The following is a 72,089-nucleotide window of genomic DNA, read 5'->3' as shown; positions in this document are numbered from 1 at the left end:
CCTTTTTTTAAATAAAAAAATTAATACTTAGCATAAACATGCGTAATTTCTGCATAATAAACTTCAACTTGTTTTTAGCGGATGAAGGGTAAACGGTTTTTTTTTAAGTTGAGCTTTAACGGTATTTTTAAGTTTGCCTTTTTATTTAATTCCAATTAGTTACCAATACCTAGTCGNCAATAAGTTTATTGATAAACGAACCGTGTAATCAACAAACACAATCGATCAAAACTAAGGTTATTAGAGTCATTTGTTTAAAACCGCGATGACTGTTAATTTACCGAAGTGCTTATGAAACAATCAACAACATCCCCGCGGGCAGGCGAAGGGTTAAATTAATGGTTAAAAACTTACCTCCGTTGTCAGGATTATTCGCCTCGAAGGTTTTGCTCGTCATGTGGAACAGAGCATCCAGGGGGGTGTGGGGCGCATTAGAGCCCTGTTGCGGCGCTCGCCGGGGCTCCGAGCAGCAGTCCGAAGCTGACGATGAGCGTTCGGAGGCCGAGTCGCAACACTCCGTGGGCGCCATATCTCTCGGCCTCAACAGCCCCAAAGCCGCCAGCCGCCATCTCTCACCGTCCAACAACGCTGCACCAGCTAATCTCTGCAACCGCTGCAGTCTCTCAAAACCCGACGCGTCCCACGGCCGAACGATACGAGGCGGAGTGCGCGGGCTGTGCGATAAAATGTCCAGAATAGAAAAACTCTTCACGCCTTCGCCCCGACGCTCCTCCGCCGGCTCCGAGGCCATCTTCAACCGCTTCAGCGGCCTGAAGTAGTCGTGGGGCGACGGCGACCGCGACGGCGCCGGCGACGGCCGCCCAACACTGATATCGTCCTCGGAACAGCTGTGTCCAGACATCGACTCCTCCTCCATCATTCAGTTCACAGATCCATCACACAACAGTCACAGAATAAATCGGAACGTTCCACCGGTATGTTTATCACTCGGTAACACAGGATACGGCTGACGAGTCGACGCGCCTCGGTCAACTGACGTGGCGTATGACAGCCCTGGCGCGGGCGGTGGGTCGGGGCGTGGCTTAAGGAGCCGCGGCCAATGGCGGTGCGCCGCTTTAATGCGCGCGCGCTCTGGTTGGCCGGCAGAGGCGGCAGGGGCGACGCGGGCTGTCACACTCGAAGCTCCAATAAAACTTTTTAATCCGGCCCTGGATTGGGGGGCGAGATTCGTGGTGTGATTAATTTAGCTCGCCGCGGGGGGAGCGGGCGGCGCCGGGAGGGGGGCGGTTAATTACCGGGATGAAGACGCGAGTCTAACTACTTGCTCCATTATTTAGCGGCGATAAGGCCGACGTTTGTCACCAGAGAAATTGCCACTTTCCTTCATTTTATAGTTCATCGGTTAATCGTCGAAACTAAGGGTATCGGAGTCGATTATATTATAATTAGACGATAATGTACAGCTGGCGGTTTAATTGGCAGATGTTTTTCCACGACGGCTCTCTTGTTAGCTATTAATTTTCTTTGGCGTGTAATTATGAACGCTAATACCGCAATTATACACCTACACAATGTCCATTATTTTGCTAAGGCGACTACGAGACACGCGTTTGATTTGCCGAAACTGATTGTAATAAATATTAGTGTACATTTTGATTTGTTTAATGCCTAATTTAAATAATTAATTAATTTGATTGGAGCTTGTTATTAATTGATAGATTCATCACATTTGTGCTAATTACGCCATTAAGATTTTAATTATAACTGTTGTGTTACACGCACGTTATCTACCTACTTACCTATCTGTAGCTAAATTGTTTGTTATACTTTTTGTAGTTAAATTAATTCACAAATTAAACAGAGCTCAATATTAGAAACATTACATCTAATAAGGTTATTAATTAAAAAAGTTTATAATTTTTACGTTCACTGCAACTTAAAATTCGAAGTGCGTTTAAAAACCCAAACAATAAAAACGTGCAAAGAATGCCGACCGAAATGGTAGGTACATAATAAGTAAACAGGTGTTCAATTATAAATGTAAATATAATTGAGAATATCCAAGAATAATAGACAGTTAATTCTTAAATTAAAACTCTTAATTATAATTATTATTATTATTATTATAAGAGTTTATAGTGAGTATCAATGATGTGAAACTTAAAGCTGTGCTATTATGATTAAATATAACTTTAACGTGTCCTTTAGAAATATCACAAATACCTAACGCAAAAGAAAGAAAATTAACATATCTAAGAAGATTTGTTACAGAATACTCGTACACTTTAAATTATATTAAAATCCGAAAGCTGTTAACTATAACGAATAATTCTGCGGTTACCAACGAGCTTATTAAATCAACTGACACACATCAAAAAGTACCAACTAAATATTTTACCTACACTCATTAATTCTCTAGAAAACCGCAATTGTATTGTAACAATTAAAAACAATGACAGGTGAACTAAGAATTTTAAATGATGTCCTTAAAATTATCCTTTTGAAAACATGGAACAAATACTTACTTACTTAAGCACATAAAGTGTTAACAGACAGTTATTACATAAATGCAAGACTCAAAAATTGTTTTATTGTGAGTGAAGGAAAACTAACACTCATTAACTCTATTTTCATTAGAATGAAAATGTAAATGAAAAAAGTGTATTAAATAGTGCCTGTATAAAGTCTAGAGCTTAATATTTCCAACCTTTTTAAGCTTTTAATTGTTCTTTTACATCAACGATAAATAATGAAAATAAAATTGTAAAAACTTTAAAAGCTCTCAGTGTTATGTCATTCGATAACTTTTGAAATCAAAAGCCTTAGGTATTTGAATTCTATAGGATTTAATTTCGTGATCTAATCTTGTTGATTTAGAACGTGTAGAGCAGGAACTTAAAAGCCTCAATCCACAGTTCTAACATTTTAATAGGTANTTTTAATATTTTTAACGACCTCAATTAATCCGTATCCAAATAAATGTAAAGTAAACACAATGTTTTTTTATTTCAATAGAAACATAACAGTCCACCCATTCACAAACCACACACACAAGCATTAACGGTCGTTGGACCGCCATTTTGCCGCGTGACGTCACTTGACGTCACCACGTCACGGTCGACAGCGCGGGGAAGGAAGCTAATCTAATTTGACAGTATTGTTTTTATGGGGGCACTGGCTGGTACCTACTTATTGTAGAGGGCGGAGTTCAATTGTTTAAATTATAGGATAAAAAGTCAATTTGTTTTTTTTTTTTTCAAAAAGTTTTCATAAGGACATTCAGGGTTAATTAAAAGTCAACGTTATTTATTTTCATTAATTTTATTAACTTATTATTTCATTAAAATAACAAATGTAAAACTAAGTAAAAATTGTGTCATTATCACATGTTATCACTTTCCATAGTTTCTGTTTCTAGCAATGATACCAAGAACGCATTATTATGTCATATAAAATAGTATTTAAACGCCATTAGGTACATAAAGATTCCTTATGTATGATCTATCTTGGAAAAACTCACGTCATCTGTAATTAATTGTGTGCTTACAAAAACTGATTTGATAATCTCGTTAGTCGTCGCTACGTAAAGCTACTAAATTAGCATCGAAGGAAAAGTAACTAAAACAGAAACGTTTAGCCACCGAATTGCTCTTGCTTATTTACCCAAGCGCCGCACCCAACCAGAACTCACTTTTTTCACACAACAAACGACCATCTTGTAATCTAACGCGCTGTGTCATTACAATGTCATTTCCCATGCCGGAACCGGCGCCATATTGCTTGCTTTCCCGCCATTATTGGCCAATCATGTCGATTTCCGGTGCGTTCCGTTCACGTTATTAGTATTATTGACAGTAATTTTGATAATTTTATCGATTATGAAATAATCGTGTAATGTGTGGGTATAATGACAATATTTAGATTAGGTGAAATGGTGAATGATTGCGGCATACACGAAGCGTTTTATTCAATTTTGATAAGTACCGACGATAATACATGAAGGCAAACAATGTTGTACATCTTATTTGATTGTAATGGGAACTATTTTGCATCAAAAATAATAATCTGAGGTGCCAGAGAGGACACCCAGACAGAGAGAGCTAAGTATTCTATAAAGTACATAATTTTCCTGTAAATGCTACAGGTAACCTTGTTGGTGATCAAATAAATAAAATAAATAAATGTGCGTGATGATAGAAAACTCTTTATGCTGAAAAAGATTACCTACTGAAAAAGTCATGCCTAGATACGATCTCACGATATTTTGTTCGAAGAGAGAGTTCTTTTTGGTTAGTTATAGAGTCAAAACGTTAAGTCAAGCTACCTACATAGCATAGGTATGTCATTTTTAATGTAGAGTCTATACTCGTAATACAGCGCATTTACCATGGAACTTTACTATGAAGTTTATTTAATTTCTAACTATCAGTTGTCTAAGTATCCGCAGGAAAAGCTTCTACTTTAGTGCTCACTTGACTTTTGAAGAGAAACTAAAGGAAGTAATATAAAACAATTAGTTCTAACTGGCATTTAGCTAAATTGTTTGTAACGGAAGACAACAGAACTTATTACATAGTTAAAGGGAAACTTGCAATTTTCAATATTTATACTCAGTACTTATTGGTAAGCATCCTTCACGCGAATGAGTAAAACATCCTGATTTTCTCAAATACAGTTTTAGAAAAGTATTTCTGGGTTCTGTAAAGTGAAATACAAGTAACATAACAATCATTGTATCGTTAAAATATGGATACGATTGAAGCTCTACTCGCATAATTATTGCAAAACCGCTATTTAGTATTTTTTTTCTGTCAGCAGTCGGTTTATAATCCGGAATGAAGTCTAGATAGTGGAAACCTTTTACATAAAAAGTCACCGTCTACAATAGCTAATTTGGGTACCTAGCTTATAGAAGTTATGTGTTCAATTACTTGGGTATTTTAGGTAACAGTCATGAGCTTTTTTGGGGCTTTCCATAAAGTGTTGTTTTCTTAATCGAAGCTCCACCTTCTGAACGTACTTAGTTTTGTTTACCATAGGTAATCAAAACAGTAACAACAGCTCCTAGGTTAATCTTCAAGAAAACTGTCATTGACTTTTAACATAATGTAAATAGGTAAATAACCTGCATAGCATCCAGCGCTTCGATTCTGGCTAATTCCACACAATATACCACACTGCTTTAAACTACGTGCAACGCCAGTTTTGAAGAAGAAGAAAGGTCATAGCCGACTTATCAACTCGGAAAGCGATCAACACCGTATCGCCTTTCGCGAGCTGTGAACTGATTAACTGATATGATAATGTTTGCTGGAGGAGCTTGAACACATAGATTTCATCAATTTAAACAATTTTGTAAGCAGACTCTTTTTACTTACTTAGCCCCGCCATCTTTATGCCCCTGGGAAGAAATTATAAGTAACTGAAGTAGTTACTTTCGCATACTTATTATTACGGCAATAACAATAAACTTATTTAATTTCCCAAATAAAAAGTTCACGCTCAGCCTACCGTGGAGCAATAAAATTCAGGCTAATTCCAATGTTTGCTTTTCATTTATTATTTGGGGCTTTTAGAAGCAAATCTCTATTATAAGTGACGCTAGTTGATGCTCGTGGCTTTGCACGCGTAGAATCATTGAGGTACTATGTATTATGACAAACTACGAGTCTTATCTTTATAAGTACCAACCTATTTTTCTTATAAAAATATATTTTTTACACTATACAATCGTCGGTCCACCTTGTGGTAATAAAGGTAGCAGGAAAGTGCTGTATGCAGGCCGCCCGGCCATTGTGGAAATCATTGGGGGAGGCCTATGTTCAGCAGTAGACCATTGACGTCCTATGGCTGAAATGATGATGATGATGATGACACTATACATTAAAGCTATTTTCCGCTGTATTACATTATTTTAGTCACTCAGGACAAACAGTTTTATTTTTATAGAATAGCGGTTATGATTAATATCAAGATAAAGAGTGCCGGTGGTTTACTAAAGATAAACTTTACGACTTTGAGAACAAATGCAACGCAAATATGAATTTAATTAAAATAATAGTGTCTGTTTCTTTTTATAATTAGTACCTATACAGCTTTATTTACTTTGTTTTGTTTTAAGATGGAATTGCTATTCGGAATGATAATAACGGAGTATTTTTATTATAGGTACCTACATATTTAAAATGTTTTTATTATTCTTAGACCTAAAGACTATGTTACAGTGGTGAAAGGTTATTGATACCACCCAAACACTTGAAAATCCATCATGTGAAAACCTTCAATTTGACTGCCTCAAATAAAAAGCAACACATAAAACCCTCAGAGCAAGAAAGAAGAACACAATGGATTCACGTCCTCTTCAATTGAAATTCTCGTTAAAAATATCACATTAAACCCAAGAGCAGTTATTTCCAACTGTGAAATGTAGACAGTCTAGTTTAAAAATGTCAAAACTGTACCTCGCATTACGCACACTGCAATTAATCCTCACGCGAAGGCATTCTACGCGCTCAGCCTGTAGCTACGAATATAATCTGTAATGCTGTTATGGCCACCCGCGCGCTGCTTATTACGATTTATGTGTTGAAACCAAATTGAGATGTGTTATAATGACCGCTGCCGAAATTACGTCTATGAGTTTGGGCGCGCTCGCGTTATGGTCGGTGCGTTTGAAGTAACTTGCTCTACATTTTAGCTCGAGGCGAAATTTATCTACAAAACATGCTTCGTATATTATTATTGGTTTTTAGAGTAAATTCTCGGTTTTTATTTTAGAGTAAATCGGTCTGAATAACATGTAGCGACTGATGCTAATTAAGTAACGCAGAGTCTCTTTGGCACCACATATTTTTATTCTATTTGAGCTTTTCCTTGATATTTTTCGGCTGGATAATAATAAGTTTAATTTATTTTGCTAAATATTTTACAAATTACTAAAATTATTGAAACACCAATTTACCAAACTTTTTTGTCCTCATGCCCATGTGTACCTACTACCTTCCCTAAACTGAATAACTATACAGGGTGGAAGCGATAAGTGATCTCACTCGATTATTTCTAAACCACACAAGATATCGAAAAACCGGTTACTGATCCTGAAAGTGCTTCACGAGCTCTTTTAAACAATATCAATAATACTAATAGGTTACAGAATAAACTGGATCTATCCGAAAATTCAATGTTTTCAGCTTCCATACTAAATGTATGCCAGCCACCTATTATTAGAAGTGTGTATTTTTTAAAATTAATTAATAAACTTTTAAAATAAACTCGTAAATTGCATTCTTATTTAGCATTGTTTATGGAAAACGCTGGTTCTAGGCTTTACTTGCTTTAATATTATCAGGAACCGAGTGCCATGACTGTGGCTGTACTAAATGTATGGAAGTTCGAAACAAATAATTTTTAGATAGATCCAATTTATTCTGTAACCTAATAATGATACCATTCAATAGAGCTCGTGAAGCACTTTTAGAATTTTAGAAAGAAAAAGCCGAAGCTGCGGAAGCAAGCGTGGGTGCCTGAGCCTCGTTACGCAAGGGCGGAAGGGCTGCACATCCCGCAACGCCGGAGACGAGGAGATACCAATGCATGCTGCATGCTTGCTTTCATGCTGCATGCTCTGCATGCTTATCTACTCTATTAAATTATATATGATTTTTTTAAAGATACGAGTATGTCTGTCATAAAGTAAATTATTCTGAACAACAACATTATGAGTTGAAGTATGTTCTTAGTAACAACATTATTAATGAAAACAATATGATCAATGAATGTTATGAAGAAAAAAGATCTGAAAATAAAAATTATGTATTTAAATGGTTCTTGGTAGTAACAGTATTGATAAAAAAAATATGATTACTAACTGTTATGAGCTCCGATGGTAGTAATAAAAATGTATGAATAAAAAAAGTATGAAAAATAAAATTATGAAGAGAGATTATTATGAACACAAATCGGTAGTAAGACAAAGAATATGATTTAGAATTTTATGTGAGCCAATATCGATGGCTCCTACGTATACTGGCGTAAGTGAAAAAAGTAAATTTTACAGGAGAGCCATTTTAGTGGCCAGAACCATATTTTTGGGTCATATCTTCTGACCTACTAAAACGAATTTAATGAAATTTCACATTTAGCCTTAACATGTAATGCTTTTGCTACTGCTGTTATCAATTTTTATATTTTTCTTATATATTTTGAGATTTTACGCATTGCCCTTTTACGTCGGCATATTTCTATAATTTCATGTATATTGTTCAACGTAAAGAGACTTAAATGACAACGTAAATATAATATTTTAAGCGATTACTCTCTTTATTTATGCATGTAATTATTTTAATTGTTATCATGTGCTATATCAATAATAAATCAGTTAGAAAAAGTCGTGTAATGTACCGTTTTACGTTTTAACGCAAATACGCCCATATACTGTGCTCGAGATTTAGTTAGGTCTTTTAACATAATGTGTCATATTTTTAAAAAATATAAATAACTTGAAAAAATCCAATTGCCTAAGGCGGGAATTGAACCCACGATGCCTTAGGCAGTTCGATTTTTTCAAGTTATTTATAATTTTCAAATTAGTTTGAGATGCGACTCTTAACGCTAAAAATTAAATAACTATAATATAATGTGTCATAATTTATAAATAAAACAATTTGCTAAATATTTTCATGGCTTTATTTAAGATTTGGATTATAAAAATATATGTTTATGTAAGCAACTACTCGTATAGATTGACGAATCGTATGATTGGGCTTTATACGTGGCGTAGTTTTGCACATACGCCTATTTGCCTAAAATTTTATTTTGTATCTAATGGAAAAAAAATTTTTTTTTCTTACTGATGTTATAGATTAGAGCAAAGTAAAATCATTGCTTAAATAATTGGAAAAAGGCGTAAGCGGCAGTTTCGCCCTTATACGTAGGAGCCATCGATATAGAACCCTTGTATAGTTTTTAATATTTTGAGGCTTTTATAAATGTATGGAAGCTGAAAACATAGAATTTTCGGATAGATCCAGTTTATTCTGTAACATATCATTGGTACCATTTGATAGAGCTAGTAGAGCACTTTCAGGATCAGTAACCAGTTATTCGATATCTTGTATAGTTTAGAAATAATCGGGTGAGATCACTTATCGTTTCCACCCTGTATGTTTAAATTCTAATATTATTTATAGACAAAATAGTAAATCACCAAAATTGTATGTATCCTTCCTCATAAGCATCAAATGCAGACACCTTACCGGGAATCCATCTCCGCCCCCGGGTGTTAGGCCCTAATGATACGTGGTGGCGGTCGCAGGTTCGCTTCCGCTTTCACCGCACTTCCAAATTGGGGTGGCAGCTGTTTGGGGATGATGACATTGATTATCCAAAGCTTTGTTATTTGTTGTCTTATTGACTAACGGTTTACTATTAGGATTAGGGATGTAGCACACTTATTAACCCGGAAAGGGATTGTAACCGATCAACTTGAGGCTGACCTGACTGACTGACTGACCGTATTCTTTGCATGAAACTCCATACTGCAACGCACACTATCCGCACCGTAACGTGAACGCCTCGTAACGTAAAATCTCCCCGAATAATTCCAGTTTGTGGTGGACCGACGATCTGGTGATCGCGAGAAGTAAGTAGGTCTTGGATACGGGCAGCGCAAGACCGGTCGCTATAGAAATTCGTGGGGGAGGCCGTTTTGAACGGCCAGTTGGAAGAATCCTGCAGCCAGCAGCGTCTTGTTACTTAGGTTAGGTACTATTAATATGCATTCAGGAAAGCCTAGATTAGCCCTAGAAGATACCAACAGAAGATAACACACTAGCTGCTAAATCGCGTTCTAAGCCTTTTTTACGTTAAAAAAACACTTGGGTACCTACTTAAATTTTTTGCCATGAGTTCGTTTTTAGGGTTCTTAAAATTCGTTCCGCAATGACGTTAACGCCGTAGGCTAAAAGATCACAAACTATACTGGCTGGTTGGACGCTTGTACGTGCAAAGAGGTGTACGCTAATGACAAATAAAAAGAAAGATAAAAAAGAAAAATAAAAAAGGCGCCAAATTGACGTCGCCGTAGCGGGAAAAAAATCCTGGATGATTAAACAAACTTTATTGTATGATCCTGGTTCAAGGCTCAAAAAACTCAACATATTAAGGCAAGAAGAAATGTTACATCAATTTGTAAATAATATTGTAATTTCACATTTTTATGGCATGACTGATTGTATTATTTTAATTATTTTAAATGAGTACTAATTAATTAAATTAATATTGGTATAGATAAGAGATAACCCGAAGTTTTTAAAGCTACCCGTGCGTAAGATAGCTTCTTACTAATAATAAACTTATTGTGAATATGAGTATGAAAAACTAAATAAAACAATTAAATATTGATCACTTAGCTTTTGCCAGCGGCTTCTACAATAAGGATTAAAGGTATCATTATAATGTATAATGCAACAATTATGCATAAAAGTATTAATCAAATAAACTAGGACTTATTGGTATACCGGCCGTCCGCAACTTCGTACGCGTGGATCCCGTTTTACCCCCTTAAGGGTATAGTTTTGTAAAATCCTTTCTTAGCCTACGTCATGACATCTACCTGCATGCCAAACAGCCCGTTCCGTCCAGTGGTTTGGGCTGTGCGTTGATAGATCTCTATGTCAGTCAGTCAGTCAGTCAGTCACCTTTGAGTCAGATATAGATATTTAGATATCTATAGTGCTCTGAAAAGGGCCTATAATAAAGAATATGAATTTGAAAATGCGAGGTACTGGCATTACTAAGTTCAATTCTTTTAAATAAAACCATAATTGTTTGGCAAGCAAAAGAGCGGATATAAAACTTATGCGGCCACCGTGGTGGCCTATAATTTGGGTGCCATTATGACACGTCTCTATTTGTGAAACGCACCTCGTGGGGTCTGTAATGACCGATTAGCCACACGAAAAACAAAAAATTGCGTTCATATTGAACTCAAGATTTGGAACCATAATAACTTTATAGAATTTTAGTTAGTTTCAATAGACGTCCACAGCTCGACAAATGCCTGCCCTAAGGATTTTCAGAATGACCGGTCCTGCGTTCAAGTTCGTTTCGGTTCCAAACACTTCCCGTGACTTTACCATCTTGGTTTTACACAATCAAATTAGGTGTAGGCAATGGATAATTTGGATTCGATGAACACCTAATATAGATCCCATCGAAAGTTCAAGTTCTGACCTAGAGTTTATAGTAACTGTAATATTACTTTGAACTCAGTCAGTTCTGTTCGCAGAGCTGATAGCCATTGGGGCATAAAAGTTCTCGAGTGACAACCACGGGTCGGAAGACGTGGTGTGGACAGGTCTCCCGCTAGGTGGACCGACGATCTGGTGATGGAGGCGAGAAGTACCTGGATGTGGGCAACGCAGGACCGGTTTTGTGAAAATACATGGGGGAGGCCTTTGTCCAGCAGTGGACGTCATTTGGCTGAAACGAACGAATGTTATGTTGAAAGTTACTAATATTGAAATCATATAGCGTAAATATTTGATACTGTAGCTATATTGAAATAGTTGAGTTTCATAGTAGCTGGATACAAAGCAAATTATGCGCATTTCAATTCTATTAGGGTTACTCGTAGCTCCTGGAATTGATTTCCACTACTGTAATGATGGGCTTAGATTTGTATAAGAAATGTAAACGGTGAGCACTTTATGTCGTTGGCATAGAGGCGGTTTTGCAATGAACTGGAATTTATAATGCTGAAACAACTAGCCTAAGGGTAGCAGGAGACGAGTCGTAGTAACTATAACACTAAACATAAACTTGGACAATTTTACAATTTCAGTCTTTTCTGTATAGGTACAGAAGATGAAATCACAGTAACTCACTATAAGTAGAGACGACTTTTCTCAAACCCAAATGAGGCAAAATTTCCTGCTAGGTTTAGATGGTGGCAGACTGTTTATTTAGTCCGCTTAATCGGGTACCACCATCTTACGCCTATCGCCATAACAACTATGTTAAGAGCATTGTTGTATTCCAACAGTTATTCCGGGTGAAGCTCGCTTTCACCTTCGGATCTGATCATTTTTCATCGGTAATATAGCCAAGAGCTTCTTTTGAAGCAAAAAAAAGTAATTTTCTATTTGTAAGTTTCAAATTCGACTCGAACCCGGGTCGTAACATAACAATATAAATTCTCTATAGTCATAGTCTTAGAATAGGTTTGTTCGCTATTGCGTATCGTATGCGACTCGCCTTACCCTAGTAAATGCCTCCACATTCAATTCGCTGGGTAGTCGCCATATTGGCCCATGTTCCCGGATTCATTACAGGGGTGACCATTACCGGTGATTACTGTAATGCGTTTCCACCTCTGACTTGCTTGATTTGACTTGCATTTGTCATAATTTGTTAGGGGTTCGAAGGAATAATGTAGACTAACATGAGCCAAATCAATGCTAGAAGGGATATTTGTAGGTACTTACAGTTGGAATACTAAAGAAAAAATACATTTATTTTTTATTTTTTGCAAAAGATAAATACGAGTGGTTACATATGCCATTTTTATAGGCATAATAATGTCTAATAATTTACTGTAAAAATGATGTGGTAACTAGATATTTGTTTGTTGGGGTATAATAAACAAGTGCTTACTTACGAAATGTTATGAACCTTATGATGCGAATACTATCTGTTGATATTCCGTAGCACTTCAGAAGTCTGCTTAGTTAGATGGGGAACAATACAAATTAATTGAGCTGAAGAACCTGTTTATATTTTATATTAGTTGAAGGCGTAAAAGCAGCTCCAATTTATATACAATAGATCTACTAAGCTTTAGCCAACATTTCTATTTGCAATCAAAAGTTCCAATATAAACTTATTTCCTTTATATAATAGGTACATTATTGATTTCAAATATACTCGGGTCTATGTCAAAACTGTCACTCAAAATACCAACACAATAACCATTATGAACTCATCTCACTGTCCCAAAACTCCCAAAGCTCTATTAAATGCCGCAACTTTGCTTACAACGTGATTGAGAGGTTCATGCGACATCTATCGGGGTGAATAGGCACTAAACAACTAGAGTACATCGGTCACACTTAATTAAACGGGTCTATATCGGCTCTGTGGGGTGACAACGCTGGAGTTAAGTTGCGGATAAGTCGAATAAGTGAAATAATGATAATAAATGTAATTAATTCAATATTTTTTGTCATTAAGTCAATATTTTTTGTCAAAAGGCTTTTCTTAAGAGTCCTGATAGCTGTATCTGTCTCTACTATCCACGTGGATGCTTTGAAGAGATCTTGTCGACAGCTTTGCCAAGAGCGAGTCATTAGGAAAGAAGAAAAATCAAATTAATTATGTAAAACTGCTTATTTTTTCTTGCAGACCCTCAATAAATTTGAAAGATTTCTGGTGCAGTTTCTGATGCAGTAGAAAGACAAGAAACACATCAAGAAAAAATATAAGTAGAGACAGGCATAAAACACATCATACCAATAGAAAAATAATTATGTATAAAGGCAGTGTTATTCAAATTCATTTATTTTGTAAGTGGGCTTTTAAAAAGCTATTTTACACGTCCCAGTATTACTTTTATGATTCCCAAATGCGTCTAAAACCATTGTCACCCTCCTCAAGCGACATCTGCATCCACAATGGCAGTGATTAGCCGTCCGCGCTACATTGTCGCCTGTCGACAGTCGTCTCCCGACATGGCGTGACATGATATCGTGTTTGGTGAGTGATGATGACTCTGTTATTGATAATGTAAAATGACGTCAACTTTCTCATTGAAGATAGAGATGAATAAAGAATAATGTATAATTTTGGTAAATGATGGGATGAGGTTGTCATGATTAAGTTCAGCAATCAGCATGTTTTGATATGAACTGCTGGGCCTGGTGGATGACGTTTACCAAAGTTCGGGATTGCAATCCCGACATTGGTGTGAGAAAAAGAGAATGAAAGTTTAGAATTGTAATTCTAGAAGTGCATATTAATATTTTACTAATTAATAAACATTAGGTAAGTATATGTAAACTGAAAGAAGAAAGATCAACGAACAAAATATTTATTATACATCCAATTCTTCAGATAATTTAATTTTCCTCATTCTCAATTCCGTCCTAAAATGCAAGAGGGCAATGTTACAATGAAGTCTAATTGAAAAAGTGTGTCCTCCCAAATATTTTTATTATACCACAGCAAACAATTTTGAACAGTATCTTGTATTCAATGCTAATTTTCACGAGAAAACTTCAAAATATCATTTTTAAGGTCTCCCAAATATCATTATCAACAGTCAACAGAATTGAATACATTATTGATGGGACCACCTTTTAGCGCCTCTGTATTTGGGTTCCTTTTGAACCCTTTTTTTAATACATTAATCATTAACTACCTACTCCAAAAAGTACTATCTTATAGCAATTGAATAAGGTTCAAAATAGAGTGTTCGATTATTGTCCTTGTACAAAGACATCATCTGTCATCAATGGATGTCACATTAGGAAAGAACATAATAAAGGAGTCGTCTATTCTAAAGCAACAACTGAATTTTTGTATTGTCGGTACATTTTCGAAGTCCATTGCTGAGTTTGCTTGAAAATGCTGGGCTTATTTTAAAGAAAACCGCAATGTAGTCAGTAATATATTACTCAACTGACAAGAAGTCGAATTCAAATCATTTGTATTGGTTGTATTTTTTCTAAGTTTACTTACCATTAAATAGAGTCCTAAATACTTAAGTACGTAGTTGACTTAAGTACGAGTACAGAATCTATAACAGAATCTATACCTTAATTAAATTGAATTACTTAGTACGGGAATGCAGATAAATAATTTTAAAGTCCTTGGTCCACCTTGTGGGCGGATATCCTACAATGCGCTTTCCAGTAGGTACGTGGCCTCCCCTCCAGAAATTTTCTGCCCCATCGGCCATCAATTCTGCGTACTATGCGTCCATTGCCACTTCAGATGGCTAATCCGTCCTATGAATAATAAAAAAGATTCCAAATTCTATCTTCAATTGCATCGTACTGTATCACCGCAATATAAGGGCACTCACTAACGTGCAGTGGGCGGAAATGTTCTTAAGCCTAAGCGGGGCCCGCGATTAGTGGTGGCTGTGTCGCTGCGCTCATTACGGCCTAATTGTGCCGCAATGCGCCCTCAAACGCGCCGCCTACTTTGATCTTGCCGACGCGGTGTGGAGCGGTGACGAGCGGAGCGGTTTTGAGAGCGGAGCGACATAAGCGACTGCATTGACGTATCTAGAGATCTTTTTCAGTGGGTAAAAGTACCTATGGAAGCTGGAAACATTGAATTTATTATGCTACAGCATATTCTATAACCTATTAAAGATACCGTTTGAAAGAGCTCAAGAAGATTGGTAGATCTTTGTCAACAAATAAATAAAGAAGCACTCTCGGGATAAGTAACCATTTTTTCGGTACCAATCTTGTATAGTTTAGAAATAATCAGTGAGATTACTTATCGTTTCCACCCTGTATACACGCCTGAGCGACTGTAGAGTCGATTTGAGAGCCCTCTGTGTTTACAGGTGAAGCTGGAAAAGCCGCCTATAGCTACCATCAAAGTCTTTCCGTAAATCACTGGATGCTTCGACTGTCGATATATTTTGTCGAACTTTACAGACAGCTCGAAGAAACTACAATCAAGTTGTAGAAACGAAGATTGGTGCACTACTTGTTGCATTACTCAACAAGTCATGGTCTGATTCACCATAGTTAGTGCCATCATCATACCAATAGATGGCGCTGTACGTACCCATACAAAAAGCTGCATCGCGGTGTCCAAGTTTTTTTTCCCGCCAAGACTACCCCGGCTCGAGTTCGACAAAGCATACTTACCTGGCATAGGGGACACCGTGATCACAAAGGCGGTTCCCCCAGGGCGAGGCTCCTCCATTGCACTGCGGAGAGGTTGACCCCTGCGATTATCCCTAATGTGGATAACTCGGATGCGTAATTTTTGAGAGTGGGGACTGCGTACGCGCCGTCCCCCCAGAGTGTTGAATAGTGCTTTTAAATAACACAGTTAAATATTTATAGGACCGATCATTGTTCAATTACCTTGTGAGACGCTTTTCTAGCAGTGGACGTCCTTTGGCTGAAACGATCGAACGTAACAAATCTAACCACGAGTTCAGGGATTCGTTGTTACAAATAACAACATCTTCAGTCTCTTCCAATTCTAAAACATATTCCTTAATAATCTTTAACCAGGCTCTGGAAGCCATAGAGCCCACATCAATTTATAACTTTATGCTTTATGCTGTCAGATACGATTGAAAATCTTTGAAATTTTTTGAACCTCTTTAAGGGATAAAATCGCTTCCGCTGCCGCTCCTACCCTCGCCTCTACTCACCTAAATACACAGACCATCTTTCATGCAAGCGAGATTTTTTCTCTCTCGACCTGCATCCAATTCTGGGCCTTATTACCCTTATGTTAGCATCTCCATTGGCATCCTACGTTTTGGTTGATTGCAAACGCAGTTTTGTGTTGTGGTAATTGTTTTTATTCATTTATGGCTCCCTATTGAGCCAGGAAGGTGGTCGTAATAGCAGCTTTATTAGCATCCGAGAAGTTATCATCGTGTTATAGAGGATTTGTACTAATTTTATTATGTTAAAATCGGTTTTTAACTTTATTGGGTTAATCGGCGGGCTCTGTCTTTAAAGTTGAGGGTATGAGGTAAAGTTTTAAAGGATTTGTTAATTTATTGTAATTTTAGTTTTTTGATCAATTACACTAATGAGTTTCTTGTTAGGTGGGTAGGAGAGTTTTTAATGTAAGTAATTTTTATTCCGAACTGGCTTCCTAACAACTTTGCGAGAATGTTATTTTCACAAAAAAAAAACTATTATTTCTTACCAAAAGCATATATTTTTTGGAAACATAGTTAAAAATTGAGGTGCTACTCTCCTTTTACCAGTATAAATAAATTTTCGTTCAGTGGTTTAGTTTAGACCTGAAAAGTAACTACAAACAAAAGGACAGGCCTAAAGAGCTGTGCAAGTAACATTATTAATTATTGAAATACATTAAAATGAAATAGTTTTAGAAATAACATTTGATTAAATATTTCTAATGAAATAAGCAGCAGCTGCAGAAAATGGTTTGACGTCGCGTAACCACTAGTTAGATCATTCATCAACTTATTTCAGCCATGTTGTGCAGAGGGTGGAATCGATATGAGATCTTACACGATTAATTCACAAGATATCTAAAAACTGTTAACTGATGTCTGATCCTGAAAGTGTATCACGATCTCTATCAAACGGTATCAATAATAGGTTAGAAATAATTTAGAAATAATCGAGTGAGATCACTTATCATTTCCACCCTGTAGTTATGTAAAAAAAATCTATTTATTTTAAGTTTCAATTCCATTTTATCCCATTCATTACTCAAGAACGGAGTCCATCAACAAACATGAAATGCTAAGAACTCTCCACAAGAAAGGCTGTAAACCCACTACGAAACACTTTTCGTTGTTACTCAACTGTAGATTCATTTCCACATCGGACCACCGTGGTGCTTCCACAAAATCGTGATATCACTAACATTAAGCTAGTGGTTACATGGGGCATGCACTCTGCTTCCTCCTGAATAACCCATAGATCTTATGCCATTGTAATAGAATTGAGAATACAACCAGATTTGGGAAAAACGGGTCGCCTGTGGAGCGGTTCATAATTCATTAGATGTTGCACGTAGATGTACTTTTCTGACTGCTGTGTGGTATTTTGGATAGGGAAGGAATGGAGGTAGAGTTATTGAAAAACACACTTTTATATTCTGCTTTTTAGTGTTTTTTTTTATTTAGGGAACGTTTGTCAAAGAAAATTAAATTGCTTTAACGCACAGGTCTATCCTAAAATACTTCTCTTGGGTGAAAATTTTAGGGAATACTACTTATTTTAAAGTTACATTCTTGTACGAAATTACCTATATCAGCTTCTTAAAAATAGACAAACCTTATAATTTTTAACATTATGTAGAGCTCCAATTAAACAACAGAGCTCAGATTACAGTGAAGACTGAATTCATTGCGGTGTTTCTTCTCAGCACTTGAGTATTGTTTTTTCAAATAATTAGTAGGACTGAACATGGTGTATTATAGATACATTTTCAGGTGAGGATCGATAAGACTTTTCCTCATTAGCATCCGCTCTGATGCACTTGTTTTGATTTTTCCCGTATTTTCAGCGTGCATTGTAAAATGTGAATTGAACCAGTTCTTGTAGAAATAGTCTCATAAAGATCGAGGTAGTAAAAACGCGCTGGATGCAGGCCGCTAAATACCAGTCGGCCAATCTGNAGATAGATGAAGGGGGTAAAACGGGATCCACGCGTACGAAGTCGCGGGCGGCCGCTAGTTTTCAAAATAAAACTTTTGCTTTGTAGCAAAATCATGCTGCTCGAAGGCTTATCGTAGGATTTAACGTATAACATTTTCAGTTAGCATTTCTAACAAAGGAATACCAAGGACCAAATGCGATATTGACAGCTTACTATTACCATATTTCGTAAAGACTGCGATCGCTATCTTGAAGCTGAATAGCAATCATAAAAAGATTCATTAAGACGTTTCCCACACGCTAGGGCGGGCGGGTTGTGCCTCTAATTGTATGAATGGGCTTGGACCACACACCCGTTGCTTAGTGAGGTACGTAGTCGATAAATGGCTGTAATATCGATAAATAAACATAAAACTTACTGATTCAATGATAAATCTATAATTACTTGTTGCACATAGCCTCTGAGAAAATCCGTGCACTCGCAATTGGTCAAACCAGTTATGATCAATAAATATTCTAAACATAATTGCGTTAAATACGTTTTATATTCAGAATAATTTTGGTTAATCTTTAGCTCGAATAAAAACAGTACAATTATGAGAAGCTTACATTGTTTTTTAAATTAGTCTAAACTTTCTGTAAAAGATTAAAGTAAAAGATCTACATGATTGTTCGTCGACATTTCAGCTGTATTAGCTTTTAACCCGGCGAGCGTAAGGTTGGGTGTGGTACACCCAGACCTTGAAAAATCGATTAATATTTTAATAACGAATTGTTGTTATGCTTCGTGCGCTTGAGTAGCTGCGCGGAGGGACATACGGAAGCGTCCCTTGCCACTGTTTCAGGCGACCGCCGCCCGAGGTATGCTGAGGACGTGGTTAAAGCTGTCCGCGGGTGCGTGACACCCGCCTTACGCTACTTGTAACGAATTTGATCAAACACATTTTATTTTATTTTTATTATTTTATGGATTTTTTTGGTTTTTCTTTAGGCTAAAGATCTAGAATGTCTTACGAAGATTATCAAATAGATTATCAGGTCTTTTCAATCAAACTGAATTCAGTTCTTCCGACAAGTCTGGTAGTGACCACAATATTGATAATGTCAACGAAAGAAATTTTGAAAGTGACAAAGGAGTAGGAGATGTATGACGAAGGGCAGCATGAAGGATTGATAGAGAATAATGGCGAATGCAATGGTAGTTATTTGTTGGGAAAACATGGAACAAAATGGTTCACAGTACCAAAAACTCGTCTGTAAAAACTGCACAAAATCTCAAAACGAATTAAGTATTTTTTTTATTAGTTTGATTATCCATTTTTAGTGTTATTTTGTTCTTATGTTGAGTCTATTTAAAGAAAAAATAGTCTTTATTGTTCTTGTTTTCATATTTTTGACAAAAAATCATAAACATGTGAAATTACTAATTATTGTAAGTTCTAATTATTAATTTTCTTAATTTCTTAAATAAATAACATTGCTAAATTATTTACTGTAATTTGTTTCTTAAATAAGTTCAAAATATAACTAAATATCAGATTAATATCAAAGAAAATATATATTTAAAATAATAGTGTATAATAACCACACAATCACGATCTGGGTGTGCTACACCCACCTAGCGCTTTTTGTTACTTTTTCCAACCTTACGCTCGGCGGGTTAAGATCAACTAATTGAAGACTTGACCTAAATTAATATTACTGGTACATTATGAAAATGTAGCATTCACTGAAGCATATGTAGGTGGATATATACTGTTAAATTGTCATTGTATTTTATTACAAGGACTTCATTATCGATATTAAATTACTAAACCCTGATAAACATCACTACACCACCGCATTCTTTGGCCTATTTTAACCATACACGTCTCTACATACCTGCAATAAATCATACATGCTAGAATTATGTACGAGTAGGTACACAAAATATCACTTACCTATGTACGTACGAGTGTTATTGCAGTGCGCAGTGGTTGAATGAAAGAAGCGGATGTATGTACCTGCATGCGTTGAAATCTAAATATAACTCAAAGGTGACTGACTGACTGACTGACTGACATAGTGATCTATCTAATAAAAGCATCAACATTATCAACGCACAGCCCAAACCACTGGACAGATCGGGCTGAAATTTGGCATGCAGGTAGGTGTTATGACGTAGGCATCCGCTAAGTAAGGATTTTACGAAAATCCTCCCCTAAGGGGGTAAAATAAGATCCACGCGTACATTTGACCTAAGTTAAATTCGCGGGCGGCCGCTAGTGGTAGGATAAAAATTTCCGCAAACATGTATCTTGATCTGAATAAAAAATTCTAAATACCTGGGTTCGTTCCATCTTTTCAGCCAAATGACGTCCACTGCCGTACAAAGGCCTCCTCCAAGGATTTCCACATAGACCGGTCCTGAGCCGCCTGCAACCAGGCACCTCCTGCGACCTTTACCAGATCCTAAACACCTGGGTAACATACCTTTAAGTCTTATCAATTTACAAAACATATAAAAAACTACGTAGTGATTTATGACGCTCTATGTATCTGATAAGTAAGTATAAATAACAATTAGTGCATTATTTTGCCTCAATTGAAACCAATCTGTATAATCAATTAAAATCCAATTTTCAGTTCGTAACGACAGAGAAATAACGTAAAAGCAAACAGTAATCAGACAAGCCCGCCATGGAATCAAACCCACGAATTGATATTTCGAAATGGTATAATAGTTAATAGCGAAATAGTCGGCGTATCACTAAATAACTTAATGTTCTTTGCTCTATGACCAGAATACTTTGCTCTATGATACCATATCGAAACTCCCTCTCTAAACATTTTACAAAATTATGATTTCCCTACATCAAACAACATTCTTCCTTTTAGCTTTCAAAATAGAGTCTGTTTAAAATGCATTTGTTAAACTGGTACTTGTCTATAAAGGAGGTATGGGAGGTCAATTTACAGTGGCGTGTAATATCAAATCGCCCCCATTAAGTTCGCCTATTACCGCAATGATATTACCTACAATTTCGTATCATATCAGTAATAATACATTTAATGCGTTACCGTGTTGTTTTATAGCATTCTGGCGGTTTATGGACCTACCGTTTAGTTGTAGGTGGTAGAGTCACGAATTTGGACCACGATTTACTTAGCTAATTCGATTGAGCTCAAAAGTGTAATCAAAATAATTTCGTTGTGCCATTAGATATGACAATTATCTTTCCAAATGCCAGCATTTTTGTTTAAGTATGGTTTTACTGTACGATCAGAATCAGAATTGCTGTTTTTATTTTTTTCGATGGTTCTGATTGAAAGATTCGTGATGGAAAATATTATAGATTTACCTACAGTTCCAATAATTGTTACTAACTCTACTAACCATAGCTGGGCACCGTTAATCAAATAGTTAACTTCGTTAATCGTTAAACCGTTAATAAAAAAATTAACTTCGTTAAACGTTAAAACGTTACATTTCACAAGATTTAACGCAAGTTAACGTTAATCCGTTAACACATGATAATAAAACGAAAAAATAATTGTATGCAAGGTTCAAATAATTTCGAAAGCTTGTATCGCGCATGGAATTTATTCCTCTTTTTCAGGGTTCCGTAGTCCTGACAAGGAACCCTTATAGTTTCGATATGTCTGTCTGTCTGTCTATCTGCCCGAGGTTTTGCTTGGAAACTATTGGCACTAAGGAGCTGTAATTTTGTTGAGATATGTATATTAATCACGCCGACAAAACAGTAGAATAAAATTTGGAAAAAAAAATTTTTAGGGTAGCTCCCCTTCATGTAGTGGGGATGAATTTATTTTTCATCTTAGATAGGTCTTTAAAAATGGCTTAGGGGTTCCTCAGACTTTTTTCCATTTAGGGATCTGTTTGCAAATTATTAAAGTTTAAAGTGCCAATTTTTGTTCAAGTAGGGCGTCCCCCCCCCTCTCTATAAACTAAACTGTTGGCTTAAAAAATCTGGAAAAACATGATAATAGGTACTGCTATTCATGAACAAGGAAAACTATAGCGGTTAAGATACATCAATTAGTTTGAGAGTAATAGTCATTTAACTCATGTAGGTATTACTAAATTTCTTAACTAGTGAAAATTCCTTAGAAGAAAATATGAAAAGTGACTGTAGATGAAGTAATTGCTTGCTTCTGAAATATACTGTGGTAACGACGGACCACTACGGAACCCTACACTGCGCGTGGCACGACACGCTAATTATTATAAATTTTATTTTACACTTTTTAGTAGTATCTCAATCTCAGAGCCTTGGTTCAATTACAATACAATTTAGCACCAAAGTGCTCGAAAAAAAATCCAGCAAACCCATCTCGATAAGTTTCCACATTCCAGGAATTCCTATGGCCACCTCCTGACTCCATCATCAGGACCCTGGACATCATCTAGTACTAAAGTGTTCGAAAAGACAAATCCAACGAACCCAAATTCGATGCAATGCCGCCATTTCATTTAGGAGTTCCAATGGCCACCTCATGACTCCATCATCAGACCAGCTCAATGATGGTACCATAACATTGCATTGTCATCGTACTTACATAAGTATACCAAATTTCAGCTCAATCGGTTGTAGGAAAACTGGTCTTAAATTCAGTTGCAAGAGTTGTCCCACACATACTTGGTAACAAGTGTCGTTAGTGATCTGGTTAGAAAAACTGTTGTTTTGGGTTCTGGAAGTTCTGAAAGCCCGAATGTACTTGTCAGAACGCGTTTTTCAGCATGTTTTCGGTAAATAGTAGGTACTGGATTAACGATTAACGGACTTAGGATAATTTAACGGAAGTTAACGTGTCCGTTAACATTTTTTAAAGTTAACTTAAAAGTTAATCCGTTAATAGAAATGTTAACTTCGTTAATTAACGATTAACGGATTAACGAGTTAATGCCCAGCTATGCTACTAACATAGTCTCTAAGATCAAATTGTTACTAACCAAAATATGGATTGCTTTGTCTGATAATAAATTATTTTTATTTTATTTTTATTATTATTTAATAATAATTATCATACCATTTGGAAGACAAGATACCCAACGTACTACCTACGTACAAGTTTAATTTCTTTTAAACCTGAAATATAAGTTTGAGAAGCATCTCTTATATGGAAAAATCATAATGAGTAATTATAGGACAAAATATAGGGCCTACGTATGGCTATACAATTAGCAAAGCATGAAACCATTCGTAATTAAGATGACCGAAGGTGACATGCATTCCAAACTCACTGGTACTTTTAATATTTAACGAGTCGTATTTTTTATTTAATAAAAGCCGTAAAATTTATAATAACTGCTCTACCTGTGCGCTATCTATACTATCGTAGAAGAGTTGGTAGCTCGACCACTTTATTAATACTTGTGCAACACTTAGCTACAATTAAGTACCTAAAGACCTGTAATTTCACTGTAGGAAAGACTGGATATGGACTGTGTCATTCCAATTAAAGTGTTTTTTTTCGTAGCCAGATAACATCGACTAAATGCAAATAATGTTAATATAAACGAAAAAAATACGTAGGTATGGTATGTATCATTGCTGATATAATTATATTTTTATTAAAGTCGCAATATATTAATCGTGAATTCGTGAGTGACAGAGTGAAAACAAAAGTAAAAGCTATTTTAGGAGTGCCTCAGTCAATGAAGTCTCTACTAAGGCTGGGTTGCACCTTACATTAACTTTGACAAACGTAAAAAAACTATCAAACTCCATACAAAAACCACCGGTTTAGTTACGGTCTAAATTAGGTAGTGCAACTCAGCCTTAGTCAAAACTCTAGTTTTCTGTAAAAACCAATTATTATATTCCACATACATTCCTACCCTGTATAATTTACACACGTATTCTTAAATCGATTTCAGTANAAAAAATTATAGGACAAAATATAGAGCCTACGTATGGCTATACAATTAGCAAAGCATGAAACCATTCGTAATTAAGATGACCGAAGGTGACATGCATTCCAAACTGACTGGTACTTTTAATATTTAACGAGTCGTATTTTTTATTTAATAAAAGCCGTAAAATTTATAATAACTGCTCTACCTGTGCGCTATCTCTACTATCGTAGAGTAGCTCGACCACTTTATTAATACTTGTGTAACACTTAGCTACAATTAAGTAACTACAGACCTGTTCAAGACCTGTAATTTCACTGTAGGAAAGACTGGATATGGACTGTCATTCCAATTAAAGTGTTTTTTTCTTAGCCAGATAACATCGACTAAATGCAAATAATGTCACTTCGGAAAATATAAACGAAAAAAATACGTAGGTATGGTATGTATCATTGCTGATATAATTATATTTTATTAAAGTCTCAAAACATTAATCGTGAATTCGTGAGTGATAAAGTGAAAACAAAAGAACAAGCTATTTTAGGAGTGCCTCAGTCAATGAAAAGTCTCTAGTCAAAACTTTAGTTTTCTATGAAAACCAATTATATTCCACATACATTCCTACCCCGTATAATTTACACGCGTATTCTTAAATCGATTTCAGACCAAATAACTTTCGTCTCATCTAATCTAATTTAAATCAATTAGTTGCAACAGGGCCATGTGTCTTTATTTAGTCAAATTAAAACAACAAATGGGCTCTAGCATAGGCAACGCGTAGAGACTAGAGATGTTGCATAAAATAAAATACCGATAGCTAATTGTACCGATAAATAAATGTTGTAAACCATTTTTCAGTGGTTTCGATATTGTTTTAGGTAAAATAATAATATTACCATTGTTAATGTTATGTATCTGACAAACAAATTGACCAATCTAGCGACATTATTTTTCATTTAAAAAAACATAATCATAATCATTTAATCATTCATAAGCATGTCACATACAAAATATTCTTAGGTACCTACAGCCATGATTCACCTTTAAGGTACTCCTACTGCTAAAAAGCTCTACTTTTGCTGCTCTTCTCTACAGCTTCAGCCTCGTGTAGTCCGATAAAAGCTTTAACTTTTCAGGCTTTCATGAAATTGAAAAACTATCTTTAACTGCAGTTTGAGCTTTTCATGGCATTCGTCTGAAAACAAAGCGCCTGTATTACTATTTTCCCGTGACGAAGTCGTCACCAAAAAGCCAAGTTCACACTATCATTTGTTTCTTTCCACCACTCATGAAACCGATATCGCAAAATAGCAAATAAATACCGATGCTAAATATACCGGTATCCACGTGTTACGGTAGTCACGGCGCGCGCGCAGCCATTAAAGATCGTTTAGGACGCCGACGTGGCGCGGTAATTAATCGTGCAATTTTAGAGACATGAATACCAAGCTTGCGCGCACGCAACATGCGTTACGATAAGTTCCTTTGCCTCATGTTTAATAATCTTTACTTAGTCTGTCCTGCTCACTGCATCGGATTTTAATGCAGTTTTCAGCATTTGGTAATTCAAGAAGAATAGGTAGAGGTTCTCTTGAGTAAAGTTGTTGCGTTTGAAAAGTATAGAATCAACACTTTTTGATCATCCACCAATGAGACACCCTGTATTGCCGGTTTTGTGTCTTACAAATTTTTGATTGTATATGTTTTAAAAATCTATGACCATCCAATCCACCAATGAGACACCCTGTATAGTATTGCCGGTTTTGTGTCTTACAAATTTTAGATTTCATAAGTTTTTAAAACTCTAAAATCTAGTGATTTTTATGATCTGTTGCTTGCTTTGCGCTTTGATCTTTAGAGCAAAGGACTACCTCATCCGTAGAAGCCTACCTCTTAACCAATTCCAACATAATGCAATAAACGCTTTTAAGACTATGACTACGACTAAGTAGTTAGATATTGAGAACCATTAGACAATGTCCTCAAAAAAGGTTGTGGGCACAGCCGCCAAAAATGAGCAAAGTGAGAGTTGGATCACTACATGCCAGGACTTAGTACATACATGCCTATCGATCTTATCAATAGATCTTAATAAAAACAAGCAAATTAGGGTTGTGGGCATGCCCACAGTGCCCACAACGGTGGATCCGCGCCTGCAATGTCGTTGATGAACAGTTCAAAAGTGTTTAATTTATTTTGTTATGTACCAAGATACTTATAAAGTTTGTCATGTCCAGTTTATTACAGTAAATGCTTATTTATCTCCTCGTGGATTGGAATACCTCACGCTCTGATGGGAACTGCGACTAACTAATTAGCAATTAGCCTCTAAAATTAACGCGGGAATAGCGTTGATCTATGTTTAATTAATTATAAACTTTGTAGCTGACATCTTGCTTTTATGTAATTTATTGGATATCTAAGTATTCCTTCTTTGAAGTAATAACGAAAGCTAAGGTTTAGTAATTTTGAAGGCACAATAAGTAAATAAATAAAACGAAAACAAATGAATACATACATAACTACGAATGTACCTAAGTACTCGTACCTATTTGGGATCGCGAAAGTTCTTCTTAACCAAAATGCAAATGGAAATGGAAATGGAAATCTTTGAAAAATAAAGAAAACTGTTTAATTCTATTTTTAGTCCCAAATAAATATTTTTTCTTTCTTCTCTCTTTCTTTCTAATTTGTGCTTTTTTTTTAATGAAATGCAACTTGTAGAATTATTTTATTGAAAAGTTGACAGCAACTTTTCAATAAAATAATTTTACAAGTAATTTCTAAGTTAGACCTTAATACCTACTTGTTCCTACGTGTGGAAAAATATCCAATACAAACCTCGCTCTACTTCAATAATCTATCTAGAAAATCATAGATCATCTTAATGACCTAGAAAACTAACTAGGTATGGGGGAATGTGGGTATTTAACTACAACCTTAGTTGCGCACGCGTCGCTTCCACCCGCGGCGCGGGTAATGGAGTGGCGCTCTGGCTCGAACTAATTGGCCATTGGCGTGTGGCCAGCCGACAATGGAGCATTCAACACTATTAAAGTTGGTAATAAGTAAAAAAATCCGGTAAACATGCTTCTGAACCGGGCAGGGAAAGTATTAAATCTTGACAAAATCTCGCATCTGCTGCAATGCGAGATTTTGTCAAGATTAATAAAATCTTCTTGGTGAAGAAAATAAAAAATTTTTGATTCAAGTACATAGGTAGCTAGCTAACAAGAACATTACATAGTAAAAAAAATACAACTTGACTGAAGTCGTGTAAAAAAGCTTGCCTTCCATTAATAAGTTCAGCACAGCCTTATAACGCCATCTATTGCTAAATAGTAAGACTATTACTTGTACTTACTGCCATCTAGTGACAATATTTGAAACTTGCTATCATACAAAAAGCATGCTTCATATTTTGACAGATGTCACTCCTAAATGTGCTAAGATTATACGACTAAATTACATAGATTCACAAATTGAAAAACAACAATAATGTTCAAAGCATAATGTATGGCTTCAAAGTAAAATGGAACACACCTTACGTACATTTGAAATTAGTCGGCNCTGTCGTCTCATCTAATCTAATTTAAATCAATTAGTTGCAACAGGGCCATGTGTCTTTATTTAGTCAAATTAAAACAACAAATGGGCTCTAGCATAGGCGTAGAGATGTTCCATAAATTGAAATACTGATAGCGAATAGTACCGATAAACAAATTTTAATGTTGTAAGCTATTTTTCAGTGGTTTATTAGGTAGAATATTATAATTGTTATTTTAATTATCTGACAAATAAATTGATCAATATAGCGACATTATTTTTCATTAAAAAAAGCTCTACTACTACTCCTTGCTCTTCTTTCATAATAATTTGATCTTACAGCCTTCGTGTTTTCCGATAAAAGCTTTAAATTTTTAGGCTTTCATGAAATTGAAAAACTGTATTTATTAACTGTAGTTTGAGCTTTTCATGGCATTCGTCTGTAAACAATGCGTCTGTATTCCTATTCACCCTTGACGAACTCGTCAAATAAGATTTTCCTTTTGCTAACGGCTACCAAAAAGCCAAGTCATACCACAGAATAATGATACTTCCTTCCTTATGATGATTACTTCGCGAAGGTATTTAAAAAAATGTATGCTCAATAACAATATGGTGTAATTTAGCCTGTCTCAAGAGTCAAGCACCATTTTGTTGACAAACGTCAGTGATCGGCACTGCGCCGAAGCTATAGGGCTGACTTCGGTAAAATGATGTGACGTGAGGTGCCAAACTGCGGAAAATGGCGGAGGAAATACATGATTTAGCATATGAATTATCATGAATAATATTAACTACTTATTTACCTCTCAGTGACTTGAGTGAGGCAACTTAATAAAAGTACATTCTGTGTTTTTATTATTATTTAGGCAGTTAAATACTGCACAGTATTTAGTACACCATTTTCTTTATTTTCTTCCATCATACACAAGAATACGCGTGCGTGAGTCAATGTTCGCTCGTATGTGAGGCCTTGTCGAATAGTATCCTGTAGGTGGGCCATCGTGCGTGTTTTGTTTTCGATGTAAACTCGCGGAGATGAACAGGCCTGGTCATACTATCAATTGTTTCTTTCCATCACTCATAAACCGATATCCGAAAATAGCAAATAAATGCCGATGCTAAATATACCGGTATCCACGTGTTACGGTAGTCACGGCGCGCGCGCAGCCATTAAAGATCGTTTAGGACGCCGACGTGGCGCGGTAATTAATCGGGCAATTTTAGAGACATGAATACCAAGCTTGCGCGCACGCAACATGCGTTACGATAAGTTCCTTTGCCTCATGTTTAATAATATTTACCAGTTAGTCCTGCTGTCTGTCCTGCTCACTGCATCGGATTTTAATACAGTTTTCAGCATTTGATAGTGATTCAAGAAGACTAGGTAGAGGTTCTCTTGAGTAAAGTTGTTGCGTTTGAAAAGTATAGAATCAACACTTTTTGATCATCCACCAATGAGACACCCTGTATCGCCGGTTTTGTGTCTTACAAATTTTTGATTGTTAAAAATCTATGACCATCCAATCGACCAATGAGACACCCTGTATAGTATTGCCGGTTTTGTGTCTTACAAATTTTAGATTTTATAAGTTTTTAAAACTCTAAAATCTAGTGATTTTTATGATCTGTTGCTTGCTTTGATCTTTAGAGCAAAGGACTTCTACGACTAAGTAGTTAGATATTGAGAACCATTAGACAATGTCCTCAAAAAAGGTTGTGGGCACAGCCGCCAAAAATGAGCAAAGTGAGAGTTGGATCACTACATGCCAGGACTTAGTACATACATGCCTATCGATCTTATCAATAGATCTTAATAAAAACAAGCAAATTAGGGTTGTGGGCATGCCCACAGTGCCCACAACGGTGGATCCGCGCCTGCAATGTCGTTGATGAACAGTTCAAAAGTGTTTAATTTATTTTGTTATGTACCAAGATACTTATAAAGTTTGTCATGTCCAGTTTATTACAGTAAATGTTTATTTATCTCCTCGGATATTAGTGGATTGGAATACCTCACGCTCTGATGGGAACTGCGACTAACTAATTAGCAATTAGCCTCTAAAATTAACGCGGGAATAGCGTTGATCTATGTTTAATTATAAACTTTGTAGCTGACATCTTGCTTTTATGTGATTTATTGGATATTTAAGTATTCCTTCTTTGAAGTAATAACGAAAGTTATTTTGAAGGCACAATAAGTAAATAAATAAAACGAAAAGAAATGAATACCTACATAATACATAACTACGAATGTACCTAAGTAGGTACTCGTACCTATTTGGGATCGCGAAAACCGCGAAAGTTCTTCTTAACCAAAATGCAAATGGAAATCTTTGAAAAACTGTTTAATTCTATTTTTAGTACCAAATAAATATTTTTTCTTTCTTCTCTCTTTCTTTCTAATTTGTACTTTTTTAATGAAATGCGGTTGCTGTCAACTTTTCAATAAAATAATTCTACAAGTAATGTCTAAGTTAGACCTTAATACTACCTACCTGTTCCTACGTGTGGAAAAATATCCAATACAAACCTCGCTCTACTTCAATAATCTATCTAGAAAATCATAGATCATCTTAATGACCTAGGAAACTAACTAGGTATGTGGGAATGTGGGTATTTAACTACAACCTTAGTTGCGCACGCGTCGCTGCCACCCGCGGGTAATGGAGTGGCGCTGCACGCTGGCTCGAACTAATTGGCCATTGGCGTGTGGCCAGCCGACTATGGAGCATTCAACACTATTAAAGTTGGTAATAAGAAATTCGGTAAACATGCTTCTGAACCGGGCAGGAAAAGTATTAAATCTTGAGAAAATCTCGCATTGCAGCAGAAATAAAATTATCTTGAAGAAAAGTGTGTTTAGAAAGAATGAAAGAAAAGAATTAAATATTTGATTCAAGTACATAGGTACTAACAAGAACCTCAAGTAAAAAAATACGATAACTGAACTTGACATAGGTACTTCGTGTAAAAAAGAAGTTGCCTTTCCAGTTTCAGAGCCCTCTAACGCCATCTATTGAAAAATAGTAAGACTATCATTCGCACATACTGCCATCTAGTGGTGGTATTTACAACTTCCTGTCATACAAAAGCATGCTTCATTATTTTGACAGCTGTCACTCCTAAATGTGCTAAGATTATACGACTAAATTACATAGATTCACAAATTGAAAAACAGGAATAATGTTCAAAGCATAATGTATAGCTTCAAAGTAAAATGGAACACAGCTTACGTGCATTTTAAATTAGCCGGGNTAGTCGGCTAGCACCAGAATTCGATTGACGTTTGGAATGTCATTTTTCATTGAAAGTTATCACAGCGGGAATGCAGAAATCTCGTTTGTTGATTCCAAGTGATTGTACCTGAGCGATACGCGCCCATATAAATAAATTTCGCGTTACAATGCCGCCAAGTAGCTTACGAGTCGTGTACGCGTTCGCCAGAGAAATGCACCCAAAAACTAGCGATGTTTTCATTCAATACGGAACGGCCGGATTTCGCACAAAGTGAGTAAAAATTTGACCATTTTTGGCTATTTTCGTCAGCTACTGCATATTGAGGTCGTTCTGAGACAATTTATGTAATATTTGTAGCCCTTTCTCTAATATGTTGTAAATAGTGTCACGTAAGCAATTGATCTGTTACCAACGAATTGTCTTTAAATTATGAGTCATAAGATTTCCTACGTATTTGTAACGGGAAGTTGTTCGTCACTGCGACAGTGATTATGGTCAATGACTCCTGATAATGTTTTATTAGGCAAAACAATGACCTACGTCATAGGTTATGCTCACTTGCGGGCATGATAGCCGTTTTCGTCGCTTGGGACTTCACGAGTTTAACCGTTGGGCGATGCCTACGACCTTGCATGCACAATTAAAATATGTCCACATAAATGCATGGCATTGTCATTAATTAAAAGTACTTACATTATTCATGGCTTGCTAGATTATCCATAATGAACAAGCATTTGATATTGTAATTTGTTCTTGCTAATAGATTGGAACTACAGCAGTTAACAGTTTAAAAACTTTGAACTCATAATTAAAAGTATGTTTCATATCTAAAAAGATTTCTGTTAGATTCATAAATGACATTAATTCATGTTTAATATGCCAAATAACTTGCTCTACAAAAGATGTATTTAAAAATAAAGGTAAGCCCTACTATACTCTTTGATCTGATCACTAATAAGTAACAGACTGACCTAATAACTGTGTCAACTGTATAATATATTGCCGCATTTAAAAATACCACTTCGGAGCAACGGAAGTACCTTTCCATCGACCTGGCACGGAGCCAAGCTCTCCCAAACCAATACCCTTTATTGTTTGTTATTCGGGCTTTTATGTTTATTGGTTTTCCATTTATTATGATAATATTGATATTAAAACACTTTCATACACAAGATGCTTTAAATAAGTGTCTGTAAATCACTTTGAATATGTTTATTATTTTACGATGATGCGGTTTCACATTTATTATGTTCTTCATGTAAATAGAAGAGTTGTTTGCAACTAAAATGTTGTTACCAGATTGTAAATCTCATGCAAAATATAAAATAATGCATTTAATAAATTTCTGCAATGTTCAAATCAGGTAAGGGTAGTTAAACACATTCAATATTTACAAACATATTTAAATCATTATTTAGCCATTGCTTGATATCACTACAGAACAATATTATGATGTTTGACTTAACAAAACTTTAAATAGTGCTGAATCTAAAAATATGAACCTACAATTAATATAGCTAATTATAAATTGCATAACAATACTTGCTAATTGGCATGCCTAACGACCAATGAATTGTTGCTATATTTAGCAATCATAATGGAAACAATTCATTGCCTAATAAAGCAACTTGTTCTAATTTTTATATCCATTTATAAACAAAATTGTTGCTACTATAGTGATGAGTACTGGTTCTAGATAATAGCTTTCTTATCAGTTGCTATCAGTTCGGTTGTAGAAACTAATTGAGGATCGATTGATAAGCATGTAATCCCATTTTCTATACATAGATATGAAAGACTGGCAGTTTTGATTTTATTCATATTGCCATCCTATGCGAGTGACTTTTTATGTTTACGGAGAGCTCACAATATCATAAAATTATGTCTGGTTTATTTGCTGCAGATTTCAATGAAAATCTTTAAAAAAATTCCTAAAACCATAGTGTCCATTGATAGATATGAGTGTAGATAGCCTATTTGCTATACTTTTTAATAGAGATCCTCTTTAAACGTTACAGAGCCAATCTACTGGAACATGTAGTGTATCGCATGGGCCTGCTTGCAGTGATTCGCTCCCGCGTCAAAAATGGTAAGTTTACATAATTTCTGAATACTCGTCCATCCAATAAAGGAGCTAATGATTCATAAACAAAACTGGGCCACAGCATTATCTGTCTGTACTACATAAAGTGGTCTGTTGTTGGACTTGGACCTTAAGTTTAGATATGAATAAAAGGGACTATCCGAATCTCCCAAGGGCTAGATTGACCCGACACTATACCGAAGATATCCGGGACGTCAGTCTGTACGAGATCAGAACGCAGGACCGGTCGTTATGGAAATCCTTGGGGGAGGCCTTGTCCAGCAGTGGACTTCATTTGGCTGAAACGGATGAATCCGAATCTCAGACCTATTGCTTCAATTATCTTATTATAATAAGTCTGCAGCATCTTTAACTATTGTTTTCAGTTTGTCATACACTTTACATCTATTGCTGACCCTTATAAATCACAGCCAGTGAATTCTGTGAATCACAGTAATACGAGTGTATAGTCCAAAAATGTACCCAACAGGTGGACTGGTCTAAGCAGACGAGTGTGGGATGATCACTTCCTCGAAAAACTGACCGATGACTTCAAGATTCAAGTAGTGATGGGATGAAAAAAGCGGGAAATTGAGATGGCAGCAATGGAATGCCGTTGGCTGAAATGATGGCGATAAATAATCAATTTCCCAAGCTATGATCAATGTAATTGCGATAGATGTTCAAGATCTACTAGAAGCTAGAATATAATTATGCTTCTTGACTGCTTAATTCCACAGGTCGCACAATAGGCATGATGATCACCGCCTCGCACAACCTGGAGCCTGATAACGGGGTGAAGCTGATCGACCCCGACGGCGAAATGCTGGAACAGAGCTGGGAGGAGATTGCCACCAGGCTCGCTAATGTCAGGTGAGCATATCTCTACAAAATTATACCACTGTATGTTCATTTCTTCAACCAAAAGACGTCCAATGCTGGACTAAGACCTCTCCCAAAGATTTCTACAATCCAGGTGCTTTCTACGCTCTTGCCCAGATCGTCGGTGAACAAGGTGAACAGATTACCTTATAAACGTTACAGAAAGGTGCTGGATGAAGGCCCCTTTCAACTAGCCATTGTGGAAATCGTTGTTATGGGAATCGATCCCAAACCCGTCCCCCGGACACAGCCTGAGCTGGGGTCTGAGCCTACCGTGGCGCCCTCAGGCCGCGTCCGTAGTCCCCTCGATCGGGCCCACTAGAGTGAGCCCGCGTAGGCTGGACTTTGGTCCAACACCGCGGTGGGCAACCCTCTATTTGGGTTCGCCACTGATCGGGCGCCTAGTTATGCTCTCGATACGGCCCGATCACGCGGATGAGCCTGGGCTTCGCAGGCACACCGACGATCGTCAAACGGCTAGAGTACCTTCTGTACTCGCCACTCTGCCCCACAGTAGTTTGATTTTAAAAATAAGTGGACATACGATCGAAAGTCAAAATTTCACCAATTTCAAACAAAAATTGTTTTGGATAGCATTTTGAATGTTGATCAACATTTGTTATTATGCATTTTTCGTTAAAACGAGCCTCTCATGCTTAAAAAAAATATAACAAAAAAATTTGTATGGAGAAAATTCTTTTTTATTTTTTTTCTGACTACTGTTGCAAACTGTAGCGGTCAAACCTTATGTAGTCGTAAGTACCTATGGTGCTTAATATTACTACATAAATACTTTTTGCGGGCACGCGCGGCCATGCGAGTAATGGACATGCAAAATTTAAAATATTTTTATTTATGGATTATTGATTTTAATGCACTTAAAGTAATTATTATTAATAGAGAAATATACTTAGTCTAACTTAGTACAGCCCCCTATTACCTCATTTCACACTTAAACCTTTCAAACCAGAACCTAAGTTTGTAGGTATTAGGTAGCCTAAGTCGATTATTGACATTATAATATTCACTACTGGTCTACTGGTTATGGTGTAAGGTAGATTAGGTAGATATCTACCCTTTCACCTAGGTATATACCTACTTCTTGGCACTTATAATACCGACAGAAAAAAAGTCTTCAAGCAAGAACCCTTGATTTCAATTTTTACTTTCTAAAGTAGTCCTGAATAGATCCTTATATCATTTTGACTGTCATAATCGATTACAGTAGGTAGTGGGTTCAGTAAGGGTTGAACGGCTATAGTAAACAATACTTTTTTTTGGCTCTCTATTCAAGTTAGTCGAATAATTCTAGCATTAATGGGAATACCCGTAACCCTCTTCCACACATTATTCATCATCCATCATCATTTCCACAATGGCCGGTTGGTGGCGATCTGCATCCAGCGTCTTTCTGCTACCTTTATAAGGTCGTCAGTCTACCTTCTGGGTGGACGTCTACGCTGCGNTACTAGCTTTCCGCCCGCGGCTTCGCCCGCGTCGAATTTTGTCTGTCACAGAAAAACTTTATCGCCCGCGTCCCTGTTTCAAAAACCGGGATAAAAACTATCCTATGTTCTTTCCCGGGACTCAAACTATCTCTATGCCAAATTTCATCAAAATCGGTTGCGAGGTTTAAGCGGGAAAGCGTAACAGACAGACAGACAGACAGACAGACAGACAGACAGACAGACAGACAGACAGACAGACAGAGTTACTTTCGCATTTATAATATTAGTTGGGATAGATGATGCAGTTTCACATTTATTACGTTCTACATGTAAATAGAAGAGATGTTTGCAACTGAAATATAGTTACATGAATGTAAAACTCTACATGCAAAGTTTTAAATAAATAAATAAAAATTCTTTATTTCAGACAATTTTAAAAGTCCATATTAAACGGGTTCAAAAATAAACATACACACAAACAATAACAAATTCAAAAAACTTGTACCCTGTGCAATATGACTTAAAATAATTTCTGTAATTATGTGTTCTATTGATAGTCAAACACATTCAATGTTTACATACCTATTTGAATCATCATTTACCTACTCTGTATGGATCATAATGGTTTCAGACCACATATTATTATGATGTTTGAGTACCTACACAAAGTTAGTTTTAAACAGTACATGAATCTAAAAATATAATATAGCTAATTATTAATTGCATAACAATACTTGCTAATTGGCATGCCTAACGACCAGCGCATTGTTGCTATATTTAGCAATCATAATGGAAACAACTCATTGCCTAATAAAGCAACTTGTTCTAATTTTTATATCCATTTATAAACAAATTTTTGTTACTAATAAAGTGATGAGTACTGGTTCTAGATAATAGCTTTCTTATCACTTGCTATCAGTTCGGTTGTACAAACTAATTGAGGATCGATTGATAAGCATGTAATCCCATTTTCTATACATAGATATGAAAGACTGGCAGTTTTGATTTTATTCATATTGCCATCCTATGCGAGTGACTTTTTATGTTTACGGAGAGCTCACAATATCATAAAATTATGTCTGGTTTATTTGCTGCAGATTTCAATGAAAATCTTTAAAAAATTCCTAAAACCATGGTGTCCATTGATAGCTATAGTAGTGTAGATAGCCTGTATGCTATTCTTTTTAATAGAAATCCTCTTTGTTCGTTACAGAGCCAATCTACTGGAACATGTAGTGTATCGCATGGGCCTGCTTGCGGTGATTCGCTCCCGCGTCAAAAATGGTAAGTTTCGATTAAATTCAAAATAAATGATCCATAGTCAAGCTGTTTTATTTTAAAACTGTGCCGCAGCACTTTCTGTACTTTATTTTGTACTGTGGTCTGTTGTTGAACCTAAGTTAGACTTATTTGCGTTCCTTGGGGCTTACGCCCAGAACAGCAATAAGTAGACCATTCGCGCCAATTTATGAAACAGAGACAATGACATATTTAAAGCAATCGTGATAGGTGTTCAAGATAGATCTTGATCGTCTATGTAGATCGTTTCATCCACGAAAACGAGCCCCATTAATTTTTGGTCGAGAGTCATCCTAGACTGCATCTCACTTAACACCAGGTGCGATTGCGGTCAAATACCTGCCTTGGCTAGCATAAAAAAAAAAAAAAAAAAAGAGAGAAGCGCGGTGTGCGGGGAGATTGATCCGATCAATCCGAGCGTCATTATTGTAGTGTGCGTGTGCACTCATGGATAATTTAGCGTGTACCGATAACACTCAAACCTTAGCGGAACAATGGTGGGGGCATGGGACGTGTCTTTGTGGATGAATCGATCTATAGTAGACTAGACTCCAGGATCTACTTCTTGACTGCCTTATTCATAAATAACTTTTCCGTAGGTCGCACAATAGGCATAATGATCACCGCCTCGCACAACCTGGAGCCTGACAACGGGGTGAAGCTGATCGACCCCGATGGCGAGATGTTAGAGCAGAGCTGGGAGGAGATTGCCACCAGGCTCGCTAATGTCAGGTGAGCATATCTACAAAATTACCCCACTGTATGTTCATTTCTTCAACCAAAATACGTCCAATGCTGGACTAAGACCTCTCCCAAAGATTTCTACAATCCAGGTGCTTTCTACGATCTTGCCCAGATCGTCGGTGAACAAGGTGAACAGATTACCTTATAAACGTTACAGAAAGGTGCTGTTGTTATGGGAATCGATCCCAAACCCGTCCCCCGGACACAGCCTGAGCTGGGGTCTGAGCCTACCGTGGCGCCCTCAGGCCGCGTCCGTAGTCCCCTCGATCGGGCCCACTAGAGTGAGCCCGCCGTAGGCTGGACTTTGGTCCAACACCGCGGTGGGCAACCCTCTATTTGGGTTCGCCACTGATCGGGCGCCTTATGCGCTCGATACGGCCCGATCACGCGTACGAGCCTGGGCTTCGCACGCGCACCGACGATCGTCAAACGGCTAGAGTACCTTCTGTACTCGCCACTCTGCCCGGTGAAGCTGGAAAATCTCTTCAAGCTACCAGCGCGCGTCCCTTCAAAAAAGAAATGAGAATCGACGTTCAGTAGCTGAAATTATGATGATAGCTGTGATTGGATGTTTCTGGCGGAGGCTTGGAAGACGGCCGATCATCTAAAGATAGCAGAACTTAGCTGGATGTAGATTGGATGCAATCTGAAACTCTAAAGGGAGGACAACTCCCGCCTATGGCAAAATCCTTAAAAACAATTAAGTCCTCTTGAATGATTACATAAGATCAATACGAAACCCTGTACGAGGCCACAAGAAACAACGCGTGTTTGCTTTGCGGTCGGTAACAAATGTAGGTTTCCAGAACTTATTCCTTGAATCCATTGAAACCAGGGCGATGTGGTTGTTAAACTTTTATATGTGTAGACCTAGTTGAGCTTGACGATCTTTAGTCTGTGCTTTTCAAGACATTATGGTCACCTATATCCTGTATGTATTTTTAACCGAAATAAGGTCATAGCAGACTTATCAACTCGGAAAGGGATCAACGCCGTATCGCCTTTCGCGCGCTGTCAACCGCGAGGCGAGGCGTTTACGTTACGGTGCGGATAAGTGTGCGTGGCAGTATGGAGTTTCATACAAAGACTGCCTCGAGTTGATACGGCATACGGTAACGATCTCTTTCCGAGTTGATGAATGTGCTATGTTCTTTAAAATGGAGATTCTCAGTTTGAACCATATTATGATAGTCCGTGACATGCAGGATGGTTCGTGTTTGGCTGAACCAATTTTTATGCGGTGTTCAGAAAAGTATTTGTTATTTTTTGTGATAAAATAAAACCACAAACTACAATCGAAAAATCATCAATAAATCCTATTAATAGTACCATTAATGAGTGCAAGTGAATTAATAAATCTACACTAATTAGATGATAACAGAAGGAAAATTAACTAATAACAATTTGTATACGACAATGACTAAAATAGGTAGGTACAGTCAGCGTCAAATAGTTCGTGACATCCAAAGCCAAAAAATTCACAACACGTCTTTGTTACAATTGGAAAGGTTGTGTTGACAACTTTTTGGCCACTTTGGGTGTCACTATTTGGCGCTGACTGTACCTAGTTGTCGTTAAAATACATAAATTCCTATTTTTATCCTATAAAGATATTTCAAATACCGAAAATATTAATAAATTCAACACCTTTACACTGGCGTGAGGCCAAAATATGATTCCACGTCTGAACTCTTAACCCAGAATGACATAATTCCCTATCTATGTCAATGGGGTGGAGGAATTTAGTTCTATTTCCAGTGTCTAGGCTATAAACCGAACGGCCTAGCTGACACTAACGACTGCAGCTACGGATAACAGACGATGGGTTAAAGTTAGGCGCCTGTCACACCGCGACAAGAAAGTAAGACCCGGTTTTCACCAAGGCGCGGAGCAGAGAAAAGTCGGGCTGTTAAATTTTTCTTTAGAATTTGACAGCAGTGGCGGTGTGGCGCCGTGCGGAGCGTAATTTAAATTGACGTTTCGTATAGAAATGTCATTTTAAAACAGTGTTCAACAACTGTGTAACTTTTTATTAGTAAGGGGGTGATTGATTATTTAAAACACTTCTCTGCTCCGCTCCGCTCCTCCTTGGAGTAAACTGGGCCTATTTATTAACTTTTTCTCGCCAAGTCACGCAAAACAAAATTAAACGTCAAGTTCCGATAGTCTACAACTTGGTCGCCAATAACAACCCAATCAATGAACGCCAAGTTTGTCCAGATCAGAGGAGTTCACAATTAAAGATCGACTTCCCTCAGTGCAAAGCGGATGATAGTTGACAATTAGTTAGGTTTTTATTGGCAGTCAAGCTATGAAATCGGGTTTAATCTAGCTAATTTAATTAGCAACGGCATCAATTTCATTCAACCTTTATTTTATCGTTCAGTCACTCTTTTCAGAATTTACTAAAGCTTTCCGATTCTGAAAGTATGTAGTATGTTTGCTATGTCCCTTAAACAATATTGTTTTGCAATGTCCGTACGGTCATGCTATCAAGAACCAATGGATATTTAACTTTATATCTTTAGAATAAGGCTCAGAATCAATTCAGGCAACTTCTATGTAGACAGGTAGAATCCCGCGAGTCGGGCGGATATCTCGGTACCTATTTTTAGAAGCAGTTAAATAATTGCGCTGCGAAGACGGTGTTTAAACTATTAAAGGTATAAGACAAGACGTTTTATAGGTCTTGAAGATCTTGAATCGTAGTAGGAAAAGTAGTGAGAGAATTAGAATTTCAATATTATCTGATAACTGCAAAAAACAAGCAGCAGTGTGTGAATAGTACCTATTTCTTATTCACGAGTCGAAGAATGAACCTCAGAAATGCGTGAGAAAAAAAAGTAAAACAGAATTGTGAAAAAAAATTAAAGCTTGTCAGACACAATCATGCTAGGGATTGTGTACAGACGGCGGCACGTCAAGCTGTGAGGTCTTAAGCGGTTGTAATAGAGGCGAGTTTGCAACAGAAATGTTTAGTCTTGATGTGCTGATGTCTGTACATACATACGTATACAATCCCAAATATTCAACTCTAGTAGATACTAGAAAATTTTAAAACATTATTTCCTTCTATTTTTTATAGTTACCTAAAATTACTGTTTTCTTTTCCACAGTGACAATGACTTAGAATCAACGACGGGCGAGGTGATCAAGCAGGTCGGCGCTGATATGTCTCTGAAGGCCAGCGTCTTCATTGGAATGGATACCAGGTAACAATTTCATTTATTATTGTAATACCTGCTTATAAATACACAAGCTTCGCTTACTTCTATGTGGCGACCTGTTGGGCTGCGTTTCCACCAGAGAAGTACTAAGAAGATAAGCGATGCAAAGGACTAGCAGTTTGTCGCTCGCCTTCATCCATAGCACCCATTCCTCGCACACATGCCTTTGTATGTAGAAAAATCTAGCTCCACTAAGCTGTTTCCATAAGAGCTATACTGACCAAGGCGAGGTAAATGAAGCGATCGTTTCAGCCAAATGACGTCGACTGCTAGACAAAGGCCTCCCCCTAAGGATTTCCATAACGACCGGCATCCAGGTACTTGCCGCGACCTTCACCAGATCGTCGGTACACCTAGTGGGTAGCCTGCCCAAACTACGTCTTCCGGCCCGTGAATGAAGCTATACTTTGTTCGATTAGTTCTTTTCATCACATCCCTCGCTTCGCTACCTCCCACATTTCTGGTGAAAACGCAGCCTTTGTGGTTTGTTAATGTTATTTTTGTTCATTTACCTAATTTTGCTTACCTTGGCCTTCCTAATATAAATAAAAATAAATTACTTCCAGATATACAAGCCCTCGCTTAGCGGCGGCGGCGGCTAACGGCGTTATCGCCCTTAAAGGCACCCCCAAAGAGTTCGGAATCGTCACCACTCCCATCCTTCACTTCTGCGTCAAGTGTCGCAATGACAATACGTACGGCACGCCCACCGAAGAAGGTAACCTTTTGCGTTGTGTTTATCTGGATGACCTTTTATTTGGCAACAATAAGCATTTAGATGCCAAATAATTAAATGATACAGTTTAAACATTCTGGTATTTTAAGCAGTTGTTCTATTTTGCAACAACAAAACTATGTGCTGTCGACTGTACATACTTACTTTTTATTAGTATGAAAATCAGTGGCGTGACGTCATTTATTTTTTATTTTTAAAGTTACAAACACCCGTATTCTCAAACGATACGAGGGGCGGCTGAAAAGTTTTGAGCCTAAGTGTCTTCAAGTGTTATTATTGACTNGCGACTTTAGTTCGTTTACGGATCTCCTCCTCATTTCTGATTCGATCTCGTAAAGAAACACCAAGCATAGCCCTCTCCATGGCACGCTGTGCAATTTGGAGCTTATTTATAAGGCCTATATTGAAAGGCCACGTTTCCGAGCCGTATAGCCACACATTATTGCAGGTCCATTATGTTCACCTCTACCTATAGTTTTATATGCCAGCTAACGTACACAAACTGCTGATACGTGGTGCAGATAATGTGATAACATTTTGGTGTACTGCCTAACTGCCTATTGGATTCTTTCGAAAAAAGCATGTGAGTGACTTAGATTATTTTGAATACTGTTCAAGATAAGTGAATAGGCTAAAATATCTTTTTTGATTGTTTTTCGAACGAAGATAATAATTGAAGACATGAATGGAAGAAGGTGATAAATGTCAGATTTCAGATTTTTCTCTGTTCTATGTTTGGATAAAGGTGTTATATTTCAAACCTTATGATTGAGGCTACTTGATGATCGTGTTATGTACTTACGTTATCTTTTGTAATAGACGAAGGGAAAGGAACTTACAACTCTTTAAAGGAGCAAAAAAAAAAGAATCTTTTTGCGAAAGTATACTCTAGAAAGTAAAAAAAAATCTTTCATAACCATTGAAGTCAAGGGTTTTTGCTTGAAGACTTTTTTAACCATGTCTGTCGGTAATATAAGTGCCAAGAAGTAGGTATATACCTAGGTGAAAGGGTAGATATCTACCTAATCTACCTTACACCATAACCAGTAGACCAGTAGTGAATATTATAATGTCAATAATCGACTTAGGCTACCTAGTACCTACAAACTTAGGTTCTGGTTTGAAAGGTTTTAGTGTGAAATGAGATAATAGGGGGCTGTATTAATAATTACTTTAAGTGCATTAAAATCAATAATCCATGAATAAAAATATTTTAAATTTTGCATGTCCATTACTCGCTTGGCCGCGCGTGCCCGCAAAAAATATTTATGTAGTAATATTAGGAACCATAGGTACTTACGACTACATAAGGTTTTACCGCTACAGTTTGCAACAGTAGCCAGAAAAAAAATAAAAAAGAATTTTCTCCATACAATTTTTTTTGTTATATTTTTTTTAAGCATGAAAGGCTCGTTTTAACGAGAAATGCCTAATAACAAATGTTGATCAGCATTCAAAATGCTATCCAAAACAATTTTTGTTTCGGTGAAATTATGACTTTCGATCGTATGTCCACCTATTTTTAAAATCAAACTACTGTGTGCCCGGTGAAGCTGGAAATGCTCTACAAGTTACCAGCGCGTGTGCCGCGTGCCTTAAAAAAAAAGAGAATCGACGTTCAGTAGCTGAAATGATGAAGTTAGCTGGGATTGGATGTTTCTGGCGGAGGCTTGGAAGACGGCCGATCATCTAAAGATAGCAGAACTTAGCTGGATGTAGATTGGATGCAATCTGAAACTCTAAAGGGAGGACAACTCCCGCCTATGACAAAATCCGTAAAAACAATTAAGTCCTCTTGAATGATTACATAAGATCAATACGAAACCCTGTACGAGGCCACAAGAAACGACGCGTGTTTGCTTTGCGGTCGGTAACAAATGTAGGTTTCCAGAACTTATTCCTTGAATCCATTGAAACCAGAGCGATGTGGTTGTTAAACTTTTATATGTGTAGACCTAGTTGAGCTTGACGTTATGTCTGTCTGTACTTTCCAAGACATTATGGTCACCTATATCCTGTATGTATTTTTAACCGAAATAAGGACACCGTATCGCCTTTCGCGCGCTGTCAACTGCGAGGCGAGGCGTTTACGTTACGGTGCGGATAAGTGTGCGTGGCAGTATGGAGTTTCATACAAAGAATACTGCCTCGAGTTGATACGGTTACGATCCCTTTCCGGGTTGATGAATGTGCTATGTCCTTTAAAATGGAGATTCTCAGTTTGACCCATATTATGATAGTCCGAGGCGCGCGAGATGGTTTGTGTTTGGCTGAACCAATTTTTATGCGGTGTTCAGAAAAGTATTTGTTATTTTTTGTGATAATATAGAACCACAAACCATTATCGAAAAATCAACAACAAATCCTATCAATAGTACCATTAATGAGTGCAAGTGAATTAATAAATCTACACTAATTAGATGATAACAGTAGGAAAATTAACTAATTACAGTTTGTAAACGATAATGACTTAAATACCTAGTTGTCATTAAAATACATTAATTCTATATTTATCCTATAAAAATATTTCAAATACCAAAATTATTAATAAATTCAACACCTTTACACTGGCGTGAGGCCAAAATATGAATCCACGTCTGAACTCTTAACCCAGAATGACATAAGTCCCTATCTATGTCAATGGGGTGGAGGAATTTAGTTCTATTTCCAGTGGGTAGGCAATAAAACCGAACGGCCTAGCTGACACTAACGACTGCACCTACGGATAACAGACGATGGGTTAAAGTTAGGTCTGCCTGTCACACCAACGACAAGAAAACGAATGACCATCAACAAATTTTTTGCTCATAAAATATCGTACACATCAAATTATCTAGGCTAATGTCAAGTTTTGATAATTTTGTAACTGGATTAAATGAGAATATATGACTGGCGAACCGCACTGTAGACTAGGGTGAAGTCTAATCGCACACTCACTGCGGGCACCCGTCGCACAGTCGCAACAGCAATATAATTACGCGCGAGCGATAAGGATGGGTAGCTTGGGGTCATTGGACAAAATTCTACGTGCTCGCAGACCAGACTATAGATGGTCCCTTGCCGAGTTTTGAGACCGCGAAGGGATCATTGCTCATCGAATATTATATTGACAGTTCTTGTCGCTGGGACAAGCTAGAAGACAGGATAATCACTGACACATAAATTCAAAGTATGATCCATAGTGTTTCGAATCTGATTTTAGCAACTGCGTTAATTTTATCATCATCTCGATTTACCAAACTTTACTGAAAAAAGTAATTTAGTATGTCTGGTATGTCCCTTATACAATATTGTTTTGCAATGTCCGTACGGTCATGCTATCAAGAACCAATGGATATTTAACTTTATATCTTTGGAATAAGGCTCAGAATCAATTCAGGCAACTTCTATGTAGACAGGTAGAATCCCGCGAGTCGGGCGGATATCTCGGTACCTATTTTTAGAAGCAGTTAAATAATTGCGCTGCGAAGACGGTGTTTAAACTATTAAAGGTATAAGACAAGACGTTTTATAGGTCTTGAAGATCTTGAATCTTGATGTAGGAAAAGTTGTGAGAATATTAGATTTTCAGCATTTATAAGAATCGAGAAAAAAGTTAATTTCCTTGTTGGATTAAATAAAACGGAGATAAAATTGTATAAATTAGAATTGTTTGGGATTAAACGAAAGGCACTAAAAATCTTTTACAAAACTAGGTACAAAAATTCGAGCACCACAATCCCCGGTTTTCGGATATAACAGTTCTTTTTTTCATGACAAATAATTCTGGAAAATGTAGAAGAAATGTTTTTATGGTTACCTAATATAACTGTTTTCTTTTTCACAGTGACAATGACTTAGAATCAACGACGGGCGAGGTGATCAAGCAGGTCGGCGCTGATATGTCTCTGAAGGCCAGCGTCTTCATCGGAATGGACACCAGGTAACAATTTCATTTATTATTAAATTGTAATAGCTATTTAAATGTGACACAAGCTTTGTTTTCTTCTACTTAAAGACTATTATACTTCAGCAGGACGTCACTCGTCCGTTTGCAAGATCGCATACTAACTTTTGGTGATTTTAATTTTTGTTCCAACGCAGGCAGACATAAAATTTATGTGCGGTCCTGCAAACGGACGACAAACGTCTGGTTAAAACGTCTTATCTGAAAGAACCCTTAGTGTTATTAATTCATCTACCTCATGTAATTTAAATTCAGATTCTTTTCTAGTATGTAGGCCCTTTTCAGGGCACTTATACATACAAGTCAATAATAAAGCTCCTACTACCACATCGGGATAACACATCGGCTGCTGCTGAGAATTGGTGAAAGAAATTTATAGCTTTAGCCTTCTTAATATAAAAAAAATTACTTCCAGATATACAAGCCCTCGCTTAGCGGCGGCGGCGGCTAACGGTGTAATCGCCCTTAAAGGCACCCCCAAAGAATTCGGAATCGTCACCACTCCCATCCTGCACTTCTGTGTCAAGTGTCGCAATGACAATACGTACGGCACGCCCACCGAAGAAGGTAACCTTTTACATTGTGTTTATCTGGATGACCTTTTATTTGGCAACAATAAGCATTTAGATGCCAAATAATTAAGTGATACAGTTTAAACATTGTGGTATTTTAAGCAGTTGTTCTATTTTGCAACAACAAAACTATGTGCTGTCGACTGCACATACTTACTTTTTATTAGTATGAAAATCAGTGGCGTGACGTCATTTATTTTTTATTTTTAAAGTTACTAACACCCGTATTCACAAACGATACTTGCTTAAGTGAAGCAGAAAATCGAACGCACAGCGTTAAGCTCTGTGATTGGTTCGAGTATCACCCTGTGCGTCCACGCGCACTATGAGACCTCATAGTAATGTATGTAAATACGGGCGTGAATTTCGATCACTTGGTAAAACAATTGTATTGAGATCATTTATTTTTTAGCCACAATAACTACATAGATGAAATAAACAATTTTATCTGGTGGCTTGACCCGTAGACCTATTAATCGCGCCACGATAAGCTTTTCTCACATCATTTTATCGATTTTACATGATAAACCCTATGTTTGTCAAGGTGTGGATCTTATCACGGCGCGCAATATAGCACGACTTACGCCCGTATTCACAAACGATGCTTGCTTAAGTGAAGCAGCAAATCAAACGCACAGCGGTTGAATAGAGCTCTGTGATTGGTTGTTGTGTTACCCTGTGCGTCCACGCGCACTTTGAGACCTCATAGCGATGTTTGTGAATACGGGCATTAGTATTTTCTACTCATGTAGCTTAAATTTAAAAAAAAACTATTTGTTGTCTGATATCATACAAGATTTGGTTAATTAAGAACTAGATGGCGCTCTGTGAAATGTTCAAGTAAATTATCTACTATAATAAATTTCACCTTACAGGCTACTACGAGAAAATAGTGGGCGCGTTCAAGAACATTCGCCAAAAGTTGCCAGTGTTCGGCGAATACAACACCACTCTATACGTGGACGGCGCCAACGGAGTGGGCGGGAAGAAGCTGAACATCATCAGGAAGAGCCTGGATGGCGAGCTGGATCTCAACCTCTACAACTTGGGCGGTAATGGAGGGAAACTCAATTTGAATGTGAGTAGACGACACAAAAGATTTATAGCGCGCTCAAGGAAAGTTGAGGCGAACACGCAACACATGGCCTCAACTCTCGTTGCGCGAACTGTAGTTAGTAGGAACTTTCGAGAACATTCGCCAAAAGTTTCGGCGATGAGCTGGATCTCAACCTGTACAACTTGGGCAGGAACGGGAGGAAACTTAACTTGAACGTAAGTGGACGACATCATACTACCCGATCAGGCTAAATGCGCACCTCGCTGGAATGCGACTCTCCTTACACTCAATCGCACACCTCCCAGCGTTTGCCCCGACCCTACCAGCGCGTCGATGTGACGTCACGGCTGGCAGGTATTATTATAGGTCGCTCAACGAAAGTTGAGGCGAATATACTACCACTGATGTAATATTTAAATACAGAACAAACTAAACTACACATTCAAATTCAAATATCGAATTCACTAGCTACCTCGCTCTTGTTAAATGTCTGCAAGCGAGAACTCAAATATCTCAAATACTCGACGCACAGTGGTGCTACAGCTTTGGTGCCATAGTAACAAATGCTAAGGCGGACGTATTCTGTCAGAATACAGCACTTTTTTTTTATTGGCCGACACTTTAGATTTTGAACAAAAAATGTATGAATAGTCGATGACTTTAGATCTCAAGTACTCGACGCACAGTGGAGCTACGGCTTTGGTGCCATAGTAACAAATGCTAAGGCAGACGTATTCTGTCAGAATACAGCACTTTTTTTTGTTGGCCGGCACTTTTGATTTTGGACCAAAAATATATGAAACGTGGATGATGTCCTTTACCGATTATTGTCTATGACTTACAGGTTACAACACTGATGTGTCAGAGACAACATGGAGATAAAACATAATTTTAAACTTTAAGTCAATTTGACAAGTCTCACAAATTTTCATCGTCCACATATTTTGCTAAAATAATTTGTTTAAAGATTGATTCCAAACTTGTATAATCGTGAGAATAAAGTTGGTTTCATGGGGTTGTGAAATAATGTGTATGATATTATGAACACGTAAGTGATTATGGTGTAATTGTGTGCACAAGTGTTTGTTTACATTTAAGGAAATTTCTAAAGAATTTAGGTATACGTGGTTTGGTTTCGAGATCCTTTGCTAGTAAGGACGACAACGCTTATTTTCATAAATTAATATAGTTTTTTTGTTATTATTATACCTCAAAATGTTCATATTATGTCCCCAGTGCGGCGCAGACTTCGTGAAGGTGTCTCAGAAGCCCCCAGTGGGAGTCGAACACGCGCCCTTCCAGCGCGTGGCTTCCTTAGACGGAGATGGCGACCGGATCGTCTACTACTATCTCGATGACAAGTATGTGGCTAGTTATTTACTTTTTTTTCTTTTGGTAGTACGAGAGGCGACCGTAAGAAACCCTACGTCATTTGATACTAAGATAAGCTCCATGGCACACGTTCAGGAAAGTTGTGCTAAGCTTGGAAAAATTAATTATTAAATTCCGATTTGGCCGATAGTAATGGGTCATAAGAACTCCTCCGCTCGGTTTCGATATAGTGACGTCATCGTTCCCGCGCCGGGCGGTCAGTGAACTTTTTTAGTAATTTGTCCATAACTTCGTCAATTTTTGTCGTAGAACAAAAATTTTTTGACTGTATATTAAGGATTTCTTAGCCCTATAAATCTACATTCACAACTGAAAATAGTAATGAACCTCGTTGGCGTAATATCCCCCATGTTGGTACCCGCTGAAAACCAGCTTCGTGACTTGACGACTTATGTCCTTTTCAGCATGGCTCAGTAATTTAACCTCTGTACATGTGTGCACATAACTGTTAATGCTGAATAAAGGTATTCTATTCTATTCTATTGTAAACGGAACGGCGAAATAAAATCGAGCTTGGGTTCATGGGATTTGTCTTTTCGAGCACTTTAGTGCTAGATGAGATGTCCAGGGACCTGATCCATCATCAGTCGAGAGGAACGAGTCCATAGGAACTCCTGAACGATTTTTTGGCCTTTTAGTGCAGTGATAGCGTTTTTAGTTTTTTTTAATTATTAATTTATATTTTCAGAGACAAAATGAACCTCCTTGACGGTGACCGCATAGCGACGTTATTGGCCAGTTACATCACCGAACTCCTAAAGGCGAGCGAGGCGACCGAGCTGAAGTTGGGGCTGGTTCAGACTGCGTACGCTAACGGCGCGTCTACTAAATACATTACTGAGGAGTTGGTGAGTGTGTTAGGCGATTATCACACTGCACCGCGCTCCGCCGCGGTCCGCGTGGCGACATATTGTAACGAATCCCGCGCGCAAACGCGTTGTCAGTGTGTTGTGCCGCGCGTGTTTTCTATACAAACTGAGGTACTTGCATATAATGATTAAATCTGTCGTCCCGCGTACCGCGGCGGAACGCGGTGCAGTGTGATATTCGCCTTAGATTGTACATTTCAATACTGTACATTTCAAACGTAAATGAACTTAAGGATTCGTCGCTTGAAAGTAAAATAGAATATTTTAAATGTCAAGTAAATCTCTGTTCTGATCTGATCCAATGTTGGTGTAAAATAGATTGCATATAAGGCTTCTAAGGCAGATAAATTGTGCGTATGTCGCACTGAAAATTGCGTTTATTACGCTGGTTCAGGGAATTTGATTTGAAAGTGGACTGTATAGGTTTTTTATAATAGAAAATTGATGAAAGGTAGATCAGTCCTCGCAACACAGAGACAGGTAATCTGAGCTTCACCAACCTTAAAATCGACCCTCGCCACGGACGGAAGCCAACCTGCAGACGCACGGCGTTCTGGGCGGTGGAGCACTGCCAGAGTATGCTCGGAGCTGATGCTGATGATGATGATGGTACGCGGAGCACGGCTACACGCGAATTATAGCAAAAGACACGGTCTTTTCAGGGAGTGAACGTCACTCGTAGACTCGCTAAGCGTGCGCGACACACGGGTGTGCGCGATGAGCGTCGCCGGGCAAGTGGGGCTTGCTCCGACCATTGGACGATGGTAGGAAAATAAAGTTGGCGAAGCAAATGTGAGAATACCCGCCAATATTTTTACAAGGACTGAACATACCCCCCACCGAAATCACTGTGATGATTTCTTGTAATCATTATTTGTGACAGGTATGAAATAAAATAAATTTAGTGCCTAACTACCTTACATAGACCTAGTTATAAAATTAAAATTAAAATTAGAAAGTGTATGTTATTTAAATTAATTTGCATAGGGCAAAGGGCAAACTTTATTAACGGGTCTTTTAAAGATGCCATTTTGAGTTCTTACAGTAATGATGCGGACAACATTATCAGGTCCAGGATGAATTTCTTCAATCCTGCCTCGCGGCCACTGTAAGGGTCGAGTTAGATTAGATTTAAGCAATACTAAATCTCCCACTTTTAGATTAGGTGCAGAAGAAAACCACTTTTCCCTCTGCTGAAGAGTATGAAGGTAGTCATTCGACCAACGCCTCCAAAAGGTTTGTGAGATCTTTTGGACTGATTGCCAACGAGACAATCTGTTCAGAGGAACGTCCTCAACTTCATATTCCGGGACGGCAAGTAAATTTTGACCCACCAAAAAATGACCAGCGGTCAGGATATCAAACTCATTGGGATTATTTGACATTGCACACAAAGGCCGAGAGTTCATTACGGCTTCTATTGTTATGAATAAATGTCATTAATTGTGAAAATGTGGGTATTTCATTTTGATTAGAGCCTTGTTCAAAAGACTTTCTTGTACTTGGGTCTAAAGCCCTTAAAGCAATATGACACATAATAATGCTGTTTAAATCTTGTATGTTAAGCGCTTCAATGGCCTTATATGAATTCTCAAATGTTTCTATGAACAAATTTAAATTATTTGAGGACTCTTTAGTGAGTGGAGAAAAATTTAACATTTTATCTAAGTATCTTCCGACAAGCAACCTATTATCTTGATATTTATCAAGTAAGCTTTTCCATACTAAATCATAGTTGTTCGCAGAAATTGGAATGCTTTTTACGATATTTAATGCCGAACCTTTAGTACATGATAACAAATAATGAAATTTATCTATCTTCGGAATATTAGGTTGGTTATGAACCAATGAACAAAATGTTTCATAGAAGGTGGTGAAGTTTTCTAACTCACCGTCAAAACNAGATGACCACAAGTCAGGGCGGCCAGATTTCGCCATTAACGAATAAAATAATGAAAATTTAATGAATCTTGCTTTAGAGATCAGCGAATTAAGCTGTGACAGATAGCTGAAGCCATAGGCATTAGCAAGGAACGTATTGGCGATATTTTTCATACTTATTTGCACATGAAATAGGGGTGCGCGCGATGGGTGCCAATAATGCTCACGCCGCTCGACAACCAGCGTCGAGTCACAACTTCGCAGGAGTTTTAGGACATCTTTGGCCATAATCCTAACAAATTTTTTCTCACATTGTCACTATTGATAAGTAATAGATCCGGCAGTACGATGTAGAGTCAAAATAAGAGTCAATGCAATGGATTTAAATGGGAAAACGCCGCCGCGGAAATTCAAAGAGGAGCGATCGACACCCAAGCTCATAGCCACTATTTTTGGGATTGTGGAGGATTTTTATTCATTGACTACCTATTTAAAAAAAACTACAATAAACGGAATTTATTATAATGTACTGTTGATAAGAGTGCGTCAAATGGTTGTTGAAATATTAAGAGGCAAACTGGCGAAAGGAAATCTGTTATTGCAAGACAATTCGCCCGCGCACATCGCGCATGTTGCATGGCTTGCTCCGGGTAAAATTGGATTTCAAGAAATTAATCACCCACCACACAGTTTAGTCCAAATCCTTAGCAATTTTTTCTAATTCTCAAATTGGAAAAAAGACCTTCAGGAACGAAGATTTTTGAGTGACAAAGAAATGAAGGCGGCGTTAAAGGCTCATTTCGAAGGCAAAGATTGCGAATTTTTTTTCAGTGGGTTAAAAGCTCTTTTACACAAATGTAAGAAGTCCGTTGTAATAGAGGGAGATTAAATAGGAAAATATATTTTTTATACTTTTCTATCGGCATTTTTAATACCCTAGGCTCAAAACTTTTCAGCCGCCCCTCGTACCTTCTTAAGTGAAGCAGAAAATCGAACGCACAGCATTAAATAGAGCTCTGTTATTGGTTCGCGTGTCACCCTGTGCGTCCACGTGCACTGTGACACCTCATAGTAATGTTTGTGAATACGGGCGTGAATTTCGATCACTTTGCAAAATAAAATATAAGAGAACATTTATTTTCAGGCCACAATAACTACATAAATGAATAAACAATTTTATCTGGTGTCTTGACCCGTAGGTTTATATTATAATATACACTCCACGATAAGCTTTTCTCGCATCGCGGCATCGTTTTGTCGATTTTACGTGATAACCCCTGTGTTTATCATCTAAAATCATCGATAGGATTTTATGACGGTGCGCAATATAGTACGACTGAGTCTTCTACGCATGTAGCATAAATTATCTAAAAAAAAACTAGACAAAGAGCTGGTGAACGCCAGACCTACGTCATTTTATAAAAGCTGAAAGTTTGTCAGCATAATGCTCCCAATATAGGATAGAATGTTGGTGAATCATGAAGTTTGGGTCATCGTGGCTTTGGCAGCTATCCTAAAAAAACTGTCTGGCAAGGAGTTGGTATTGTCAAAACTGTCTGGCAAGGAGTTGGTACTGTCAAAACTGTCTGGCAAGGAGTTGGTACTGTCAAAACTGTCTTGCTGATGTGTAAACAACTTCTAATCATTGCCCAAATATTATTCATAAAAATCTGATTTCATACAAGATTTGCTTAGTTAAGAACTAGATGGCGGTCTGTGAAATGTTCAAATAAGCTCTACATTCTACAGGGTGTTAGGTAAATGGGTATATGAGCCGACACTAGCCCATGTTAACATGGTCATATAAATGGTATGGTGAAGTCAGAAAATTCATATCTTAATTTTAATTATTTTAATTTTCATACAAATCGGATTTTATAAAAAATATTTTGTATGAAAATTAAAAAAAAATAAATGATAATATCAAATTTCTGACTTCACCATACCATTTATATGCCCATGTTAACATGGGCTAGTGTCGGCTCATCCCAACTAATATTATAAATGCGAAAGTAACTCTGTCTGTCTGTCTGTCTGTCTGTCTGTCTGTTACGCTTTCCCGCTTAAACCTCGCAACCGATTTTGATGAAATTTGGCATAGAGATAGTTTCAGTCCCGGGAAAGAACATAGGATAGTTTTTATCCCGGTTTTTGAAACAGGGACGCGCGCGATAAAGTTTTTCTGTGACAGACAAAATTCCACGCGGGCGAAGCCGCGGGCGGAAAGCTAGTATACCCATTTACCTAACACCTTGTATATTTATTTATAAATTTCACCTTACAGGCTACTACGAGAAAATAGTGGGCGCGTTCAAGAACATTCGCCAGAAGTTGCCAGTGTTCGGCGAATACAACACCACTCTATACGTGGACGGCGCCAACGGAGTGGGTGGGAAGAAGCTGAACATCATCAGGAAGAGCCTGGACGGAGAGCTGGATCTCAACCTCTACAACTTGGGCGGGAACGGAGGGAAACTCAATTTGAATGTGAGTAGACGACACAAAAGATTTATAGCGCGCTCAAGGAAAGTTGAGGCGAACACGCAACATATGGCCTCAACTCTCGTTGCGCGAACTATAGTTAGTGGGCGCTTTCGAGAATATTCGCCAAAAGTTTGTTTTTACCTACAACGAGGAAGCTCTTGGGCTGCATCTCACCTGGTAAATAGTGATGATCACGCTGAAGGTAGAAGCGAGCTTCACCCAGAATCCTCAACCACAGAGAAACTGGCTATCTTACCTCCAACTGCTGGTACACAACAATGCTGCTATCATTGTTGTTATGAGCGAAGGCGAACCTTAACTTCGGACTCCTCCTATGTTCTTCTGATTAATTTCGTTGCGGGTCCAATGACAGTTTAACTTTCCCCCGGGATAAACTTGACCTTCACTGATTGGGTTTTTATTGGCGGTCAAGCTTTAGATCCTGGCTACACAGGAGTTGCAGCGGTGGGAACGAGAGGTGGGAATAGTCCCGTATCATTGTTGTTATGGACAGACTTAGGTAAGATGGTGGTAGCTAGCCTGGTAGTTACCAGTATTCGAGTATATCACTCTTTATACGTGGACGGCGCCAACGGCGTGGGCGGGAAGAAGTTGAACATCCTCAGGAAGAGCCTGGATGGCGAGCTGGATCTCAACCTCTACAACTTGGGCGGCAACGGGGGGAAACTCAACTTGAATGTGAGTAGACGAAACAAAACATTTATAGCTCGCTCAAGCAAAGTTGAGGCGAACACGCAACACATGACTTCAACTCGCGTTGCGCGAACTATAGTTAGTAGGAACTTTCGAGAACATTCGCCAAAAGTTTGTTTTTATCCACAACGAGGAAGCTCTTGGCCTGCATCTCACCTCGTGGAAAGTGATGATCAGGCTGAAGGTAGAAGCGAGCTTCACCCAGAATCCTCAACCACAGAGAAACTGGCTATCTTACATCCAACTGCCGGAACACAACTATGCTGCTATCATTGTTGTTATGAGGTAAGGCGAACCTTAACTTCGGACTCCTCCTATGTTCTTCTGATTAATTTCGTTGCGGGTCCAATGACAGTTTAACTTTCCCCCGGGATAAACTTGACCTTCACTGGTTGGGTTTTTATTGGCGATCAAGCTGTAGATCCTGGCTACACAGGAGTTGCAGCGGTGGGAACGAGAGGTGGGAATCATTGTTGTCATGGACAGACTTAGGTAAGATGGTGGTAGCTATATAGCCTGGTAGTTACCAGTATTCTAGTATAAGACTCTCTATACGTGGACGGCGCCAACGGAGTGGGCGGGAAGAAGCTGAACATCATCAGGAAGAGTCTGGATGGCGAGCTGGATCTCAACCTCTACAACTTGGGCGGGAATGGAGGGAAACTCAACTTGAACGTGAGTATAGTCTGGCCTGCGAGCAATAGAATTTTGTCCAATGACCCCAAGCTACCCATCCTTATCGCTCGCGCGTAATTTATATTGCTGTCGCGCTCGCACACTCACTGCGGCCACCCCTCGCACAGTCGCGTAAGCAATATAATTACGCGCGAGCGATAAGGATGGGTAGCTTGGGGTCATTGGACAAAATTCTACGTGCTCACAGACCGGGCTTTAGAAAAGATTATTATAGCGCGCTCAACCACAGTTGAGGCGAACACGCAACACATGGCCTCAACTCTTGTTGCGCGAACTATAGTTAGTGGGCGCTTTCGAGAATATTCGCCAAAAGTTTGTTTTTACCCACAACGAGGAAGCTCTTGGCCTGCATCTCACCTGGTGAATAGCGATGATCACGCTGAAGGTAGAAGCGAGCTTCACCCAGAATCCTCAACCACAAAGAAACTGGCTATCTTACATCCAACTGCCGGAACACAACTATGCTGCTATCATTGTTGTTATGAGGTAAGGCGAACCTTAACTTCGGACTCCTCCTATGTTCTTCTGATTAATTTCGTTGCGGGTCCAATGACAGTTTAACTTTCCCCCGGGACAAACTTGACCTTCACTGGTTGGGTTTTTATTGGCAATCAAGCTGTAGATCCTGGCTACACAGGAGTTGCAGCGGTGGGAACGAGAGGTGGAAATCATTGTTGTTATGGACAGACTTAGGTAAGATGGTGGTAGCTATATAGCCTGGTAGTTACCAGTATTCTAGTATAAGACTCTCTATACGTGGACGGCGTCAACGGAGTGGGCGGGAAGAAGCTGAACATCATCAGGAAGAGCCTGGATGGCGAGCTGGATCTCAACCTCTACAACTTGGGCGGCCGTATATTGCCCGAACAGCTCTTTTCTGTAAAATGAAAATTGATTCTATGTCTGCTGCTGAGCCCCACAGTAAAAGACCATAAGACATAATACTATGAAAATAACTAAAATATACAAGCCTTGCTGTTTCAACATCAGTCAAGTTTCTGATCTTTCTCACCGCAAAGGCAGCTGAACTAAGTCTTCCCGCCAAGGCAGCAATATGGGGGCCCCATTGTAATTTACAGTCTAGGGTAATACCTAGAAAGACAGTAGAGTTTATCAGTTCAATGCGTTCATTATTTACTGTAATATTAGTATTAACTTGTTTGACATTAGGCATAGTGAATTTTAAACATTTGGTTTTTTTTGCGTTTAATAGCAAATTATTAGTTGTAAACCAGTCTAATACTTTGGAAAGAGCATTATTCACGTCGTCAAATATTTCCTGACGCCTGTCAGTTTTAAAAATTAAAGAAGTGTCATCAGCAAATAATACTATCTCACAAAGGTCCTTTGAATAAAAAGGTAGATCATTTATATAAATCAGAAAGAGCAATGGTCCCAGTATTGAGCCTTGGGGCACTCCCATTTTTAGGGGGGCGCCCGAAGAGTTAGTTCCGTGAATATTTACTTTTTGTAATCTGTCTGAGAGGTAAGAGTGTAATAGGCATAAGGCCTTGCCTGATACGCCATAATGTTCTAGCTTAAATAACAGAGTTTGATGATCAACACAGTCAAACGCCTTCGATAAGTCACGAATGCGACTCTCCTTACACTCAATCGCACACCTCCCAGCGTTTGCCCCGACCCTACCAGCGCGTCGATGTGACGTCACGGCTGGCAGGTATTATTATAGGTCGCTCAACGAAAGTTGAGGCGAACATACTACCACTGATGTAATATTTAAATACAGAACACAAACTAAACTGCACATTCAAATTCAAATATCAAAAACACTAACTACCTCGCTCTTGTTTAATGTCTGCAAGGAAGAAGGAAAACCCTTATCAGTCCTACTAAGTAAGATGTCAGTGTATACAGATACAAATCTTCGCTTGTGTTCATGGCCTCAACTCTTGTTGCGCGAACTATAATTAAGTAGGCACGTTCGAGAGGAAATTACGTGGTTTGGTTTCGAGATTCTTTGCTAGTAAGGACGACAACGCTTATGCTGCGTTTACACTGCGCGGAAATTAGCCAAGTCAAGTCAAAAAAACAGTGGAGTGGGGATGAATTATGAATGAATTTCATCCCCACTCCTCTGTTTTTTTTATATATTCCTTTATTCATTTTCAAAAACACCTTGCTATAACATTTCTGTATTTTTTATAAATGTAGTTTTTTGTTATTATTATACCTCAAAATCTTCTTATCTCTCCAGTGCGGCGCAGACTTCGTGAAGGTGTCTCAGAAGCCCCCAGTGGGAGTCGAACACATGCCTTTCCAGCGCGTGGCGTCGCTTGATGGCGACGGCGACCGGATCGTCTACTACTATCTTGATGACAAGTATGTGACTACTTATTTACTTTTTATTCTTATGGACCATTAGAAACCCTACGTCATTTGATAATAAGATAAGCTCCATTGCACGCGTTCAGGAAAGTTGTGCTAAGCTTGGAAAAACTAATTATTAAATTCCGATTTGGCCGATAGTAATGGGTCATAAGAACTCCTCCGCTCGGTTTCGATAAAGTGACGTCATCGTTCCCGCACCGGGCTGTCAGTGAACTTTTTTAGTAATTTGTCCATAACTTCGTCATTTTTTGTCGTAGAACAAAAATTTTTTGACTGTATATTAAGGATTTCTTAGCCCTATAAATCTATATTCACAACTGAAAATTGGCGTAATATCCCCCATGTTGGTACCCGCTGAAAAACAGCTTCGTGCTTGACGACTTGTGTCATCTCTGTGCATGTATGCACATAAATGTTAATTCTGAATAAAGGTAAATTCTATTCTATTGTAAAGGGAACGGCGAAATAAAATCGAGTTTGGGATCATGGGATTTGTATTTTCGAGCACTTAAGTGCTAGATGAGATGTCCAGGGACCTGATGATGGAGCCGGGAGGTGTCCATAGGAACTCTTGAACGATTTTTGGCCTTTTAGTGCCAGTTAAGCGTGTTTTTAGTTTTTTTTAACTATTAATTAAATTTTCAGAGACAAAATGAACCTCCTAGACGGTGACCGCATAGCGACGTTACTGGCCAGTTACATAACCGAGCTACTAAAGGCGAGCGAGGCGACCGAGCTGAAGTTGGGGCTGGTTCAGACTGCGTACGCTAACGGGGCTTCTACTAAATACATTACTGAAGAGTTGGTGAGTGTAAGATTTTAAACTTTCGCGTTCCATTTCAATTAAAATAGTAAGACACGGATCTTAACGCGACGTAATATTAAACGGCAAGTCGTGATACATAATGTAACTCATTAATAAACGTCGCGTTAAGACTTGTGTCTTACTATTTTAGTTGGTGAGTGGTTTGAATATAAATGAGTTTATACATCTTTCTGCGAGACACGTTCAATTTTATGATTCTATGTACAGCACTATATTTTTATTATTTTACTTACTCATAAAATAAATGTTCACCGAATACAAAAAGTAAAGCTTTTTGCAGTGTGGCGTTTGTTTGTTTTTATGAATAAGTAATTTTATTCAAATAATTTGTGCTTGTGTCGTAAACAATAATGGGATAAGTGTAGATAGTCGCAAATACATAATTCTTAATCTTTTAAGATATCTTTAGGGTCATCCTAATAAATAGACGACTGTCGACACGGAGCACCCGTCAGCAATCTTCTTGAGACGAACAAAAAATGTTGAGCCGAAGTGAATGAAAATGAGCGGGCGCCTTTTTGGCTCGAAAATATGCGTGTACAGTTTTAAGTCCCTTTGTTCTTTTTTTTAATTCTCTTTTTATGTCAAATAAAGCTTTCTTATCTTATCTTTATCTTATCAAATAGGCTTTTAAAAGGTGCTTTTACTCTAAGATCTACTATTGGTTCTTTTTACTAAAATAATTTTCAATATATTCCAGAAAGTCCCCGTGACCTGCGTTAAGACTGGAGTGAAACATCTTCACCACGCAGCTTTGTCTTACGACGTCGGCGTATATTTTGAGGCGAATGGTCACGGCACCGTGGTTTACAGTGCGCAAGCGAAGAGGACTATCGCCAAGATCGCTAGAGAAGGGTGAGTTGGTTTACCTTCACGATCATGCAGCTCATTTAGTCTCATAAAACTCATTTATTTTTTGCAAGTAGGATTTTAAAAAGAGTTTTTCACGTCCCAGTATTACTTTAGCCTACTACTGCTTCTGGACAATAAATAAGCTAATGCGGAGAAGAAGCAGCGCACAAAACTCAGTGACCGGTCTCTACCGTAAAACCATTCTTACCATAGTAACCTCGGAAGTATTGCCACGTCTCGTTCGGTGGCGTAGTGAGGCGGGTCGTTACATTCCCTCTAATATGGTCGAGTGAAGCGATGGCTGGTTCACTCGTCATGTCTGTGAACAGGCGCTGCTTTCGGGGACTGGTCAATCCAAGTTATTCAAATTTATGTATGCGAGTCATTTCTACTAGTACCTTAATATGTAAGTCTAGATATTAGCACGTCACTACCTTGTTTAATATACCACGCAATCTTGTATACCCATTCTTATGATACACCATACAAGAATGCATGGTAAATTCAGTGAACTGCTCCTGAATCGAATGTACCTACTACTACTATTTCTATTTATTTATATTAACCGGCAGACAGTGGTGACTGAGTTTGTTGCGGCGCTTCTTCTCAGCACTTGCCAAATGTTGGTCTCGAAGCGCTGGTAGGGTAAAAAGATTATGAGACATGTAGAGGCTCCTTAAGAGCATATGACGATTTGTAAGAACTATTTATTAGTCTAAACAAATAAAGAAATTTTGACTTTGACTTTGACTTTGTTCCCATCGCTTCAAATTCTGTGTAGCCGGGATCTAATCTTTGACATCCAATAATAACCCAACCAATGAAGGTCAACCAAAGGAAACCCAAGCAAAAAATGTTTGGCTGCAATCGTCATCATTAAGTCGTGGGTATGTAAGCAACAAGATGCTTTAACCCATAAAATTAATGAAATATAATTCAAGACAGTTGTGACTTCATCCAAGAAAGACTTTTTTATTATTATCAATGACTATCAAAATCTCTCTTCAGTTATACTTACCAATATTTTTCCTACAGCGAACCAGAGCAGCGCAAAGCGGCCCAACTATTGCTAGACTTCATCGACATGACTAACGAGACGGTCGGTGACGCAATCTCCGACTTATTCTTGGTCGAAACAGTGCTATGTGCGCGAGGGATCAACGCCAGGCAATGGATGGAGGCCTATACTGATCTGCCGTGCCGCCAGCTGAAGGTTACTGTACAGGTGAGAATAGTTTTCCTTTCTCGAACTTTCCCTCATTAGTTCATTCACAATCCACAAAATGAGCCGAATGATCCACTCACTCACTCATTCGTTTACAATATGTCAAAAGGTGAGTTAACTGGCCGTTCATTCGGTCAAATGTCAAAAGGCGAGCTGAATGATTCATTCGTTTGCCATACATCCATTCGAAAGGATAAAATGAGAGGTAAACCCCCCAGGTAACTTATGAAAACTATTAAGGTGCTACGGTTACTGGGGCGTTCTAAACTTCATCTCAAGCTCGCACTCTAAGATCGTTAATATATCATGACCAACGAGACGGTCGGTGACGCAATCTCCGACTTATTCCTGGTGGAAACTGTACTATGTGCGAGAGGAATCAACGTCAGGCAGTGGATGGAGGCTTATACTGATCTGCCGTGCCGCCAGCTCAAGGTTACTGTACAGGTGAGCCTATTTAAACAATCTATTTACTCATAAATTCGTGCTTACGTCAGAAGATGAGCTCACTCATTCCTTCTTCACATGTCAGATGATGTGCTGATTACTCATTCTTCGGTCACGTGTCAACTGTTCGCTGAAAGCATCACGTAAGTCAGGTTTAAGGCTCGATTTCGCTTGGTCGCGTACATCGGTCGAGCGTACGAATAAACACAATGTTCTATGAAGCACCGCACTGCAACGCCGTCGTCAGCGGCAGATGATTACATAGTACTAGTGTGTAATCGTGCACCGATGTCAGCCTAAAAGGAAATCAAGCCTAAATATAGTCCATTCATTCATTCGTTCACATGTCAAAAGATGAGCTGATTGACCCTTTGATTTGACTTTTTCTTCGACGATTCTCTTGGGTGTCTATACTGTCTATCCCAAGTAACTTTCACGCAAGCTTTGTGGTGTTACGAGGATTCTGGAGCGTTCTAAGCTTATGATGTTATCGCCCTTGCTCATCAATATAACATGACCAACGAGACGGTCGGCGATGCAATCTCCGACTTATTCCTGGTGGAAACAGTGCTTTGTGCGCGAGGAATCAACGCCAGGCAGTGGATGGAGGCTTATACTGATCTGCCGTGCCGCCAGCTGAAAGTCACTGTACAGGTGAGAATAGTTTTCCTTTCTCGAACTTTCCCCCATTACTTCATTCACAATTGGGTATTTGACACCATTTCCCAAAAATTCTAAAGCACAACCTTTTTAAAAAGACACTTCTTTCTGGTCTTAAAAACTTAATTAATTTTTAATTACCTGTAAATTACGATGTTTGGTTGCATTATAATTGAAAAAAGTAGTTTCATTTAGTTGATAAAATTGTGACGTCACATGCTAGTATTGCCGTACAAAAAGTACTTCAATTGATTGGTGGTGTCAAATACCCTATTCACAAAATGAGCCGAATGATCCACTCACTCACTCATTCGTTCACAATATGCCAAAATGTGAGTTAACTGGTCCGCTCATTCGATCAAATGTCAAAAGGCGAGCTGAATGACCTATTCACTCGTTTGCCATTCATCCATTCGAAAGGATAAAATGAGAGGTAAACCCCCCAGGTAACTTATGAAAACTATTAAGGTGCTACGGTTACTGGGGCGTTCTAAACTTCATCTCAAGCTCGCACTCTAAGATCGTTAATATATCATGACCAACGAGACGGTCGGCGACGCCATCTCCGACTTATTCATGGTCGAAACAGTGCTATGTGCGCGAGGAATCAACGCCAGGCAATGGATGGAGGCTTATACTGATCTGCCGTGCCGCCAGCTGAAGGTCACTGTACAGGTGAGAAAAGTTTACAATGAGAGCTATCGTTTTAGCGCTCACCAGTTGGCGCCACTGTAGAGTAAGGTCCTGTCACTTGCTAGTAGCGAAGACAGTGGCACCAACTTGTGAGCGCTAAAGTGGTAGGAGGACAATCGCATCGCATTTGCACTCATCAAGATGGCGCCACTGTAGAGTAAGGTCCTGTCAATCGCCAGGGGTGCCAACTGTTAAGTATAAAAACGATAGCCCTCATTACCTGAAGGATCCATTCACTCTTTCTTACGTCACTTGTCAAAAAATGAGCTGAATGAGCCAATCGTTCGTTCGTTCACGTACCTATTCTTCTCTGAAACTATCACATCGTACTATGCGCGCGCGGTATAAATGAGAGGCAGTGGATGGAGGCTTATACTGACCTGCCGTGCCGCCAGTTTAAAGTTACTGTACAAGTAAGACGGGCTTAATTATCCCAGGCAGGCTTAGATAAGGCGACAGATGATCGTTCTATTCCATCTATTCGTTCACGCGCCGCCTCTTCGCTGAAATCGATACGTAAATCAAGATAAGATTTGCCACCACGAACGTTAAAAAGCAAATTGTGAGAGTGCAACAGACGTATTCAAGTCGTCTGTTGCACTCCATTCACTTTTTCATTCGTGCTTGGTGAAGGATAAACAATGATCTTTCATCCCTTCATAGGTGAATTACCCATTCACTTAATCATTTTTTCACATTCAAAACTGTCTTTTCGTACGCAGATTTTACAGTAAAAGCTAAATTGGGAGCCTACCTCCAGGCATTGAGTCTGCCCATTGTTTGTTCAATAAACAAATTAACCTTGTTCCAGGATCGCAACGCCATCTCAACAACGGATGCGGAGCGTATCTGCACGGCGCCCGAGGGCTTACAGACGAAAATCAACGAGCTTGTAGCGGGATACAAACATGGCCGCGCCTTTGTAAGGCCTTCAGGCACTGAAGACGTAGTACGGGTGTACTCGGAGGCTGACACACAAGAGGTAATTGTATTTTGAGACTTATGCCCTAAGAGTTATAGTCCAATATCGATCTAGCACTGAAGACGTAGTCAGGGTGTACTCGGAGGCTGATACACAAGAGGTAATTGTAATTTGAGACTTATGCCCTAAGAGTTATAGTCCAATATCGATCTAGCACTGAAGACGTAGTCAGGGTGTACTCGGAGGCTGACACACAAGAGGTAATTGTATTCTGAAGCTTACGCCCTAGGACTTACAGCCTAAGATCGACGAGTTGGTAGCGGGGTACAAACATGGCCGCGCCTTTGTAAGGCCTTCAGGGACAGAGGACGTAGTACGGGTGTACTCAGAGGCTGACACACAAGAGGTAATTGTATTTTGAGACTTATGCCCTAAGAGTTACAGTCCAATATCGATCTAGCACTGAAGACGTAGTCAGGGTGTACTCGGAGGGTGACACACAAGAGGTAATTTTGGATTGTATTTTGAAGCTTATTCCCTAGGACTTACAGCCTAAGATCGACGAGCTTGTAGCAGGATACAAACATGGCTGCGCCTTCGTGAGGCCTTCAGGCACTGAAGACGTTGTGAGAGTGTACTCGGAAGCTGACACACAAGAGGTAATTGTATTTTGAGACTTATGCCCTAAGAGTTATAGTCCAATATAGATCTAGCACTGAAGACGTAGTCAGGGTGTACTCGGAGGCTGACACGCAAGAGGTAATTGTATTTTGAGACTTATGCCCTAAGAGTTATAGTCCAATATAGATCTAGCACTGAAGACGTAGTCAGGGTGTACTCGGAGGCTGACACACAAGAGGTAATTGTATTTTGAGACTTATGCCCTAAGAGTTATAGTCCAATATAGATCTAGCACTGAAGACGTAGTCAGGGTGTACTCGGAAGCTGACACACAAGAGGTAATTTTGGATTGTATTTTGAAGCTTATTCCCTAGGACTTAAAGACTAAGATCAACGAGTTGGTAGCGGGATACAAATTACAAACATGGCCGCGCCTTCGTAAGGCCTTCAGGCACTGAAGACGTAGTCAGGGTGTACTCGGAGGCTGACACACAAGAGGTAATTGTATTTTGAGACTTATGCCCTAAGAGTTACAGTCCAATATCGATCTAGCACTGAAGACGTTGTCAGGGTGTACTCGGAGGCTGACACACAAGAGGTAATTGTATTTTGAAGCTTACGCCCTAGGACTTACAGCCTAAGATCGACGAGCTTGTAGCAGGATACAAACATGGCTGCGCCTTCGTGAGGCCTTCAGGCACTGAAGACGTTGTGAGAGTGTACTCGGAAGCTGACACACAAGAGGTAATTGTATTTTGAGACTTATGCCCTAAGAGTTACAGTCCAATATCGATCTAGCACTGAAGACGTATTCAGGGTGTACTCGGAGGCTGACACACAAGAGGTAATTGTATTTTGAAGCTTACGCCCTAGGACTTACAGACTAAAATCAACGAGCTGGTAGCGGGATACAAACATGGCCGCGCCTTCGTAAGGCCTTCAGGCACTGAAGACGTAGTACGGGTGTACTCGAAGGCTGACAAACAAGAGGTATGTGTTTTTTTTTACCATACCGAAGAAACTCTTGGAATATTTTTAACTTTAACTTCCTTAGATTTTAAACGAATAGAGAATGAATCTCTTGGCCTGCATCCCACTTGATAAAAAGTTATGATCAGATCGAAATAAGACAAAAGAAAGAAGCAAGCTTTACTCAGAATTCTCAACCACAGAGGAACTCTCTTTGGCCTTCTTACATTCGGCTGCCGAAACAATAATGTTGCAACATTGTTGTTTGTCAACAGTTCCCATAGCTACAGACAGGGATAAAGTAAGCAGATATTGAAACCGCGACCTCAGACATAGTCGTCCGGCATGCGAACCACCTATGCCCGTTTTCACCATCAATCCCTAATTTTTAAGTGACCCCTATGGTAAGACATAACAGGAATTTTGTTTTCATAGGGGTCACTTAAAAATTAGGGATTGATGGTGAAAACGGGCACTAGACTAAGGGTTGTTTCCTAAGTCTTATGCCCGTTTTCACCATCAATCCATAATTTTTAAGTGATCCCTATGGTAACACAATATGAAATTTGTTTTCATAGGGGTCACTTAAAAAATAGGAATTGTTGGTGAAAACGGGCATTAGTCTAACCAGGCTAATGGATGTCTTAAAAATAGAGTGAAGCCTAAGCTCTGAGGAGGGCTGACATTGACATATCAAGACGTAACAAGGCATACAAATCTGAAGTCTCGCTGACGTATGACAGTCACAAAATCAGCCTCCTATACCGCTCTTATATCCCAGGCAGTGATGAACCGTCTAAAATCTGTTATTTTTAGTCGTGTTTTAAGTTTTTGAGTGTATTGAGTGTATACTTATTTTACCATTTTCTTTGCAGTCAGCAGACAAGTTAGCTGCAGAAGTCGCGCAAGCAGTTTTCGACTTGGCCGGCGGCGCGGGCGAGCGGCCAGTGTTACCCGCATAAACGAACTGTGATAGCACTGAGTTTGGCCACGCAAATACACACCTTACCCCGTTGAGATAGGCCGCTGTTTAACCTGCATGAGTTACCTAATTTTATACTGGCGCAGTTACTTGAGGAATTGGCCGAGACGAAACGCGAGCACGCACTCTGAAGTATTGGCGATGTACTATCGGCAACAGCGTTAACTGCCCATTGCTTGTCATGTCATCTCGTTCTATCGCAAAGAATGACCATTTGATGACAGCGAGAGCAAAAACGGAAATGGATAGTTAACACTGTGGTCGTGTGTACGGCGAAACTAACTGGAGTCCGTGTTTACACTGTCTCGATCAATTTCCCGCATAATGTAACTACGTCGTTCATTGTAAACACAAAATAATACATAAAGAATAGTTACATTGATAAGATTAATAACAAGGACTGAACATAAATACCTATAATTTCCGTGCCGTACCGTGGGTTCGATTCCCAGCTTAGGCAGTTCGATTTTTTAATTAATTTAATTTAGTTTGAGAAGTGAGTCTTAACACTAGGAAATATTAATACCTATAAGTTGTTTGCTAGTTGGTTAAGTTTTTACACCTAAATATTCATCATGGTTAATCTTCCTCTAGAGATGGATGGGAAATGTCTATGTCTATGCCTTGTGGCAAAAAAGTTTAAAAGACATGAGTGAAACTCCCCTACATAGATATTAAGATAAGCCAATATTCTTTATCTTTATTGTTTATTTATAATGATTTCAATTATTTTCCAGAAAGTCCCCGTGACCTGCGTGAAGACCGGAGTGAAACATCTTCACCACGCGGCTTTGTCTTACGACGTCGGCGTGTACTTCGAAGCTAATGGACACGGCACCGTGGTTTACAGTGCGCAAGCGAAGAGGACTATCGCCAAGATCGCTAGAGAGGGGTGAGTTAACTGATCATAACATCAAACAGGACTATTTCCCATCTCTCGTTCCGACCACTGCAACTTCTGTGAAACCAGGATCTAGTAATATAATGGGCGCGCCAAGAGAACCATCCCTATGATCACAAGGGAAAGGTGAGTTGACTAACCATCATCATCATCAGAATATTTAGGCTGAGTTGCACCAGCTAACTTTAAGAATAAGAATAAGAACACTTTATACAGCATAGAAAAAAATAAAATAAAAATACAGTACATACATACTTATAACATCAAACTATGCTGAAGTGGCGTCCGCTCAGCTATATTAGCGACATAGCAAGCGCTATGTCGAGTAGCTGGTTTTCAGCGGGAACCATTATACGATGAGGATTGCGGATTGCGCGCCCTCTTGACCAAGACCATATTGAGACATATTGACTCAAGACCAGCCAAGAAGTAGAAAAGAATCTTAACGACAACCGGTGTTTTTTCTACGGAGTTTGACAGACTTCTGACGTTTGTCAAAGTTAAAATAAGATGGTGCAACCCAGCCTTAGTCTCTACTGCAGAAACACAACCCTCTTTAATTACCATATCAATGACATACTATGGGACTATTCCCACTTCTCGTTCCCACCGCTGGTATTCCTGTATAGCTAGACCACCAATGAAAACCCAACCAGTGAATGCCAGGTTTGGTCCCAGAGAAAGTGAGGTACTGCAATCGTTTCTTCTCAGCACTTGCCATGTTATGTTTGTCTCGAAGCGCTGTTCGGGCCCAAAGGATAAGACATGTAAATTGCCTCTAAGGACTACCTTTTTTATTATTTTTGACGTTCTTAAGTGCCCAAACACTAAACTAAGAAATGTTTTTGACTTGATTTGATACTTATCAATATATTTTTTCCTACAGCGAACCAGAACAGCGCAAAGCGGCCCAACTGCTACTAGACTTCATCGACATGACCAACGAGACGGTCGGCGACGCAATCTCCGACCTCTTCATGGTCGAAACAGTGCTATGTGCGCGAGGGATCAACGTCAGGCAGTGGATGGAGGCTTATACTGATCTGCCGTGCCGCCAGCTGAAAGTCACTGTACAGGTGAGAATAGTTTTCCTTTCTCGGACTTTCCCCCATTAGTTCATTCACAATTCACAAAATGAGCCGAATGATCCACTCACTCACTCATTCGATCACAATATGTCAAAAGGTGAGTTAACTGCTCCGTTCATTCGGTCAAATGTCAAAAGGCGAGCTGAATGACCTATTCACTCGTTTTCTATACATCCATTCGAAAGGATAAAATGAGAGGTAAACCCCCCAGGTAACTTATGAAAACTATTAAGGTGCTACGGTTACTGGGGCGTTCTAAACTTCATCTCAAGCTCGCACTCTAAGATCGTTAATATATCATGACCAACGAGACGGTCGGCGATGCAATCTCCGACCTCTTCATGGTCGAAACAGTGCTATGTGCGAGAGGGATCAACGCCAGGCAATGGATGGAGGCCTATACTGATCTGCCGTGCCGCCAGCTGAAAGTCACTGTACAGGTGAGAATAGTTTTCCTTTCTCGGACTTTCCCCCATTACTTCATTAATAATTGGGTATTTGACACCATTTCCCAATAATTCTAAAGCACAACCTTTTTAAAAAGACTTCTTTCTGGTCTTAAAAACTTAATTAATTTTTAATTACCTGTAAATTACGATTTTTGGTTGCATTATAATTGAAAAAAGTAGTTTCATTTAGTTGATAAAATTGTGACGTCACATGCTAGTGTTGCCGTACAAAATCTATAGGAGAGTGTCGTTTTGACAGTTTTAAAAAGAATGTCAATTGATTGGTGGTGTCAAATACCCTATTCACAAAATGAGCCGAATGATCCACTCACTCACTCATTCGTTCACAATATGTCAAAAGGTGAGTTAACTGGTCCGCTCAACGAGGAATCAACGTCAGACAGTGGATGAAGGCTTATACTGATCTGCCGTGCCGCCAGCTGAAAGTCACTGTACAGGTGAGAGGATTTAACTTCTTTCCCATGCCAAAAGATGATAAGCTGGATGATTCACCCATTCGTTCAAATGTCAAAACGAGCTGAACAATTCATTCCCTCATTCACATGTCATAAAATTTGCTAAATTACTTACCCATTTTTTCACGTGCCAATCCTTCGCTGTAATCGTCACGTAAGTCAGATTTAGATATAACAGATGACTTGAATTTATCCATTCACTCATTCATTCGTTTGCTCGGATGTCAATGACTAATTCAATGAGATATTCTTTTACTTAACACTTCTTAATTTTTAATGACGATGATCTTGTGTTTTTTCGACAATGGGCACACTGTCTGTCAATGCGCACCTTTTATACAATGTTTTATAAAACCTACTTTGATAAAGTCTCACTCTCCATGCATTAGTCAGCTGATTATATTTTTATAAATAAATAAACCTTATTCCAGGACCGCAACGCCATCTCAACAACGGATGCGGAGCGTATTTGCACGGCGCCCGAAGGCTTACAGACCAGAATCAACGAGTTGGTAGCGGGGTACAAACATGGCCGCGCCTTTGTAAGGCCTTCAGGCACTGAAGACGTAGTCAGGGTGTACTCGGAGGCTGACACACAAGAGGTAATTGTATTTTGAGACTTATGCCCTAAGAGTTACAGTCCAATATCGATCTAGCACTGAAGACGTAGTCAGGGTGTACTCGGAGGCTGACACACAAGAGGTAATTGTATTTTGAGACTTATGCCCTAAGAGTTATAGTCCAATATCGATCTAGCACTGAAGACGTAGTCAGGGTGTACTCGGAGGCTGACACACAAGAGGTAATTGTATTTTGAGACTTATGTCCTTAGAGTTATAGTCCAATATAGATCTAGCACTGAAGACGTAGTCAGGGTGTACTCGGAGGCTGACACACAAGAGGTAATTGTATTTTGAAGCTTACGCCCTAGGACTTACAGCCTAAGATCGACGAGCTTGTAGCAGGATACAAACATGGCGGCGCCTTCGTGAGGCCTTCAGGCACTGAAGACGTTGTGAGAGTGTACTCGGAGGCTGACACACAAGAGGTAATTGTATTTTGAGACTTATGCCCTAAGAGTTATAGTCCAATATCGATCTAGCACTGAAGACGTAGTCAGGGTGTACTTGGAGGCTGATACACAAGAGGCAATTGTATTTTGAGACTTATGCCCTAAGAGTTATAGTCCAATATAGATCTAGCACTGAAGACGTATTCAGGGTGTAATTGGAGGCTGACACACAAGAGGTAATTTTGGATTGTATTTTGAAGCTTACGCCCTAGGACTTACAGATTAAGATCAACGAGTTGGTAGCGGGGTACAAACATGGCCGCGCCTTCGTGAGGCTTTCAGGCACTGAGGACGTAGTGCGGGTGTACTCGGAGGCTGACACACAAGAGGTATGTGTTTAACCACATCGAAGAAACTCTTATAATAATTTTAAACTTTAACTTCCTTAGATTTTAAACGGATAGAGAATGAATCTCTTGGCCTGCATCCCACTTGATAAAGTTATGATCAGACCGAAATAAGACAAAATTTTCAATCACAGAGGAACTGGCTTTCTTACCCTCGGCTGCCGAAACAAAACAACAGTTGTGGCAACAGTACAGTTCCCATAGCTGCAGACAGGGATAAAGTAAGCAGAGATCAAAACCACGACCTCTGGCATTGTCGTCCGGCATGCGAACCACCTTACCAATATGGATGTCATAAGAATAGACTGAAACCTACGCAGGCACTAACATTCTACAAGCTTAGCTTAGTTTAGGCGCAGTGTAAAATGTCCAAGAATATTTATTTATTATTTATTTTATTCTACAGGGTGTTAGGTAAATGGGTATATGAGCCGACACTAGCCCATGTTAACATGGGCATATAAATGGTATGGTGAAGTCAGAAAATTGATATCTTCATTTTAATTATTTTAATTTTCATACAAATCGGATTTTATAAAATTTATTTTGTGTGAAAATAAAAAATAAAAAAATGATGATATCGAATTTCTGANCATTTTAATTATTTTAATTTTCATACAAATCGGATTTTATAAAATTTATTTTGTGTGAAAATAAAAAATAAAAAAATGATGATATCGAATTTCTGACTTCACCATACCATTTATATGCCCATGTTAACATGGGCTAGTGTCGGCTCATATACTCATTTACCTAACACCCTGTATAGATCTAGCGCTTAACTCAGTGAGGTATGAGAGCAGCACGGGAGGAGTGATATTGACATAATATCAAGACGTAACAAGGCATACAAATATGAAGTCTCGCTGACGTTTGACCGTCACAAAATCGCCTCCTGTATAGATGACCCACGCTGAACTGTCCCACCAAACTCAATGACAGGGGGGCGCTACCATCGTTCAACTATATGGTTTCCAACATGGCAAAAATCGGAACCAGCGATCCGGTATAGACGGTGGCGCCCCGCTGTCAATGTCATGGACAGGACAGTTCAGTATTTTGGAACTATACCGCTCTCATACCCCAGGCCGTCAGGCATGAACCGTCTAAAATGTGTTATTTTTAGTCGTGTTTTAAGTTTTTGAGTGTGTTGAGCGTATACTTATTTTACAATTTTCTTTGCAGTCAGCAGACAAGTTAGCAGCAGAGGTGGCGCAAGCAGTTTTCGACTTGGCCGGCGGCGCGGGCGAGCGGCCAGTGTTACCCGCATAAACGAACTGTGATCGCACTGAGTTTGGCCACGCAAATACACACCTTACCCCGTTGAGATAGGCCGCTGTTTAACCTGCATGAGTTACCTAATTTTATACTGGCGCAGTTACTTGAGAAATGAGGGTTTTCGCTATTGAAGGATCCGCCAGATGGCGATACGTGGACGCGGGGTCCAGATGCTGCGTGATTGATTATTTTTGACATGACATTGACAGATATGTCAAAATCCAGCAATCACGCAGCGGTCGGACCCCACGTCCGCGTCCCGCCATCTGGCGGATTTTTCAATCGCGAAAACCCTCATTGGACGAGACAAAACGCAAGCACGCACTCTGAAGTATCGGCGATGTTCGGCGAAACTAACTGGAGTCCGTGTTTACACTGTCTCGATCAATTTCCCGCATAATGTAACTACGTCCTTCATTGTAAACACAAAATAATAAAAAAAGAATATAAGTTACATTGATAAGATCAAGTTGATCAATCTTCTTATGACAACCAACTCAGTGCTGGAATCATAAAACAACGCACTTGCTAGTCCATTGGTTTTATATAAGTTTTATAACAAAATCTCAACTTTATTTTTTATTATTCCCTTTATTTTGTTATCAATAAATATTTTAACAATAAATAATGGTTAACCAAAATAATATAATGGTCCAAATAAATTTCTAATCTAGATCTACCTTGTTTTTGCAAGACTCATTCACAAAATAAATAATATAAATTAATAAATAGTAGAAGCTTCAAAATCGATTGAATGCCCGCGTTTTTAATAATTGTACCTTCACACTGCCTGAATTAGTCTTAGGTAAACTAACAAATAATATTAGTCAATATTCATATTATTGAACCCTTTTATAGTAAAATTAACATAGTTATATTTTGAATGTTGTAATAAGGAAAAGTTAGGAGAGCGAAATATTTAGATGTGTTAAGTACAAGAATGAAGGTAAAAGG

At 38.6% G+C, this 72,089-nt stretch overlaps 2 protein-coding genes and 1 non-coding gene across 3 annotated transcripts in view; 2 read left to right on the top strand and 1 right to left on the bottom strand.

Moving 5' to 3' along the window:
* LOC114356066 (homeobox protein BarH-like 1b) overlaps nucleotides 1-979 on the bottom strand; it is a 96,884-nt gene extending 95,905 nt beyond the window's left edge. The window contains exon 1 of the mRNA XM_028309156.1: nucleotides 355-979. Coding sequence (XP_028164957.1) covers nucleotides 355-880 — 526 coding nt within the window. The 5' untranslated portion in view covers nucleotides 881-979. The remainder of the gene's footprint in view (nucleotides 1-354) is intronic.
* A 14,861-nt stretch (nucleotides 980-15,840) lies between these two features.
* On the top strand, nucleotides 15,841-16,002 carry LOC114356067 (U1 spliceosomal RNA). The gene has a single exon (XR_003656159.1). It is a non-coding gene; the product is annotated as a U1 spliceosomal RNA (small nuclear RNA).
* Nucleotides 16,003-30,975: 14,973 nt separating this feature from the next.
* Nucleotides 30,976-65,909, top strand: nst (phosphoglucomutase 3-like protein nst). The gene is given in 12 exon segments (XM_028309136.1): nucleotides 30,976-31,218; nucleotides 32,967-33,037; nucleotides 37,260-37,392; nucleotides 40,521-40,616; nucleotides 41,198-41,349; nucleotides 46,761-46,963; nucleotides 48,179-48,303; nucleotides 49,023-49,182; nucleotides 58,854-59,012; nucleotides 60,054-60,230; nucleotides 62,842-63,012; nucleotides 65,418-65,909. Coding segments are annotated over 12 exon segments (1,638 nt in total). The 5' UTR covers nucleotides 30,976-31,114; the 3' UTR covers nucleotides 65,505-65,909.
* Nucleotides 65,910-72,089: the final 6,180 nt, after the last annotated feature.

Source organism: Ostrinia furnacalis, unplaced genomic scaffold (assembly GCF_004193835.3).
Source record: "Ostrinia furnacalis isolate ACB-3 unplaced genomic scaffold, ASM419383v2 OfSCF2617, whole genome shotgun sequence".
In the NCBI taxonomy this organism is placed as follows: Eukaryota; Metazoa; Arthropoda; class Insecta; order Lepidoptera; family Crambidae; genus Ostrinia; species Ostrinia furnacalis.
The sequence above is the reverse complement of the archived record's forward strand: the minus strand, read 5'-3'. Positions and strand labels throughout refer to the sequence as shown.